The 69,255-nt window shown below is 39.4% G+C and overlaps 6 protein-coding genes across 8 annotated transcripts; 4 read left to right on the top strand and 2 right to left on the bottom strand.

The window, feature by feature from the left end:
* Positions 1-13,314: 13,314 nt before the first annotated feature.
* Positions 13,315-15,279, top strand: LOC121980923 (UDP-glucuronate 4-epimerase 3-like). Its single transcript, XM_042533202.1, has one exon. The coding sequence runs from the start codon at positions 13,676-13,678 to the stop codon at positions 15,026-15,028; it is 1,353 nt and encodes a 450-aa protein (XP_042389136.1). The 5' UTR covers positions 13,315-13,675; the 3' UTR covers positions 15,029-15,279.
* A 57-nt stretch (positions 15,280-15,336) lies between these two features.
* LOC121980924 lies at positions 15,337-16,163 on the bottom strand (the record flags this gene model as incomplete). Its single annotated transcript, XM_042533203.1, has 1 exon — positions 15,337-16,163. A coding segment is annotated over one exon (600 nt), but the record flags the coding sequence as incomplete, so codon positions are not given.
* Positions 16,164-18,026: 1,863 nt separating this feature from the next.
* On the bottom strand, positions 18,027-23,692 carry LOC121980922 (enolase-like). The gene is made up of 17 exons (XM_042533201.1): positions 23,502-23,692; positions 23,208-23,271; positions 22,845-22,909; positions 22,580-22,627; positions 22,377-22,463; positions 22,210-22,290; positions 22,026-22,127; positions 21,864-21,944; positions 21,718-21,792; positions 20,756-20,818; positions 20,601-20,681; positions 20,272-20,466; positions 20,136-20,186; positions 19,604-19,692; positions 19,477-19,528; positions 19,331-19,387; positions 18,027-18,395 (listed from the first exon to the last, which is right to left on the bottom strand). The coding sequence occupies exons 1-17, from the start codon at positions 23,565-23,567 to the stop codon at positions 18,315-18,317; spliced, it is 1,338 nt and encodes a 445-aa protein (XP_042389135.1). The 5' UTR covers positions 23,568-23,692; the 3' UTR covers positions 18,027-18,314.
* A 28,282-nt stretch (positions 23,693-51,974) lies between these two features.
* On the top strand, positions 51,975-55,513 carry LOC121980921 (cyclin-B2-1-like). 3 transcript variants are annotated; one of them, XM_042533198.1, is made up of 12 exons: positions 51,975-52,209; positions 52,323-52,458; positions 52,562-52,652; positions 52,733-52,789; positions 52,887-52,932; positions 53,017-53,175; positions 53,269-53,409; positions 53,830-53,919; positions 54,022-54,243; positions 54,598-54,696; positions 54,793-54,971; positions 55,048-55,513. In XM_042533198.1, the coding sequence occupies exons 2-12, from the start codon at positions 52,404-52,406 to the stop codon at positions 55,190-55,192; spliced, it is 1,284 nt and encodes a 427-aa protein (XP_042389132.1). In that variant the 5' UTR covers positions 51,975-52,209; positions 52,323-52,403; the 3' UTR covers positions 55,193-55,513. The 3 variants fall into 3 exon arrangements, with proteins under 3 accessions (XP_042389132.1, XP_042389133.1, XP_042389131.1); XM_042533199.1 differs by having other exon boundaries at positions 52,730-52,789; positions 53,017-53,082; XM_042533197.1 differs by having other exon boundaries at positions 52,730-52,789.
* A 405-nt stretch (positions 55,514-55,918) lies between these two features.
* On the top strand, positions 55,919-58,283 carry LOC121980920 (actin-depolymerizing factor 5-like). The gene is made up of 3 exons (XM_042533196.1): positions 55,919-56,074; positions 56,186-56,445; positions 57,937-58,283. Exons 1-3 carry the CDS (start codon positions 56,054-56,056, stop codon positions 58,085-58,087), a joined length of 432 nt encoding a protein of 143 aa, XP_042389130.1. The 5' UTR covers positions 55,919-56,053; the 3' UTR covers positions 58,088-58,283.
* Positions 58,284-58,849: 566 nt separating this feature from the next.
* On the top strand, positions 58,850-61,929 carry LOC121980919 (nuclear pore complex-interacting protein family member B3-like). Its single transcript, XM_042533195.1, has 3 exons — positions 58,850-59,100; positions 59,947-60,313; positions 60,399-61,929. Exons 1-3 carry the CDS (start codon positions 59,038-59,040, stop codon positions 61,487-61,489), a joined length of 1,521 nt encoding a protein of 506 aa, XP_042389129.1. The 5' UTR covers positions 58,850-59,037; the 3' UTR covers positions 61,490-61,929.
* The last annotated feature ends 7,326 nt before the right edge of the window (positions 61,930-69,255 follow it).

The following is a 69,255-nucleotide window of genomic DNA, read 5'->3' as shown; positions in this document are numbered from 1 at the left end:
GAGTTTATTTTTCCTCAAGCAAGGACCCAAGAAGGTACTGAAGGTATACATAAAATAGTTTAACCAATTGGACATGGACGTTCCTCCGGCTACCTTAGAAATTCTAATGAGGGCCTGCTTCCAAGGGCTCATAGATGGGGACTTCTTCTGGTCCTTGATCAAGAAAACCCCAGGGACTTTGACCATCTGCTTAGAAGAGCGACCAAGTGCATCGATGTGGAGGAGGCTCAGTCCGCTCGGAAGAAGTAGGTAGCGGCGCCTGCATCTGTCCTTGCCTTGGAACGCTGAGTCCCTTTCCCGCCTCTTCCACACAAAGGACCTCGAGCGGGACCCAGCCTCATCAGCACAAGCATAGGCCTAACACTGTACAGTATGTGGAAGCCGATCGGGTATCATTTGCTGAGTCTTGTCAATGGATCCATCCTTTTTGCACTTATTGTCGGACGAGAACCCATAACACTCAAGAGTGTAATATGTATTACTAAGGGATATGCCAAGAAACTAACTAGGGGTTTAGACAACGATCCCTGTCTTGAATAATAGGCATTATCAATGGCAGAACGGGTTGTACAGAAGTGAAGTCGGAAATGCTAAGAGGTGCTAATAAGAATAGTAAGAGAACAGGGCTCCGACCCCATCCAAGTTGAACATGAGCATCCCCTGACTTGGTAAGAAAAAATCACGACAATGCCACTCGGGGAGACATTGGCATGATAGCGGGCAAACTGACTGATAGAGACTCTAACCCAAAAGTCACACGCTTATCGACTAGAAATCCACGCGGTCAAGTGTAGTCAAGAGCAGACACAAGGATCCAAAATCAGCTTCAGTCCTAAGGACTTAGAGGGCGTGGAAGTACCACATGATGATGCCTTGATCATTAAGGCTGTTATAACTAATTATAATATATATCACACTTTATTAACACAAGGAATTCTATTAATATTGTTGGAGCAATCTGGATACCCTATGTTTTGATATTTAAGCAAAGATTTAAATTAGATTTATTGTTGTATTTAATATGCATTATGAGTGTGTAAGATACAGGAACAACAAGGAAAGTTTAAGTATGATCTTGGCAAAGGAGAAAAGTCCAAGGGTGAGTCTCGGCAACGTAAGTCTAAGTGTGACTTGGCAATTGATGAAGTCCTAGAGGCATGACCTCTTGGCAAAGGAAGACCCAATAACAATGACAAGGCCGATGGAACTTCTAGAAAGCAAGACATGAATGATGGGGAGACATCCGAGTGATGTGAAGTTGATGGAGGAGGCTAGAAAGCTAGGTTTAGGTTGTGCGGGCAAGAACGAGTGCATGAGAGATTGAACTCAAGGTAAATCCTAGGTTTAGGGTTTTATTGTAGCAGCTGCTATAGTAGTTGACTAGTATTTTCATCAATCGACTGGTAGTGAATAGAATGTCTCTATTCGCTCAACCCATATAGATCAGTTGACTGGTATCGAGCCGTTGGTTTATAACGGTCGAATTCCACTTAGGACCAGTCCACTGTATTTTTACCAGTTGACTAGTGGCGAGAAAACAGCTTGGTATTTTTTCCCTGAGCTCTATTTAATAGAGCTCGGGGTTTTTAGGCATTGTTGACGAAATTAGTTGTGGTTAACCCTAATTAGAGTCTCTAAGTGCTCAAGTGATCTAGTGTGGTCTTGTGTGAGTTGTGGTGAGGTTTCTCTACCCACAAGAAGCTACTCAAACTAGTCGAAAGTTCTCTGGGGAATCATCCACCGACGGGTCGGAGATCATCCACCTTACAGACAGCCATGCAATACGAGTTTTATCTCCGAACCACGTAAATGAGCGTGTCTTTATGCTTTGCTTGTCTTCATTCTTCTTGTTTTAGTTTAGCTTTCTATTTGTTAGTTTGTTTTGTATTCCACCATGCACTAACATTATAGGAAGGGAACGATTTGGGTGAGACGCTATTCACCTCTCTTTAGCGGCCGTTAAGGTCCCAACAAGTGGTATCAAAGTGGGTAGCTCTTCACGGATTAATCACCGAGGGAGTAAAGCGCTAGAGTAAGATGGATCCGAATGACCTCTTAGATGGGATATTCGGATCTCACCTCCATACGAGAAGGATGATTTCGAGTATTGAAGGAAGCGATTCGAGATTTGATTCCAAATGGAGTGGAATCATTGGATGGCTTTGAAAGACTCATGAAGACTCCAATGGACTGTTAGGATCGGTTGAGCTAGAGGGGGGGGGGGGTGAATGACTCACTTCGTTTTCTTGATCAACTTGATTTTGCGCAGCGGAGACTCGAAGGCAATGCTAACTCTGATATTTACTTGGTATCCACCTCCCTAAGGAGGTGACTAGTCCAAGGATCCACACCACTCACACTCTTCCACTATCAAAACCCTCATTCTCAGAATCACACCGAAGGTGGAGAAACCTTACAAGGTTACAACTCTCCCTCTCCAAAGTAAAGGATCACACTCACCACAATGAAGAAGAAAAGAAAGATTACAGGCTTTAAAGATGCTTCTTCTTCGCAGAGTGAGATTTGAGAAAGTAGCGAGAGGGAAATCTTGAACTTGAGCACTTTTGAAGATCTTGAGCACTTGAGAGAGTTGAGACCTTGGAGAGCAATGGAATAGTATATGTTTCTTTTCTTGTGTCTTTTCTTTTTCTTTCATGCCTTTAAACGTTGAGAAAACTAGCCGTTTCTCACGTAGCCATCGCCGTGAATCGATCGGAGTCATATTTGGATCGATCCATAAGTATCCGTTGGAAACCATCGCGTCACGATCAACGACTTAGATTGCTTCACTTGAGTTTGAATCGATCGGTGCAATTCTTGAATCGATTCAGACCTCTGCTCCTGAAATCGCAGCTCTGTGAATCGATCGCCCGATCGATTGAGTAACCTCAATTGATCGGCTGATCGATCCAGGGGAAATCTGTGCTTCGCACAGAGGCTTCCTGGATCGATCGCTCGATCGATTGGATTGCCCCAATCGATCGACCGATCAATCCAGAAGCATTTTGTGCTTCGCACAGAAGCTTCCTGGATCGATCGCTCGATCGATTGGTTTTCCCCAATTGATCGGCTGATCGATCCAGAAGCACTCTGTGCTTTACGCAGAACCTTCCCAATCGATCAGCCGATCGATTGGCTTCCTTCCAATCGATCGACTGATCGATCCAGAGGCATTCTGCCTCACAGCCATGTCTAAATCATTTTTCCAATCGATTTCTGATACGTGAGGAATCATGCATCCAGCTTTATGACCCTGCAGGAACTTCTCTTGCCAAGAATCCGGTCCTCGACCTTTTTGGACTTCTCTTGCCTTGCATCCGGTCTTCTGACCTGCAAGGATTCTTTTGCCAAGAATCCGGTCCTCGACCTTCTTGGACTTCTCTTGCCTTGCATCCGGTCTTCCAACTTGTAAGAACTTCTCCTGCAAACTCACACTGTATGTTAGATCCAACGTATTAATCTAAACTTAAATAATTGTCAACACATTGAAACTTCCAGGGCATGATTGCATCAACATGGACAAGAAGGGTAAGCGTCTCCGACATTGGTATTGGACCGAGGAGCAAAGGGAGCAATCGGAGACGGATAAGGAGGTAACAAAAATTCTATTGAATTTATTGCATCCTAACTTGTTGTTGAGTGTAGGTAATTACGAGAACACATGTAATCTTTGGAAAAAAAGATTATTACATTTCATGAAGATCCTACAAAACTCCAAGGAGTGGAGGAGCTCAAGGAGAAGGGCTCATTGATCTAAGAGGAGAAGGACCAATCGGATGTTGACACATGTTCAATATCCGAGGAGGAGAAGGAAAATGAAGAAGTGTCATCAACATCTTCAAGGGAAAAGGAAGTGGAACCGTCCACATCTTTGAGTGAGGAGGAAGATGAGTCATCCAAGGAAGAGGAGATCTTCGAAACTCAACCTTCCACCTCATCCACCAAGAAGAGAGAGGAGAGCCACATCAAATGCTTTGAGTATGGTAAGATGGGGCACTATAAGAATAAGTGTCCATCTCTCCAAAAAGTAAGGGAGGTAAATCCTAAACTCACTAAGGTTGATTTAACTAATGTGAGTTGTAGGAAGAAGAGGGAGAAGAAGCATATTAGATGTTTCATGTGTGGTGAGTATGGTCACTACCACACTAAGTGCCCAAGAAGAGGAGAACTTAAAAAATTGGCACACTTGAAGAAATGAGAGAAGAATAGGAGCTCATGTCAAGTGGGAGCGTCAAAGGTAAAAAGGAAGGTAATCCTTAACTTGAAGTTTAATCCAAGCTCTAATTCTTATATGCTTGTTAGAAATAATGTAGATTATTTATCTAAGCATAATTATAGATTTAGGTACAATGATAGAAGTAGGGTTAACATGCCTTAGAAAATCATATACTAAGGTTAGACCTAATCAGACCCAAACCACTTTGCCTAAGGAAAATAAAGTGGGTGAAAATCTAAACATTAATCCTAAGAAAGGGAGACATATGCCTAGGACGGTGGGTAGGTTGAGTAATGTCCAAGGTGGACATGTTGATTTAGGATTAGAACCCTAGAATTAGAAAATCAAACCTTGAAGGCAAGGCTTGAGGAAATGAAGAAAGTGCTAGATAGGTTCATTATTGGGATTAAAGGACTTGACATGTGTTTAAATGGTCAAAGATCCAAAAATATCAAATTGGGTCCCTCCAAGACCAAAAGGAGGTCAATTACTAAGGTGACATATGATATTGGTAAGGGAGGAGTGACCAAGGACAAGGGAGAATCATCCAAGGTCAATGAGAAGAAATATGCTAGGATTACCTATGTTTATGGCAAGGATGAGGTGTCTAAGGTTAAGGACAAGAAGAAGTTAACCAAGGACAAAGAGTCCAAGGTTAAGAAGAAGAAGACACCTATAATACACCATGTGAATATACACATAGTGGATGAGTCATATAGGGAGGTGACTAAAATTAAGAGTTCTAAGGTTAGGATCTCAAAAAACCTTTAGGACCCATAGTAGATGGGTCATCAAATGTGCCAAGTGGTTAGACGACAGACTTAAGTCTCTAACCTAGTTGGTTGGTATAATTGAGATGGTATCATGCATAGAAATATTAATTGGATTCATATTGCATGAAATAATTTTTGATGTATATATGCTATATAAACCAATGCTATGGATGCATTATGGTTTGGTATAGGCAGATATATCAAGAGGAAGCTAAAACTAGGACTTTAGGTCAATGTTCAATTAAATAATTTAGATAATTTTAAGTTTTGTGTCAATCTTGAGATCCATAATAAATATATATTTTTATATATATTTTTTCCAAGTAGACATTGGCAAAATAGACTTCTCCACAAAACTTGAGAATTTTTGGAGATCTGTATAATTTCTGGTGCATTTCTGAAGTTGAGTTAGAAATACTATTTTTGGCTGAAATAGTGTACCAGTCGACTGGTAACACTGTTCATAAGTACAGAATATCTCTGTAAGCTCGTTTTGAAGAGGACAATCAACTGAGATTAATGGCAGTCGACTGATACAATCTAAAAATGTGTTTTAGTACTAGGAAATGATCAAAATGATGTTGAAAATGTATGTAATCTTTTGGAGGATTAATACATGATGTTTATGGTTATTAGAGGTTAAAGAGTCTAATAATTGGGATATTATTGGAGCTTTTTTTATGTATGAAAAAGGGGGAGAATTGTTGGGTTTAAGTGGGAAACCTACACACCTTTGCAAGAATCCTCGCTCAAGGGGGAGCTTAGGTGAAGGGGGAGCTTAGGGATAGGTTTCATGACTTATGCATATGTAGATTGCATGTTTATTTGCATTATTATTATATTTATGTTTCCCTAACTTAAACAGATTGCTAAATATCAAAAAGGGGAGATTGTTGGAGCAATATGGATACCTTAGGTTTTGATGTTTGGGAAAAAGTTTAAGTTAGATTTATTGTTGATTTGATATGTATTGTGAGTGTACAGGATACAGATACAACAAAAAAGTCTAAGTGTGATCTTGGTAAAGGAGAAAAGTCTAAGGGTGAGTCTTGGCGGTATACGTCTAAGCATGTGGTCTAAGCAACGTAAGTCCAAGTGTGACTTGTCAATGGATGAAGTCCCAGAGGCGTGACCTCTTAGCAAAGGAAGATCCGACAATAATGACAAGATAGATGAAAACTTCAGAAGGCAAGACGTGAAGGATGTGGAGGTATCTGAGGGACGCGAGGCTGATGGAGAAGGCTAGGTTTAGGTTGTACGAGCAAGGACGAGTGCATTAGAGATTGTACTTAGGGTAAAATCCTAGGTTTAGGATTTTACTGTAGCAGTATTGTAGCAATCACTGTAGCAATTGATTAGTATTTTCATCGGTCAAGTATGAAACATTGATAGATAGATTTCGAGAAGACAAACTACGTAAGCCTGATAATGTTAGATTATAGCAACAATTCTTTAGATTATCGAGTTTTATAGTATGAAACATTATAGCAACAATTCTTTAGTCTGAAGACAAACTACAGTTACCTATTCGATTAGATTATTGAGTCACCAGTAACGAAGCGGAGTATAACACATTGATAGCTGGATTGCAATCCGCAAACCATGTGGGAGCCGCCCGAGTCCTAATCTATTCAGATTCTCAATTTGTGGCTCAATAATTGACGGACAATTTTGAAATTAACAATGAACAACTTAGGTTGCATGTGGAGACATTTGAGAAGTTAAAAGAAGGCTTTCAAGAGGTGATCTTATAGAAGTTCCCCTGAGCGAAAAATTAAATGGCGGATGAGTTAGCCAAGTTGGCTGGCTCTTTAATACTGTGGACTCTAACTAAGCCCGTGGAGCAAACATTGCTGATAGTTTACATTGAAAGGCATGCCGAGCTAGAATTATAGAGCGACTGGAGACCACCATTAATTTCGTTCCTCTAGCAAGGAATTTTACCCTCTGATCGGGAGCAAGTGAGTATGATCAAGAAGAGGGTCGGTCGGTTCACATTGATTAGAGATCACTTGTACAAGAGGGCTTTCTCTTGCCCTTTGCTCAAGTGCATTGGGCCGAATGATGTTCAATACATATTGCAAGAAGTTCATCAGGGTTCCTGTAGAATCCACTCAGGCGGTCGGTCACTTGCTTGGAAGATTTTACTGGCCGAGTATTTTTGGCTCACTCTACAAGTCGACTTGGCTCGGATGATAACCAATTGTTTATCGTGTTAAAAGTACCATAACATCGCTCACTACCCCGCAGAATTGTGAAGACTTCAATCATTTCATGTCCATTCAACCAATAGGGGAAGGATATTGTAGGACCCTTTCTGATAGCACTCGATTAGAAAAAATTCCTTTTAGTAGTTGTTGATGATTTATCCAAATGGGTGGAAGTAGAGGTGCTTGCAAAGATAACCGAGCAAATTATCATCAAGTTCTTGTGGCAGAATGTAGTATTCCCATTTAGAATTCCTTGTAAACTCGTCTTGGATAATGGAAGACAATTTCAGGGTTGAAAAATCCAAGATTGGTGCTCAAGTTATGACATCTTACATATTTTCACCTCTGTGGGTTATCCTTAAAGTAACGATCAAACGGAGGTCACTAATAGGGAGATCATCAGAGGACTCCAAACTAAGCTGGATCATGTTGGAGCAAGGTAGATGAATTGCCTAGTGTGTTATGGGCCTACCGCACTGCACCTCGAGAAATCACAAGTAGAACTCATTTTTAGCTTGTTTCTGGTGGAGAAGCAGTTATCCCGGTGGAAGTTAACTTTGAGTCCGATCAGAGACAATTGTATGATTGTGACAATGTCGATCAGTGCCTTACAGAACTCGATCTGATAGATGAGATTAGAGATAAAGATGCCGCTTGGTTGACATCATATTGTCCTCCAAAATTTTCTGGCGCCAAGTAAAATTCTTAGGGATATCTGCGGTCAGGTGACCTGCTTCCCTAAGTTGCATTATGACTCCTTCTATGCCATAGCCAAATATCTTGAAGGTTCGACGGGCGAGCATCATATTGAAGTCCTGAGAGGATAGATATTCCACTTGGAAGGCCTTTAACCGATTAGGCTCCCCAGCTTTGTAACTCTCCAACTCGGCCTTTAAGATCTCCAGTTTGGTATCCTTGGAGTCTAGGGCATGTTGCTTCTATTTAAGATGAAGGTCCTTGATCATCAGTTCAGCTATTTTGCTGACTAGCTCGAAGGTAAGAGTGACCTCTATTTCTTTTAGCTTTTTGTCAAGGGCTCGGGCTTCAGTGTTTTTCATGTCTAATTCATCTATGGCTTGGATTTTCTATGTGTTTTCTGATCGGAGGTGGGACTCAAAAGTTTACAGTTGCTTCTGGAGCCCTTCGATCTAGACCTCCTGGTCGTGTCCTTTATCTTGTTCTTCTGAAAGAGCCAGCTCGACTCTTAGCAACAGTTCATATTGTCTCTCAAGTTTGCTCTTCAATTGTGTCATTTCAACTTGGTGGCGCTCGGCAGAGTCTTGAGAGGTTCCCACTCCTCCTACTGAGCCCTTCAGAGTCTAGTAGTTGTGATTCAGCTCTGCTACCTTTTGGTAAAGTGATAAACCATTCACACAGAACTGATGAAGCAATAAACGATTAGTGCAACATACAATAAAGAAATGAGTGTATGATAGTGGGAAGAGTTTACCCTTGTGATGTCTTGGGAAAAGCGGCCAACCAACTCCTCTGGGGAGTACTCGACCATTCATGCCCGAGAGTCTACCTAACTCTGATCTAGTTGGATTTGTATTTTTATTAGATGCTGGGGGACGAGTGACTCGGCTGGGTTGGTGTAGAGCCACTCATTGAGAAGGTAGCCTAAGTGTGGCACTAACTCTCTCGGGCTTGCTAGGTCCCTTAGCCCCTGTGAGCTAGATTTGGTCTTAGACTTTGATTTAGGAGTTGAGTATATTTTGAAATGGGGCTGCGATGATTCAGTAGGTGAAGGCGATAAAAAGGAGACTGGTTGCGCGACTATCGCTCTGGTTGGCAGTATAGGGGTTGGTGGCGACTACTTGGACGAAGTGGGAGTTGGACGATTGGCTCTAAGTTCAGGAGGAATCGATGAGGAGCTCTCTCCTAGCTTAGACAGTGGACGCGGTGCTGGTGTTCTAGTGAAAATTTGTTCTCTAGGTGTAGCCAAGAGGCATCTCTTGCACCGTTGACGTTGGAGCAGGACTTTTTCGGAGGTGGACTCAGATGGATCCTCCATGGACAACAAAGAAGGTCGGGGAGATGACATTTCCTCAGTGTTTACTACCGCATCACTCTCCGCGACTTGGCAGGTCCCTTCTTCGTCGATCAGCTCCTCGGTTGAGCCAACTTTCTAATTAACTCGACCTCATTGCGTGCGTCCATTTCCTCATCATCTAACTTGGTGGAATCTCTAAGGCAAGCTTTCCACATAGTTTTGGCTGTAAAATAGAAAATGAAATCAATTAGATACAATAATAAAGGGGAATCAAATTTCTCACTAAAGCTGTCAAGCAATCAGACTCGAATGGGGCTAAGTCTGAAGATATACATAATACACTCCACAAGTAGCTTGTGAATGTTGAACTTTAGACTGGATAGCTGATTGAAGGTAGCAAGGTAAACCAGCTCCCATTAGAATACACCTATCTCGGGAACCAGGAGTAATTCCATTTGTCTGCCGGTCGGAAAGGTTACTGGAGGGACCGTTTGGAGATAAAAATTATAAGACTTCCAACCTTTGGTGGAAGAGGACATCTTATCAAAAAAAATATATCCCACACGAGCTTGGAAGATAAAGACATCCAACTCAGATTTCTTTGGATAATAGAAATAATGGAAGATTCGAGGTATAGGAGGGATCGATACAAGGGAAATAGGATGATGCCGCCACACAGTAGCCTAATGGAATTGGGAGCTAGCTGTTGGAGGGGAATGTAGAAGTAGTTGCAAATCTCGGTGAAAAAAGGATGTAAGGAAAATGAAGGCCGGACCAAAATTAATCCATGAAAAAAGTTAGGTAGCCGACGGGGGGAAGGTTCGGACGATTGTAGCCAGTCGAAATGATAATGTGATGATTGTGGGGGGAGATTGTAAGTGAGACGCATCTGATCCACTTCTCCTCCATTGAAGTCAGAGGAGGTGGAGGTGTACCAGAGACCGTGGATGGCAGTGGGAGGAGCAACGATCATGAGGAAGAGGAAAAGTGAACAGAGGAAGGGAGGAAAATGAACTTATGATGGAAAGATGGAATGAGAACAATCACCAACGACAATGAAGAACGGTGAGGAAGAAGACGAAGACGAGAGTGTGAAAACAATAAGGGTTGTATCAAAGGCTACAAACCTTAAAAATCCTAATGGTGACCTCCTATAGTCATCTGATCATATGAGCGAAGGAGAGAGGATTAATCAGGATCGTTGAATTTGAACCGTCAGAGGTTACATCAAATCTTAACAATAACCTATCATTTCATATATTCTTTTTATAGGTGTGTGCCACACATTGAAAAGATACAGGCCACATTTATTAGGAATGAGAGCCGGTAAGTAGGCTTATGATAAAAAGACGTACTCATCATATTAAGAATTAATGGTGAGTGACGTGCCATATTTTTAAGGCACTAGTGTGACATCAGCTCGAGTCAATCGATAGAACAAGGATTAAGTGTCTGATTAGAGAATGGGAAACACAAGTGTCTAGTCAGTTAGACATGCAGTCTCCTTCGAATAGACTTGAAAGGGAGATTTATGATATGACGAATAAGGGGCCTCCAAAGTCGGGGATAAAGCCAAGAAAGTTGAATGACATGATAGTCAAAGTTAAGAAGGGGTAAACACTTGGGGCTAGCATGGTCACATGTTTCGGCCGAGTGACCTAGCCAATCAGACCTCTGGTTCGATAGGATCCTGAGTCCCTTTGGTTCGATGAAACCATGAGTTATTTTAGTACCATTTAGAGCTGAGTCCTTTGGGTCACTTGGGGCTCACACGGGCACTTGTCTCGGCTGAGTAGTTTGGCCGATCGAATCTACAGTCCGATTGGACATGCTACGGACATGGCTTGGCCGGGCTCTTTGGCCGAACAGAGAGGTCGAGCGAAGACTAAGTCCTTGAGAGGGCCATCATTCTTTAGCCAACTTGACCCTGTATGCAATGAGGTCCGATCGGACGTTAGAGGCGACTCAGTCGTCTTACCATTATAACATATTAATGGCTCACCAACTCAATAACCTAATATTCATTTTTGATATTTTGTGTAATGATTGTTGGAGAATCAAGGGAATATTTTTTATGCAGTCTTTACAATGGAAGCTTCTAGCCTTCTACACTGTAAAGCGCAGTGGTGGTAGGTCTATTTTTAGAAAGGTGTCAGAGTGTTAGAATTGTTGGTCATTTTTTGAAAATGCATTGATATGCGCGCACAAAGAAAATTTGACATTATATAAGGGGTCTTCTCCTAAAGGTGCAGGTGCGCTATACAACCTTATGCACTCAGAGTTCACTATTCCTGTTTATTGCATTCTTTTTCCTCTCAGCCACATGTTTAACTTGAGCATCAGAGTGCATGCGTCGTGGACTACTCCCTGACCCGATTGCTAACATTTTCTTTTCTTTATTTTCCTTTTTTATACCTAGGATTGCTCTGTGCCCTCTGCTTCTAGCTCAAAAGTCTTCTCACAGTCAACGATGAAGCCACCTATCCAACACACTATCTTTCCCGATTTCAGACAGGATCATTTATCATAATATATTATTATGTTTATCATTATATTTTTTATATATTATCTTAAAAATATTTATAAATAAGTTTGTTACTTTACAACTATAAGTTTCTAACACCTTGGACATCAAGCATTGATTAGGAACACTAACCTCTATCGATGACTACGAAGCAATCATGTTGTATCGTCGTCAAAACATACCTCACACTGCTGATATAATCATGCATGTGATGATTTTATTCCTTCTTTTATATATTACGACCTACTAAACATGCTTGAATATTAAGAGACCTCCTACCTAAAGGGCTTGACATTTGGAGTTGAATCGACTTCCTGCCAGGCCTTTAACATTTGATTGGATCAACATGCAGTCTATCATACCATAAGTTGTCATGTACCAAGACTCATTTTTCTGTGCCTAAGTGACTTGTTCTTTGTACACTAATCATGCTCTACACCTCTTAAAGTTGTCTAAGTAGTGGATTACTCCTATGAGCTATGATGATGATGAATTTTGCTTTACTACTAAGAAAAGGGGAGAGTTCCTCAAATATCGCGTTCCTAAATGAATAAAGATGACAACTTCCTGCCTAAGCAAGTGAATAGAAGACCATCCTCGAAATCTTTCTTTGTAATAATGACTTCGATGATCCACACCTAATACTAGTATTCGGAAACTCTCGATTGGAAGGAATCAAGGAAATTATCTTTCACTCTCTTAATTGGCTTACTCCCTTATGAACAAACAGATTAAGTGATTTAAATTTGGCTTTTTCACAGGACAAAATGGATAGAAACATCAGTTAAACTCATTTAGGGATAAAAACTTTAAAGTTTTGTTCTTTCTTAAAGGGATGACTCAAAGGTTGAACATTTCTTGGAACCTTATTGTAACATCTTTAAGCTGTTCATTCTGTTGTGTATTGTTCTTTAAGCCTCATCCTCTTCTTCGTGGTAGAGGATTAAACTCTTTTTTTTTTTAAAAAAAAAAACGAAATATATATTTAAAAAACTCCTGCTCCTTTTCATTTTCTAATGAGAGGCCCTGCTGTTTCTTTACAAAAGATGTCTACTAATTTAATACTTGGGAACTATTTTTTTTAATCTTGTTCAAGTTGGTCGAGTTATTTTCTAGTACTAAATTTTAGGAAAGGCCCTCGTATCCCTACTGTCGCATTCATTACCCTCAGCATTGATATAATTTGTAACTATATAATTTTCTTAACTAATATAAAATATCTTGTTAAGAGTCCCTATAAAAGATTACTTTACTAGGATAAAAATATCCCCTGTTATTTATCTTTTTATACTGGACGAATATTATTACTTTTTGCTCTAATACTATCGCATTCATTTCTTTTTAAAATAATATTGAAATTGTTTGTGCTAAAAAGAAAATATGCAAGATTTTAAAAATAACGATTAAATATTCCAAGATTTTAACATTTTTTTTTCAAAAATAAATAAATAAATAAATATGCAAAATAGTAGTTGTGAGACATCAAAAACAAGTTTTTTTTTTTTTTTGTAAAAAAAAAGAAAAAGGATCCATCCATGGCCTATGAACCCTAATTGCATGGGCCCCACTTGGGCTGCTCCCCTTGCGAGTGCAACCCTCCTCCTCACCCGTCGATTCGCTTGCCCAACAACCAAAACCTTAGAAGAAGCAAAGCATTCGCTCACGACAGCCTTTGCCACAATCTCAAGCCACAAATATATAGATAGATTCCATCTTCTTCCATGGACACCATCACCACCACCCCCCGCCGCCGCCGCCGTCACCAGCAAGTGTTAGGAGGAGCCGAAGTTGAAATTTTGATGAAATTTCTTTTGATTTGATAGTTCAATTTCAACAGCAAATTGATAGGGCCTCCGTTGAAGTGAAGGCCGAACCTTTGATTCAACAAATTTGAAGCAACCAAGGAGGAGGAGGAGGAGGAGGAGGAAGGAGGCAAGAGAGGATCTTGTTGCCGTGGTCATGGACGCGGACGCCGCCCCTTCCATCCCCGGCAAGTGGAAGTTGGAGAAGCCCCACCACCACCACCGCCACCACCGTCTCCTCCACCGTTGGCAAAGTCTGCCAAAATTGGTCTTTTGGTCTTTCTTCGCCCTCGCCCTCTTCTTCGCCCTGTTCCTCCTCTCCCCTTCTCCCCGTTCCCACCCTTCTTCCTCACCCTCCGGCACCCGCCGCTCCCTCGGCATGAGCACGAGTCCCTCCTGGGGCGGTCCTGCCTGGGAGAAGCGCGTCCGCTCCTCCGCCCGCGTGCGCCGCGCTTCCGGGAAGTCCGTCCTCGTCACCGGGGCCGCCGGGTTCGTCGGGATGCACGTGGCCGCCGCCCTCAAGCGCCGCGGCGACGGTGTCCTCGGCCTCGACAACTACAACGCCTACTACGATCCCGACCTGAAGCGGGCGCGCCAGGCGCTGCTCGACCGCGCGGGTGTCTTCATCGTCGAAGGCGACATCAACGACGCTGCGCTGCTCCGCAAGCTGTTCGACGTGGTGCCAATCTCTCACGTGATGCACCTCGCGGCCCAGGCCGGCGTCCGCCACGCCCTCACCGACCCCGGTTCCTATATCCACTCCAACGTCGCGGGGCTCGTCGCTGTGCTGGAAGCCGCCAAGGCGGCGGACCCTCAGCCCGCGGTCGTATGGGCCTCTTCCTCCTCTGTCTACGGGCTCAACTCCAAGGTCCCTTTCTCAGAGGCCGACCGCACCGACCGACCGGCGTCGCTCTACGCCGCGACCAAGAAAGCAGGGGAGGAGATCGCCCACGTGTACAACAATATATACGGCCTCTCCATCACCGGCCTCCGCTTCTTCACCGTCTACGGCCCCTGGGGGCGGCCCGACATGGCCTACTTCTTCTTCACCCGCGATATCCTCCGTGGGAAGCCCGTCTCCATCTTCGAAGGCCCTGATCACGCGACGGTCGCCCGCGACTTCACCTACATCGATGACATCGTGAGAGGCTGTGTCGCTGCCGTCGACCACGCTGGGAAGAGTACTGGAAGCGGTGGAAAGAAGCACGGGCAGGCACCCTTCCGAATCTATAACCTCGGCAACACATCCCCTGTTTCCGTCTCCGATTTAGTCTCCATCCTCGAGCAGCTTCTCAAGGTTAAGGCCGTCAAGAAGTTTGTGAAAATGCCCAGGAACGGGGACGTACAATTCACCCACGCCAATATTAAGCTCGCGGAGAAGGAGCTTGGTTACCATCCAACGACTTCCCTCCATTCCGGACTCAAGAAATTTGTTCGTTGGTACCTCGACTACTACTCCACATCCTTAAGCAAGCAGGCCAGCGAAGAAGATAGAAGCATTAGCAGCTAGCTAAATTGATAAAGCATGTGAGAACAACTAATCAATTGCTGTGCGATTGAGGTGGTTTAGCTTCTCCTTCTGCTTTCGCTGCAAATTTCTCTCCTTGAATTTGGTTCTATTAGTCTTTTTATCAGCTTCTAGTTCTTCCTTTCTGAGAGCCATTGTTGCATGGCTTTCACTGAATCTGTTCTTGCGAAGAGACAGTAGCTCACCGTTTCTCTCAGTTCAATAGTTTCTCTTCTTGCATCATTTTTATTCAACTCCCTCAATTTGTGTTTTATTTTTGGTTTATTCATCTGGCCGATCAGTTTGCCCCGTTACTACAATTGGGATGATTAAGATATGGCATTGTAATTCCATGGAAGAATTACCTTTCCTTCTTATTTCTAGTTTACTTTAAACATGTGGGTGGACTAGTCATCCCGATTTGATTATCCTATTATTTTGCATAATTATTTCGTCATCCAACAATTTTAATTAGATTAAAGCAAAGATGGATTGATCAGCAATACTGCGATATATTAACCCATAAATTAGCAGTGGATTAAGAAGCTTCGATCCATTTCTTCCGAGGCGACGTGATCCTGAACACGTGCTCCTCGCCGCTGCACTCGTCCACCCGCACCACCCACTGGCTCCGCCTCGCCGCCGTCGGCACCCTGCACACCCTCAGCCCGCCGCCTATCGGCAGCAGATCCACTCTCAGCCCCCCACCGCCGCCGTCGACGGCGGGCAGGTCGCATAGTGCGGCGTTGCGGACCACCACGAGGCCGCCGCCGGCCTCGGCTGCGCCCGCCTGCGCCGCCCCGAAGACGCGCGCGTGGTTCTCGAGGCGGCAGTCAACGAGCACAAAGTCTGCGCCTGCGGGGAGGAGGCGGGCGGCGTCGCCGACGACGAGGTTGACTCGGGCGGTAAGTTCTGGGCCGAGGAACTCAATCGAGGCTCGTAGCTCCTCGGGCCCACGGACGATGCAGGCCGCACGGCCGCCTGTCTGCTGGGCCGCCGTGAGCAGCGCGAGCGTCGTGGGCCCGGCCGGGCCCGCAGGCACGTCGACCAGCAGACGGGCGCCGCCACCGGCGGCCAACGCCGACACGAATTCCGCCACGTCGGGCGCCGTTACCTTGTTCTTCCCCTGCAGTGTAAAATAATGAATCAATCAATTAGCATCAGTAACTAATTAATCCAATCAAATTAAGAAGAAGCTTAAACATTTGGTCACCAATTTGAGGGTTCGAAGAAAGGCTTTAGTGGCGTTCTCTGCAGACCAAGCCATCTTCCTCTTCTTCTTCCTATCTTCATCTTCTCATCGAATGTATTTATAAGCTCTCAGATGGTTGTAAATTATTCAACATATTCACCATTTTTAAATATTTTAAAACATTTATTAATTAAAAGATAAAGTACCTTTTAAATAATCGCTTAATTAGTAAAATGGCATGTGAGAAAGACTCGGAGAGTGCTGAGGTCGGCAGGAGAAGCCTTTACTATTCACTAGTGTTAATAATTACTTGAATGACTAATTAAGCAAGTGCTTAATGCTAATCTTCATGCCTAATTTAAATATTACATATTTAAATATTCGATGCTGCCCATCTGCCCATGCATGCATCGTGACCACCACGAAGATCGATGCGGCAGACTTATTTATACTCGGGCCTCCTAATAATAAAAATTATTAATTACATTTCTTATTTTCATAATGACGCTGCCTTTGTCTCCTATTTGTTGGTTAATTATATTATTTTAAGGCGGTACCCGTACAACGTACACATGCATGCTCCCTTCCCCCAAATATTCACGCATGAGTTGTGATGTCTCCTTAACTGAACCGGACGGACCCGGTCACACCGAATTAAAATGAATGCGAAGTGTGTAGCACGATTCAGGGACATAATAATATACTTAGGGATTCAGTACCTCGTAATTTATTTATTTTCCATTTTCAAAATAAGTTAACTATTTTATATAATTTTTCTTTTCAGTAGAATGGATGACCCAAAATGTTAAAGACTAAAATTTTTCACTTGGACACTTGCTCCGCAATGTAAACCGAACCAAACAAGGACACGATGTGGATTTGGTTTAATGTTGATTCGAAGAGGGACAAGGCATGACTTGATGGATTTTGATGGAAGTAGATAAGGAGAAAGGGAACATCAATATTAATTATTTGTCAGTTGATAAATATGGCAAATCCTACAAGGATTTGCCTTGTCGGACAAGGTAGATTCTCTGTATACGGCACAGAATATGCGAATGTAATTGTTCTTTTGTTCCAGACTTCTAATGGGGCATGTTGGCATCGAACAAATACCGCGTGATTAATAAAGCATTTGTTCTTTGTTTATTCAAATATGAAACTGACAATTCATGTTTTAGGAGTTCTAAAGATTTTCTGCTTCGAAATGAAACATACAAATCACACGATCCAAATAATCAAGATTTGCATCAGTTCACTGGCTAGTTATTTCTCAACTTAAATAGCTTCTCTTGAGATGCAGCTGATGATTAGTGACGTTAATCAGTATGTAATGAGTTTTCATCTAGATACATATAATTAGTCACTCTCTAATATTTGATGATTTATCTTATGCAACTGGACAAGATTAGAGAATGCATTAACAACATTTGTTAGAATCCACCACTTTAAATCATACAATAAATGTAATGTCCATAAAACATGAGAACCTCTGCCATGGCGAAATACTCATCTCCTAATATAATATACAAGCAAGAAAAAAACAAGAGCAACATATTATGTAAATCAATGCCACAGAGAATTCAATATTAACGAATATAAAACACTAAAGCAAACTTGTTGCTGATTCAAAGTGCAATTTCTTTAAAACACTAGCAGACACTTTGCCTCCGCAACTTTCTAAACAGTCAAAGATCTCTGTGTAAAAAATCATCCAAATATTTTATTCATAAAATAAATAAATGACTCAGATTCAATTAAGAAGTGCAGATTCTATGGCTTCTCAAGTATATTGCCGGCTAAAACAAATGATGGAAAATGCATCTAGAATAAGAATTGCCAGTAAACGGCTGCAAACAGAGCACAGAAATGTAAATGATAATTTGGTACATTGGTGAGTTTTTTCAGGATCCAAAACTCATCTCATACATCAAGATTAATAACATAATAAAAAGAGAACTATTGCAGTAATGCATTGCACCGAAGACAAACATGTCCGCTGCAAATTATTGCTGAAAGCAAACTAACTACTGTAGCCAAAATCAAAACTCAGCTGATGATGAACAGCTGCCTTTAGCTTCAGCGAGGCATAATCATTTAGTAGGGTGGGACGGGAGCTCTGAACTTGGCTCCTGCGTAAACTGCCGCAGCACCTAGCTCCTCCTCAATTCTCAGTAGCTGTGCATGCAGCCCAAAGATTAATGGTTTCAGAAAAAAGAACCAAAAATAGTGAAGGGCTAGAGAAAATAAACAAATATTTTCATAATTGTTGGACCACGAGCAAGATTTACTTAGTATAAGTTAAAAAAAATGCAATTGGCCAATTTTGATGTTTAAAAAGTATAACACAGTTATCATATATAAAATTACAGCCAATAGAATTACAGTACTGTGGAGTCCTTCCCAGAAATTTGCTATGCTGGGATCCTTCGAAGTTGTATGATCCTAGCAGGATTTAATCCTCACCCTTCCAGTTGTATGAACCTGAGTGGCTTTTTCACACAAATTGAGGACCAGATGCAACTAACAGAACTTCTATGAAGAAGGTCCTTAACAAACATACAAGCAGGAAATTCCTAGACACTGATAGATCAACTCAGGGATTAAAACCTGCTTGGATGTAGAAGGTAGAGTAGGTACAGTTCCCACATTTTGGATACTACATAAAGCAGAACTTGACTACAATCGGCTACTCAAACCCTTTCAGAAATCCCTAGTTATGATATGAGAGGTAGACATGGATGAGAAGTATGAGTTGGTGGAAGGAGGAAAAGTAAATAAAAGAGTGGAAAAAAAAAGAACTATTGGTACACGATGATCTTAAATTTCTTAGTTCTATTACTCCTAGAAAACAGGGTAAAAAACTGGCACTTCTCTCATTTTTCTCTTCGCTTAAATGAATAGATAGATAACTTAGCTAACTCAACCAAGGTTAACTTAATGCAACCATAAGCTGGGTAATCCATTTCTATTTTTGTATTTAGTCCACAAGGCAAACCAAATTGGTAGAGGACTATTCCTGAGCATTCCAATTGTCGGACTGGTCTAAGGTTTAATAATTATGGTAAGATGACAACATCCACATCACTAGAACTGGCTTGGTGTAGCTTTACCTGGTTATACTTCGCAAGGCGCTCAGAACGACATGGAGCTCCAGTCTTGATTTGACCCTGTTGAATAAATATATCTCTCAAACATCAGAGACTTATCACAAGTAGATACCATGAAATCACAGGTATGTCTGAGATGAAGTACATACTGTTGCTAAACCAACTGAGAGATCAGCAATAAAAGTATCTTCAGTCTCACCACTGGAACATAGAGAAATAATGAGTTAAATGCAGAGATGAGTTTCAAAAATAACTAGACATGAACGAAGAACATACCTTCGATGGCTAGCCATCACTCCCCACCCAGCATGCTTTGACATTTTGACAGCTTCAATACTCTCCGTAACAGACCCAATTTGATTTACCTAAAAAACCATGAAAAGAAAGAACAAGACACATCAGCTATGAGAACCTTATGTCATTAAGACAACTAAAGGCTTCTATATCTTCAATAAGAAAGGAAAATGGTAAAATGAACTAGGTGAAACACCATAGTATTTACAATTCGAGATGTTGTCTAAATATAAAGAACTGGAGCCTAGTATGATTTTTAAATTTCAACCTGATTTTAGATGTGTTTTCTCATTCAGAATTAGCTTCTTTACAATTTTTCATATTTCATCGTTGCTTCTTCCTGTTAACAATTCTGTCAAATTTATTGCAGCAGCTATACTTTTCTGTCTCCCACTGTCAGAACATATGTTCTAAGTTGATCTAAACCGAATTCTTTTCTTAAAGCCCACCACATAAACAACTATCCTCTCCCTAAACATGGAACAAAAGCAAAGAAAACCGGTTAAAGTAGTACCTTCAAAAGAAGAGCATTGCAGGCCTTTTCCTTTATTGCCTTTGCAACTCGCTGCAGAAATAAATTGTATGAAAAAAAGGATCACAAACAAAAGAAAATACATTGGGCCTTTAACAATTTCCAAGTAGAAGATTACTGTTGGGTTGGTGACAAGTAGATCATCTCCAACAATTTGCACTTCCTGTCCAATCTCTTCTGTCATCTTTGCATAATGGGTCCAATCATCCTGATCAAATGGGTCTTCAATTGACACAATTGGGTACTCATTCACAAAGGACTTGTAGACATTTTTCAAACCGTCTCCAGAAATTTTTTGAGAGCCGTCATTGTTCTGCATTAACATACTTTCTTGTCAGCACAAATAGTGACAGGAAACAGCTAGAAGAAAATATTATGACTGACGATTGGAGTGTCTAAAATTGCAGCAAGTCATTTGTCTAATTCACCAATGGAAAAAAAGTTTACCTCCTCCTTGAAATTGAGATCATAAGTCTTATCTTTCTCACTATAGAATTCTGAAGCAGCAACATCCATGCCAATCAGAACCTGCAGAAATTCCCAAACACAATGAGATAATAGAACTTTAAGCACCCTCAATAGATAAGATGGCAGCAACATACTTTTCCAGTGTAACCAGCTTTAGCTATAGCTGTCTTCAGAAGTTCAAGACCTTCCTTGTTCTCCTGAAATTTCAAAGAAATATCACATTCCATAGGGAGTAAAGAGAAAATGTAGTTTTAGCTTTTAATTAAAATCTCCAATAAGCAAGTATACCTTAGTCTGACATTGACCAACTCAAGCAGGCTACAAGTTCCAATATATTCAATGGTAAAAAAACTTATATCATGGACTAAAGAAAAATCCTAAGGAAGATCACATTGGAAATGCAGCTAAACTGTAGATTTTGATAAGCTTGATGTATATTGATTCTAAAAATGAGGTCAATATAGATACAAAAATAAAAACAAAAGTTCCAAATTAAAAAGTGGAAAAAGAACTGACAGTTCCAAGAGAAATCAAATTTCAGAACAGAAAGGCAGAATAGCAAGTCAAGCAGTAAGACAATTACTACTTATGCTTTTAACAGAGCTACTACTTTGCTATACAGAACATAGCTGAACATATGAACAATCTTAGCCACGTGTCAGACCCAAGCTTCTGTTTGATTAGTGGCTAGATGCAAATTTATTGGCAAATTCCAATTGGTTGGAACATGGTACACGATCAAAAATCAAAGCAACTGCTAACTGAGACCAGTTCACAGAGGATCTGATTGGCTGGATGGTACCAATTAATCAGTGAAAGACTAGTAACCACCAAACTCACCGGTACCATGTCTGGCCTGTTCCAAGCTTGCCGGCCAATTGAGCAATAGACCCGTGCCAAACTAACAGGCCTGAGTGGATAATCAAACCAAGCCAAAAGTGGCTAGCTTAATTCCAAACGTGCAATGGGTCTACTTATTATGACATTTGTCATGAAAATGAGCTTACTTCGAAACAAGGAATTATATATTATAGTTATCATAAAAATCAAATAAACATCATACGAGGCCTCATAAGATTTACTAAGAGCAACACACCAGAATGTTGGGAGCAAAACCACCTTCATCTCCGACATTAGTGGCATCCTGTCCATACTTCTTCTTGATCACAGCCTAAACACAAGAAAATTGTATCCTAATGTTCTTAAAGAAGTGAGTAAAACAAGTCATACCACAATACTAACCTTCAGATTGTGATAAACTTCTACACCCATCTTCATGGCTTCCTTGAAACAAGAAGCCCCCACTGGAAGAATCATGAATTCCTGTCATAAAAAGAAACTCGAGATAAGCAACATAACTACCTTATACACAGATGTGAAACTGACACCTCTGAGGGTTCTAACCTGCATAGCAAGCTTATTTCCAGCATGTGATCCTCCATTGATAACATTAAATGCAGGAACAGGCAAGACTAAGTTCTTGTTTCCGGCAAGATTTGCTATGTGCTACATCAAAAAAAAATAATAATAAATAAATATCAGAAAATTTTAAAAGCTACTCAGAGCGGCGTCTAAAACTTTTACCAACCTGATAGAGTGGAATTTTCTTCACACTTGCACCTGCTTTACATACAGCAAGTGATACTGCCAATATCGCATTGGCACCAAGCTGAAGCAATAATATTGAACCCAAATAATGAATTATTAAAAACTAAAGGAAAAAAAAAACAACAATGACTTGATAGAGCAATTAACCTTCTGTTTGCACCAGCCCCATTCATTTTGAGTACCATCAAGTTGTTGGACCATGTAGTTATCAATCTGTGCTTGCTCAATAGGATCCTGAAACAATTTAAACATGCATGTTTGATAAGACTTTTATATTATAAATGTAATAATAGAATGCGGAATAAATATAAAATACAGAAAGGAGAAAAAGCTAAGGACATTAGGCATACCTTGCCGATCAATGCTGGAGCAATTACTTTATTCACATTCTCAACAGCCTAATACAGAATGGATAGAGATTTTTTATTATGTTACTAAAGGCATACAAAAAGAAAGAAAAAAAATCATATGGTCGAACATTCAAAGAATATTGAGAACATGTGAACCAGCTGTCAGAGACGTTGGTGAACCATGGACAAACATATGCAATCAACTGAAATAAAATAGGAACCCGGCAGGAATGATTGAGCTAATTCAAACAGAAACAGTAAGAACCTTGAGGACACCCTTTCCGAGATAATCTGATCCTCCATCTCTCAGCTCCAGTGCTTCATATGCACCTTCAATACCAACACTTTTAATCAGCATCTTAAGAACTCATAAATTTAAATGAAGGAAATATTGCAATCTACCAATCCAAAATTTGACATTAACCAGAAAAAATAAATGTGTTCAGCCTTTTGTTTCGGATGATAATTATAAATAATTAAATCGCTTAAGAAGTGCAATATAAAACATCTTCATAGACTACTTGACAAGTAACTCAAAAGCAAATCTTTTTTGAGCATCTGAAGCCCTTCGTTAGATATTTCTATAAGTATGCCTGATCAATTTTACTGACTTGCTATAATAGGTTACCTGTGGATGCACCACTAGGGACAGCAGCCCTCGCAAAGGTCCCATCGTCACATGTAAGATCAACCTGAGCCGAGAACCACAATAGACAATTAACAGCGAAGAATTTGTCTTTTTTTCTCAGTCAAACAACATCAAACCTCAAAAATCCCAAACGTATAAATCAAATCCAGACTCAAACATGAGATCATCAACATTGCAGACCCCTCGCGACAGATAATCGCAAAATCACAAAATCCAAAACCCTAATATAGACGACCAATCGAAGAGAGAAACAGAGATGGAGGAGAATCTAACCTCGACGGTGGGGTTTCCTCGGCTGTCGAAGATCTGACGAGCCTTGACGGATTTGATCGCCACCATTTTTTTTCTCTCGATCTGATTAACTTGGATCACAGGAAATGAGTGGAAAGTGGGTTGTTGGCGGCTCTAGCTCGCTTGCCCTGAGGACTTATAGATAAACGCAACCCTGGAATGGCGGAACATCTCGGAGACTACGGACAGTGAGGAGGCGAATATTCGACTTTTTAGAAATTTACACGTGAAGAAATTGTACTTAAAAAAAAAAAAGAAAAAAGACGTCTTTTATTTTATCATAAACTTTAAAAAATCTATATATAAAAATGTCAAAAATATCTTATTTTAAGTTTTTTCTAAACAATTTTTATCCAATCACTTTTGTCCAAACTTCTTCAAGTTATAGCTAACCAACCTCATGTTAAAACAATTTTTAAAAAAATAAAAATTACGGTGTCAATTCGACACCATCAAATTATAATATTAGACAATCTAAAAGCTATGATCTTATAGGTGACTTTTTATACATTTCAGTTGACTAAAATCTGATGGAGTTAACACTCCTATTTTTCATTTTTTTTAATATGAAAAAACTATTATATCGCTCATCGATGTATAAAAAGTGATCTATAATAACAATTTATGTCTGACACAATATTATATCATAATACATCCTTAAAAATCTATACAACATGTTCAACATCCAATTACTTGTCCTCAAATACTTTTTATTTCTAGTTCTCCACATATAGTATGTCAATGAAGATAAAGTCAAGTGTCAAATTTTTGTTAATATCTTATTCTCACGATAACATCTCTTAAACACCCTCAGGACTCATCTAAAAGTAGACATCTTTGCTGCATACGAAGTCGGTCTCTGACTGTCTTCTAAAGCTCAACAATAGGGGCACCTAAAAAATAAATGATCATATGCCTCCAACACTTGTCTACAAAATGTGCCCTATTGATCCTCCAAGTACTCCTACTTGTCTCTAGTGTGAAGGCGTTCCAAGGCAAGCATCAAGTAGTAGCATGATTAAGTTGCAGGTAAGTCTTCCACATCGTTCAGGCCCATACCTTTTTTATATTGGGATGTCTAAAAAGGTCATATGTCCAAGCCACTCTTCCATCCTGTGCAAACCAATCCTCCAGTCTCTGTCCAACAGCAACAGGTAAGCCCACATCTAAGAGAATTTGGTCTCATATCAATACAAACTTGTTAATCAGGAGAGAGTCGGTAGGGGCTACTTCCTAGAACCACTCATATGCCCGCCTCAGATACATATGATTAACCCATTTGATCCATAGAGCATATGCTTTCTTTTCAATCCACCAAAGTATTTTAGCTAGCAGAGCTAAGTTCTAACTCTTCAACTTTTGAAACCAAGTCGCCATCCTCCTTCAGTTTACACATATCAACCTAAAATACCAGAGGATGCTTAGATGTTCATATGAAAGACTTGCAAATACTATATATATGTTTATGACTCCCAGAGACATGGGGAAGATGAACATCCAAAAAACATTATACACTTTGAAGCACCGACAACATTGTGTTCGTGTTGCGTAAGTGGTTTGAATCGCTAGAGGAGAGGTGAATAACAGTCTAGAATTAAAAATGATCTATATCTCTTGCTAACTAACTAGCAAGGACACGCACATTAAAAACAAAAAGTAATCATAAAAGAAAATAAGATACGAGAGATTACTTAGTTACAACCCTCAGGTTGTTAGTCCAAGAACGATGAAAGTTCCACTATCTTCTCCTTCTTCATAAATGGCCCAGAGGCGGAGAAGCCTCTTACAATGGTCAAGCATGAAAGCAATAAAACAGAATTGAACGAAAATGAATATGAGTGTGTTGTATGTTTTGTTTTTCGAGCTTCAGTCCTATTTATAGTCTTCATCTAGATTTGATCATTGTGCTGATGTGGCATCTTCAGTCGACCATATCCTCTACGATCACTTGGATGATGTTGATGTGCCCTTAGATTTTATTCGCTTTAACAATAGCTCTGTATAACTCAACCCCATCCAAGCGCTCAGAAGTGCTCCAGTCGCCTAGATTCTACTAATGTGGACACTGTCCTGATCCATTTTGGCAACAACTACTACTAATGTGGCAAGAGCAGCAAAGTGTTTGGACTCCGAGCGTCTAGACTTCGAGGGCTTGGAAGTGATCCGAGCTCCTAGAATGGTCAACTTCTGGACTTGACCATTTGTTGTCTTCAGGTTGCCTGTATGTCTATTCGATTACCCGGGCAGACTTCATTTGATTACCACCTTGCACAGTCTTCCTTCCAACTTCTTATCCCTTGAATGCACCAAGCCTTTCCAGCTCGCTCTTATACATCATTCTCGCTCCACTAGAGTACTCTTCCACAACTCTTGGTACCTCGGATGCATCGAATCCGTCGACTCCTTTTCCATGTCATCTTTCTTACTCGCTTGCGTCTTTTGCCATGGCTAACTGTCTCCGATGCTCCTTAGCCAACGGGTATATGTATATTCTTCTAAGTTCCAATACACTTAGACACACATATTAAAACACCAAAAGGGCCTAACTTAAACTTACTTGACAATACATCAAAATACCAATAGGGGTTCTAACACATAAGTCTCTCCTGAAAGCATGTGATGAACAACAACATCATGCAGATCTTGTCCTCAATTCTAGCCAAGTAAATGCAGGATTTTAGCCTATTAACCCGAAGACTAGTTGTTTTCCCAAATTCATGTAAGCATGTATATATTGTAGCAATCAAATATTCATCACCCTTACTGAAAAAAGGAGATTATCAGCATAAACTAGGTGAGCTAATCCTAGGGGTGCACACTAAAGATGAAACTTGAAGGTCGAACCCACTGTGCATTACTAGATCTATTTCCCAAATATTTCTATACATATTCCAATTAGGTATGGTGATAATAGGTCTCCTTGTTGCAGACCCCTAGCTCCTCGGAAGAGCCCAAAAATCCCTCAATTAATTGCAAGAGAGTATGAGGTAGTGGTCACACATTTCATGATCTAATCAATAAACCTCCTTGGGAACTGCAACCCAATAAGAGCCTCCTTAAGGCAATCCTAGTGATCGAGTCAAATGCCTTTTGCAGATCAATCTTCATAATGTACCTCATAGACAATCTCCTGAAAGCCTGTGATGAACTACAGCATCATGCAGATCCTATCCTCAATTCTAGCCAAGTAAATGTAGGATTTCAGCCTATTAACCCGAAGACTAGTTGTTTTCCTAAATTCATGTAAGCATGTATATATTGTAGCAATCAAATATTCATCATCCTTACTGAAAAAAAGGAGATTATCAACATAAGTTAGGTGAGTTAATCCTAGGGGTGCACACTAAGGATGAAACTTGAAGGTCGAACCAACTGTGCATTGCTAGATCTGTTTCCCTAAGATTTCTATACATATTCCAATTAAGTATGGTGGCAATAGGTCTCCTTGCCGTAGACCCCTAGCTCCCCGAAAGAGCCCAAAGATCCCTCCATTAATTGTAAGAGAGTATGAGGTAGTGGTCACACATTTCATGATCTAATCAATAAACCTCCTTGGGAACTGCAACCCAATAAGAGCCTCCTTAAGGAAATTCCAGTGACCGAGTTAAATGTCTTTTGCAGATCAATCTTCATAATGTACCTCAGAGACAATCTCTTTTGGTTATATTTCCTAAAAATCTCTTGAGCCAAGTGGATGTTATCAGTAATAAGTTGCTCTTTCACAAATGTAGCCTGTGACTGGTGCAAAAACTTGTCCATAATATCTACTAGATAACTTGCCAATAGCTTTGAGATGACTTTGTAGAAGACTATACAATAGGAGATAGGTCTAAAATTAGTCACTTTGCTTGCATGAGATGACTTTGGGTAGGGGTGTAAATGAGTCAAGCCGCTCATAAGCTATTTAGGTCTCAATTTGAAAAAAAAATCGTTCGAGTTTATTCGATTAAGTTAACAAGCCGAGCTCAAGTCAGATTTTGAGCTAGAAAATATTATTGAGTTGAGCTCAAGCTTAACAATATTTCATTCATAAGCTTGCGAATATATTCATTTAGAAATTCACGAACGTGTTCGTTAAGAGACACATTATTATTATTATATAAAACTAAATATCATGTAAATAATAAATAATAATATATTATTAATTATTATAGCTAATTATTTTAAACAAGCTCGAACTAAGCTCGTTTAATTTTTAAATGACTATTTTCAAGCCAAGCTCGAGTTATTTAATTTTTTTACAAGTCAAACTCAAGTTAAGAACTAAAGCTCAAATCAAACTCGAGCCGAGCTCAAGCTTAGGGATAATGAACCGAGCTCGAGCTTGAGTCTCTTACTGTTCGGCTCGATTTGATTACACCTCTAACTTAGGGACCAGATAAAATAAAGTATGGTTTCACTTCTTAAGTAGCCTCCCACTGTTGAAGAATTCCAAGATTACATCAAAAAAATATCCATCAATAGTGTCCTAATCTTGCTTAAAAAACCTCGATCCATAACCATCTAAGCCTAGGGTAAGCTGTTCTCTAATGTCAAAGAGTGCCTCCTTGATCTCCTCAACTGTGGGAAGGTGAACTAGTAGATCATATTACTCCATTTGAATAAATCGACCAAATAGTAAATAAGAAGTTGGGATTTCAATTCTGTCCACCCGTGTGCCAAGATAGTTCTTAAATAATCAATAAATACTCCAACAACTTCCCCAAAAGATTATGTAAGAGTGTCATCCTCCCTCTCCACTACTGTGATTTTATTGTGTTTATTATTTATTTTTACAAGCACTTGACAGAAAGAGGAGTTACAAGCACTCGATCTGGGGCAATCATTGTGTTGCTATTCATCGATGTTGGCGTTCCGAATCTGGGTCCTTCATGGACAGCAAAGGGTAGTTGATTTTGTGTATGATCGTGGAAGAGGGTTTGGTTAGCTTAGTTGATTTACTTATTTGTTTGATTATGTTATTTCCTTGTTCATGTTTGATTATTGTTATCACACTTTGTTAGTTTCACTATGCATGATTGTTAAGCTTGTTTCATAGTGTGACAATGTGATGCAAGTTTATTAATTGTGTATAACTAGGTTTTGTTTAATTTCTATTAAGTTGTTTAGTTAATTGTCTTTGTTTGATTGTTGCTTTCTTTATGCATGCTTGAGTTCTTTGTTATGTTTCATGTTATGTCCATTGATAGATGTTCTTGTATCGCAGTGTGACAATGCCATGTAGGAAAATCTTCAATGGTTAGATAGGATAGTTGGTTAATTTCTTTATGCATGTTTCTTTTGTAGAAGGGATCCTTATAACATAGAGTGACACCGCGCTGTGAGTTCATTTTTATTGGGTAGTTATAATTTCATTATTTGCATTAGGTTTAGCAAACCCAAAATAAAATCCCTTTTTGGTTCAATTCTGTCTGAAAACAAATGTCCTGCCATTAGTTCCACATGAGAGACCACTCGGTCCTTAATCTACTATACTACTTAGTGTAGATTAAGGGGTCGACTGAGTATAAATTGATTAATTTGATGTGAGCGAGTGACAGTCGTCACACTTATCAAATTTTGGTACCGTTGCCGGGAAAACTAGTGGTGTTCATTTATTTTTAGATTGTACATTAATTTTATCTTTATCTTATTCTTGCTTTTCTGCTTTGTTATTTTATTTTTCTTTAGACTTAATTGTTAGTACCTCTTTTTGCTCTAGAACTTTGCAGTTTGAAGGAAAGGAGTGAGAAGAATAATACTGCAGTTATGTCATGAATAAAGACCTATTTTGGTCAATTTCATCATTTAGACCACCGTTTCAGTTTTTCTATATTTTCATCATTTTTTAAAGTTTATTCTCTTTTATTTCTATTTATTTTGTGGTTGTAAAAAATTCAAAAATATTGTTAAGGCTTAATTATTTCATCTCTTGTATGCATGTGTGTTATCTTGTATATTTTCTATGTCTTTTGATTGTATCTGCATTAGTGTCTCAGGTAAGACCAGGAATCAATAATTTTAGAGTTTTAGTGTGATCAGGACCTCAGATTTGATAAGAATTATGGAGGACAACACTGAAAAGACTCTCAAAGATCTTTGGGCACCAGACTTATAAGATGATTCCTTTTGCATCAGATATTCTGATTTGGAGGTAAACTTTGAGTTATGGCATATTGCACATCTATTACCGAAGTTTCATGGACTTTTTGGTGAGGATCCCAATAGACATCTACAAGAATTTGATATGGTTTTCTCTTCATGGAACCCACTTGACGTATCAAAAGAAGACATCAGACTTAGGGCATTTCTATTCTCACTGGTGGATTCAGCAAAAGATTGGTTGTACTGTCTTCCACCCATCTCTATTTCTAGCTGGTTTGAGATGAAGAAATTATTTCTAGTGAGATTCTTTCTTGTTTCTAGGATCGCAGCTATTCGGAGGAGTATTTGTGGAATTCAATAATTTACAAGAGAATTGTTTCAAGAATATTGGGAGAGATTTAAATGACTTGTTGCTAGTTGCCCTCAGCACCAGATAAGCAATCAGCTACTGATTATATACTTCTATGAGGGGTTGCTACCCATGGACAGGAGTATGGTTAATGCAGCTAGTAGAGGGGCTCTAGTTAACAAGACACCTACTCAGGCCAGATAACTTATTGAGATTATGGCTGTAAATTATCAATAGTATGGGACTAGACTGATGATTACAAAAGATGTTCATTCCTTTACCAGTTTATTCCTGACCAGGATCCAGTATCAACAGCTTGATCCTCAGTATTATCAGACTCATCAGTAAGACAAGTATAATTTACTTGTAGGATTCAGGTATGGGAACACACAATAAGGGATATCTAAGTGGTCCCAGTTTTATCAGCCTTACTTTTAGCACCATCAGCTTGAGCAGGATTTTAGGGAGTAGTCTCAACAAATTTGGCAATATCAAGAAACACAGTTCCAGGAAAGAACACATTCATCGACACAGTTATAGTTGCTATCAGACGAACATACCGCATCAATTTCTGAGGAGATGGATTATAGAGTTTGTGATATTCCTGTCTTTGTTTCCGCTACTCTACATACCTCTTCTAGTTTTTTATATCATAATGTTGTAGTTGATTCTGATAATGTTATTGTTGATGATATTGCTATTCCAGATAGTCTTGATGTTACAGGTATTGTTGATGATAAGGATGGAAGTGTAGGGACTTATGCTGTAGAGACAATGCCCCAAGAATCGTTTCTTTCTAAGCCAATCAAGTCTGCAGTTTCACTTATTGACAATGGAAGTGTAGGGAAGACTCAAGAATCACTTCCTTTGATTTCACAACTTCTTTATCTAGAGTCATATCCTTTACTTGATCAAGATGGTGCTACATCCACTATACGAGACCCTCTAGGTACTTTTCATGATGGTAAGGTTAATGCTTCTTCTGAATTTTTCAAAAATTCCACGGAGGTAATTTATTTGGATTGTAGTGGATGTGACACGACTTTTGATTCATGTTCTGTTGATATTGGTATCGATATTATTTCTAGTACATCTCACACAACATGCGTGCCGGAAATGCATCCTTTTCTTTTTAGTGCACGGGATTTCTACATATATTTCATTTGAAGTCAATCACGTAAGGATGCATTCTACCACTTGAAGAAAGCTCTAACTCTATATGCAATAATCAAGTTTTTGGAGTGGATATTTCAAATGAACTATCTCTTACCACTTCCAGATTGGCTGTTGAAACTGAATTGACTCCGACCACCAGAAATTTAGGGTCTCCTTTCTATTTGCTTGTATATATTTCTTTGCTTTATCTGCTTTATTTATTTTTGCATGATATTTCTTTTTTATCTTGTCTAGTCGGGTTTTCACAATAAATTCCCTATACATTCTTTTTATCATCTTAGAAATTATGAAAGCTAGTTAAATTTGATTGTCGAGTTTGATGATTTATCATCATGATTGGATTCTTGGATTGCATGTGATTACAACTTGGTGATGGATTATGTGTAAATAGATTGGGATGATAATTTTGTATACCTAGTGAGGATATTTTTAAGCCTATTATTCTCATTTATGTGTGATGCCCTTATGATTAATGTTACTTTGAACTTGCTTAATTCTTTCGAGACCACATTATCATAGGATTACATGATTTTTATGAAGGCTATTTAACTTGCTTTTATCCATTCCTTTTGTTATCACATGTTTCTTAAATAACATTCATACCATCCATCTTATCATTTGTTTCTCTCTTTCATTTATTTCCCCTCTATTTCACTTTTGGATGTGGATATTTTTGGATGTTCCATGATGAGTGTTTTGCTCGGTATAGTAAAAAATTTAAGTGTGGGGGAGAGGAATAACTTAGTAGACTTTAAGGAAAACATAGGTGAACCATGCTTGATCACTATAGGTAAGACATACTATTTATCTTTTTATTTAAGTTATTGATGATGCATAACAAAGATGCACAACATGTTGAAAAAAAGTCAAAAAAATGGAAAAATGGAAAAAAAAAATCAAAACGGAAAATAGAAAATGAAAATGGAAAAAAGTAAAACAGAAATAGCAAAAGAAAAATTGACTTTTGACATGTTGTGCCATTTAATACTCTTTTGTGATAGAATTTTTGGAAGTGAAAATCTTTATTGTAGCAACATTTAGATTCCATTATATATTATGAGTGATTTTTATTGAAAGACTATAGTAGATGTTGTCTATATGTTTATTGAATTTGTAAAAAACTAGCTTGGTGCTTAGAATATGCGGTTCATGAGATCCATGGAGATCACTGGGGCATTAGTTAACCTGAATGACATTACTAAGAACTCATAATGTCCATATCGAGTCCTGAAGGTCATTTTGTGTACATCGGTTTTCTTCACCTTCAGCTGATGATATATTGATTGAAGATCTATCTTTGAAAATATTGTAGCCCCTTGTAACTAATTGAAGAGGTCTTCAATCCTTAGCAGTTATTCTTAACTGTCACTCGATTCAATTCTTGATAATCAATATAAAGGGTGCCCTATAGGGAAAAGCTAGGGTGAATAAAACCTTTCTCCAGTAGCTCCTTAATTTGATCCTTTAATTCTTTTATCTTGACTAGTGCTAGTCGATATTGTGCCTTTGAAATTGGCACCGTACATGGAATAAGCTCAATAGAAAACTCCACCTCTATCTCGGGAGGAGGACCATAAACATCGTCGAGGAAAACATTTGAAAATTTCCTTACAACTTCCACATCCTTTAATGGTGGGCGACCTATAACTGGGGTCGAATTAACACTCATTAAGAATGCCTGGTAGCCTTTAATCATGACGTTCCTGACCTGCATGCAAGATATCACCCGCAGTGAATGCTGGCTTCGATCTAGCTCAAACACAAATTGCTCCATTCCTATCAGCTGGGCCAAAATTAATCTCTTCTAAAAATCAATTAATACCTAGTTTGTCGTCAGCCAGTTGATACTAAGAATGATATCGAATTCTGGCATTAGTAACACAATAAGATCAACATGCACCATATGACCTTGCAGTTCGAGATCAATACCCCTAACCATCCCAATGGCCAACAGCTCTTCCCCAACGGGACTGTCACTGCGTAACTCACATCCAACCCCACACTAACAAAGGTATCTGATATAAAAGAATGAATAGCCCCTAAATCTAGCAAGGCCTTGGTGGCTACTCCTGCTATATAGATCCTTCTTGTAGCAGTTAAAGATATCACTCAATGTCAAAAATTCCTATAATTACTATATTATCCCCGACAGTTCTCCCAAACTTACTTAGAAAAGAAAATTTTGAAACTACTAAGACATTTTATGATCAAAGGTTTGGTTACGAACATTAAGGTCCTAAATTTAAAGATTAATTATTCCATAATCGAAAATTAGCTTTTATAATGTCATTCGGAACTAAGGGTAAAAGACATTCTGGCATGCAATCTTAGTTTTTTTTTTTTTGCTGACAGTATAAGAAAGATATGAAATTTAAAGTTTACTTGTGATCCGGTGGTAAGGACGGGGGACCCTCGCTGGCGGAAAGTCAACGACATGTGGAGGTCAAAGAGATTCAACCTTGAGACCCGATCAACCGGACTGAGAAGGCCGACCAACTACCCAACCGACTGGACTGAGATGGCCGACCGGCCGGGAATCCCCCGTGGAATGAAAGACAACCTGACTAGGGGTCGGGTTTCCGGTGCTCAAGGTAAAAAGGTTTCATGGCCGAGCGGGTTGTCCGTTCGGCCGGGGCACAAGGCAACAAAGACAGGCAGGAGCGATCTCATCCGAGCATACGGCCGAGACAGAAGTGATATGCCCGCCGAGCGGCTGAACCGCTCGGCCCTGGAACAGACAGGAAGTGCAAGAGGGCAAAGGAGACAGGGATAACATCATCCTCGAGACGTCTGCCGCTGACAGGCAGCATGGTTGGCGGCGGAGCCGTACACAGGATCATACGGTGGAAGCTTCCACCGTCACATCCGGGATATGCTCGGACGATTGCAGAATAGCGCCAGAGGTACTTTTTTGACAGAGGCTCGTTAAGGTATGTTTGGGGAAGCGTGCATGCATAGAGAAGCGTGCCCGCGTCTCCCCGGGGTCCTATATAAGGACCCCCAGACGTCGACGAATGTATGCGCAATCTTCACTGTAGCCACAGTTACGCTGCCTCTCTCGTTTCTTGTTGCCTGACTTGAGCGTCGGAGGGTCTTCGCCGGGAAACCCCTCCCAGCTCGGCTTCTTTACAGGTTTGCTGGAGATCTACACCACCAGTCGGAGACAGCGGAGCGTACCATGTCCCCAGCGTCCGTCGACTCAGTGCTTGGACAGGATCAACTTGCAATAAGGGTAATATTTGGATTAGCCTTTGCTTGCATCACACATATTCTCCCCTGTGTGGGTAGTTTATTTTGGAGGCACTCCTTCATCATATGTCAAGTAGACCAACATTTGTAGCACTAGCTCGATCCCTTCATGCAAACTCCCGGGTGTTTGCGCTGACACTTAGGGCACACTAAAAAATCATTAGGCTTTGGACCACTTGCTTATGAGGTTGTTTCCTCTGGCCCTTCTGTGGCCCAATATTTTTCTTCTTGTTTTGCTACTGAGGCTACTAATAAGTCATCAGGTATGGTCTCTTGCTCTATCTATCGATCTCAATATCCTTTTGATCCTGCTTCGCCCTCAAGGCCCTAGTCATGACCTCAACAAAACCTTTAGTGTTGGCCACCCTTACATCACAGCATAAGATAGGTCGTAAGCCATAAATGAAGTGTCTCAGTTTCTCTTTAGAATTATTAGCTATCAAGGCCACGAAATGACATCCCCGTTCAAATTTCCTAACAAACTCAGCTATGCATCTATTGCCCTATCTTAACGTCATAAACTCTCAAGTCAACCTTGAACATTTATCTTCAGTGAAGTACTTGTTGGTGTAATTGACCTAAGTTTTATCAGTACGATCATGATTTTGATGTGTGTGTCAAAGAGTTTAAGTTAGACTTTCACATTGGTTTGATATGTGTGTTTGAGTCATGCAGGACTCGGTGAAACACACATGAGGAGCTTGGTGAGACTAAGATTGGGAAGCTCATCCTAGGGCTTGGGTCCTTGAGATGGTGAAGGATGATGTGGAAGACATCCGAGGGACCACCGGACGAGGAGAAATGGAGTTGAGCCGAGGGAAGCGGACTTCAAGGCAACGTGAAGGATGGCACGGAGAAGAGCAGTGGGCTCGGGTGCATTTGAGGGACGAAGGCCGAGGAAGAGGGCTTCAAGAGCAACTCCAGAGAGGATGAGTATGAGTGTGTAATCAAGAAGAGCCGACTGATGGAAGTTGTAGTCGACTACTCCCAATAATGACCAGTCAACTGGTACTTTCACTAGTCGATTGGTAAGTGACTTTTAGTGACTGTTGGCAGAAACCCTGATTTTACCAAGTAGCCATTGACTGTCCAATGGTTGCACCAGTTGACTGATGGAAGTACCAGTCGACTGGTGCACAGAAAATGAGTTATCTTGTGATCAACTCTTTCCTCACTATATATTGGAAGCTATGGGCATTGAAGGAGGTTACTGATGTTGTTGAAACACTCCTAGTCTTGACCTCCAAGCTTCCAAAGCCTAATACTCTTTTTCCAATTCCTATTCTCAATCTTGTAAAAAAGAAAAGTGTCTTGTGAGAGGTTGTACTCCACTAAGAAGGAGTAAGCTTTAGCCGGAGATTACCGGAGACTAATCCACTGAATGATTAAGGGTTCATCTACCTTAAGGACAAGCCGTGGAGTGGGAGCAAATAATCTTCGAACCACGTAAAAGGAATTGTGTTAGAGTTTGGTATTCTTTCTTTACATTGCTTTTATTGGTTTCATTAGTTAGTTATATTTCCACTTGCACACTAACCTTATAGAGAAGAATTCAAGTTGCGAGTGACCTATTCTATTCACCCCCCTTCTTGCCGATCACAAGATCCCCAATAAGTGGTATCAGAGCAAGGACGTCGTTCAATGGACTAATCGCCAGAAGAGCAACATCATCAAATGGTCGGCTCACATATTCAACCACCCAAATTTAAAGGAGATTTCTCTTGGTGAAAAAAGAGAATAGAGGTATTCTTTGATACTGACTTTGATATTATGCTAATCATGAGAAGTGGTTTTGAAGCGCCAAAGGATGAATGCAATAAGACAATTGACATAACAAGATGGACCAAGAAGCAAAAGGAAGAACATTTAGTAAATTCAAAAGCCATCACCTACTAAATTTTCTTCCCCAATAAGTGGTGGCTAGGATTGGAAATTATATAAGCGGCAAGGACTTGTGGGAGAAACTAGTAGAGCTTCATGAATGAACTTCGGAAGCAAAATTGGTAAAGAGAGACATTCTCCGATCTCAACTCAACAACATCAAGCTTGAGAAAGGAGAAAAAGTATCAATGTTACATTCTAGAATTAAGAAAATTATTAATGGACTAATAAGTGTAGGTGAGACACTCTCAAATCGAGACATGATGATGAAAGCCCTAAATGCCTTCCTAAGAACCACGACATGGATGTCCATTGTAGATGCATTCTACATTTCAAAAGACCTAGAGAAATCTTCTCTAGATGAATTTTTCTCAATAATGAAGCTCTATGAGACTCGGATTGAAGGATTAGATGGAGAAGACCATAGATCAAGAGGAGTAGCCCTTATGGCAAACAAGGAAAAGGGTAAGAAGAAGAAGTCTTCATCCCCACCATCCTCTGACTCCGTAGAATCAAGTGCCTCAATGGATAATGATCAAGAGGTATATATGGTAAGGAAGATAAGAAACACATTTAAAACTTTTTCTTCTAACAAATCTCATGCTAGGAAAAATTCAAGAAACAAGAGTAGAACAAGGATGGTCATTTGCTACAATTGCCAAGGAGAAGGACACATGAGAGATGAATGCTCCCTCTTGAAGAAGAAAGAAGAAAAGAAGAAGGAAGAGAAAAAGAAGTCAAAAGAAAAAGGAAAGAAGGTCAAAAACCTAAAAGCAACATGGGATAATCCATCGTCATCGGAGGAAGAAGAACACTATGTGTTCCATTTTTCTCTAATGAAAATTGATGATGTAGCTTCCACCTCATCCGAAAATGAAGAGGGAAAGAGTTCAAGTGAAGATAAAGAAGGGAGCTCAAGTGAAGGGGGAGGTCAAACATTGGATTCAGACGTCTCGGTAAGTGAGGTATACAATCTTTCTCCTCATGTTTTAATTAAAATTATTAAAAGTATAAATGAAGATTTGTTCAAGGCAAAAAGAAAAAATAAGTTTTTGAAAAATGATATTATTTGCCTTGAAGAACAATTAGAATCCATGTGTTCTAAGGACAATAATATGCATGCTTCTTCTACTAATTCAAATGATTTATGTCTAGAAGAGAAACATAGGAAATTAAGGAAAAAGGTAGAATACCTTAGCAAAACCCTTGAAAAATTTAAAATTGGCTCTAAAACCCTAAACATGATTATTGGGAGCCAAAGTGCAAGTTTCAACAAAAAGAGTTTAGGATATAATAAATCCAACAATGAAAAATCCTATCATTATATAATTGCTAGGGGATAATCAAAGATAAAAACCATAGATAAGAAATGGATTCCTAAGGAATACTTGGTTAATCCAATTAGGAAGAACCTCTATTAGGTACTAAAATCAATCCTCAAGGGTTAAAATTTTTTTGGGATAAGTCAACCATGGAAGTCATAATTCCAATATTCTTCTATGTGGTTGACTTGAGACCTTAAGAGAGAGCACTTAACCTTGAATATAACCTCATGAAGGCTAAGTAGAGGTTACCTTCATTTCATCTCACAATGAGTTACTTTATCATTTCAAACATAGATGTGAGATACTAAGATAATACCAATAATTCACTTGTGCTTATGGCATTTTGATGAATTACGAAATGTGTCAAAATAGTGATCATAAGCCAACTATGGGGAAAACAAATGTTTAATTAATGAGCATCTTCCCCATAGATCATAGTTGGATATTTCACATATTTTGAAAATAATTCTATGTCTTATTTACTATGGTATATTTATTTTAAAATATATGAATTCAAAATAAGGTTTTAAAGTGATACAAATTTAAGTTATTTTCAAGATTTTTGAGTTTTTATCAAAACTTTAAAAAATATAATGAATTTTTATGAATACATGTTTTTTCTAATTAAATGACATTATAAGAAATAAGTGTTCAAAATTTTATGATTTTTAAATTTTTTTAAAAATTTTTATGTATTTCTAAAGTTGGCTTCAGAAGGTTAAAATTTGAATTGACTTTGTGCCAGTCGACTGCAACAGTTATCAGTCGACTGGTACATGATTTCCAGCACTTTCAGAGCTAGTCTTGGTTAACTTAGTCCAAAATTTGATACAATGGTATGTGTAATTGTTTGATACAATCGTTTTGATGGTGTCAAAGGGGGAGAAATGGGAAAGTTCAAGTTAGAAACTTAATTCTCCATATTTGTGCAAAACTTGAAAATTAAGGTTGAGAGCATATGTTAAGGGGGAGTTTGGATTTACACTTCATGTTTACATATTGCTTATAATTTTCAAGTTGTTATTATTTGTGCCTAACTTAAACATATTGCCACACATCAAAAGGGGGAGATTGTTGGTGCAATCGACCTAAGTTTGATCGATACGATCATGGTTTTGATATGTGTGTCAAAGAGTTTAAGTTAGGCTTTTACATTGGTTTGAAATGTGTATTTGAGTCATGCAGGACTCAGTGAAACACACATGAGGAGCTTGGTGCGGCTAAGCTTGGAAAGCTCATCTTAGGGCTCGGGTCTTTAAGATGGTGAAGGATGATGTAGAAGACATCTGAGGGACCGTCGGACAAGGAGAAATAGAGTTGAGCCAAGGGAAGTGGACTTCAAGGCAACGTGAAGGATGTCACAGAGAGGAGCCGCGGGCTCGGGTGCATTTGAGGGACAAAGGCCGAGGAAGAGGGCTTCAAGAGCAACTCCGGAGAGAATGAGTATGAGTGTGTAATCAAAACCAGCCGACTGATGGAAGTTGCAGTCGACTCGAACAGAAGTATTCTGCTCGCTCAGTCAATAATGACCAGTCGATTGGTACTTTCACTAGTCGATTGGTAAGTGACTGTTGGCAGAAACCTTGATTTTACCAAGTAGTCATTACGGTTGCACCAGTTGATTGATGGAAGTGCCAGTCGACTGGTGCGCAGAAAATGAGTTGTCTTGTGATTAACTTTTTCCTCACTATATATTGGAATCTTGGGGCATTGAAGGAGGTTACTGATCTTGTTGAAACACTCCTAGTCTTGGCCTCCAAGCTTCCAAAGCCTAACACTTTTTTTCCAATTCCTATTCTCAATCTTGTAAAGAAGAATAGTGTCTTGTGAGAGGTTATACTCCACCAAGGAGTAAGCTTTAGCCAGAGATTGCCGGGGACTAGTCCATCGAAGGATTAAGAGTTCGTCCGCCTTAAGGACAAGCCGTGGAGTAAGAACAAGTAATCTCCAAACCACATAAAAGGAATTGTGTTAGCGTTTGGTATTCTTTCTCTACATTGCTTTTATTGTTTTCATTAGTTAGTTGTATTTTCACTTGCGCACTAATCTTGTAGAGAAGAAATCAAGTTGAGGGTGACGTAGCTTATTCAACTCCCCTTCTATCCGGCCACAAGATCCCCAACAGTACTTAGAGTAGAATACCTTCTTGAAACCCTCCCAAGAAAGGGTACTTAGATCTACAGATACGGATGCTTCTTCCCACCATAACAGAGCATCATCCTTCAGAAGATAAGTAGCACACCTCACACTATCTGTGTCCTCTGACACGATGAATCAGAAGATGACTTCAATGAACTTGATCCAGTTCTCTTCCTTCATAGGATCAATAGTTCTAGTGAAGTATTTTGGATCCATCTTACGGAAGTTCTCATATATCACTTCCGATTTGGTGCTACGGCTCAACTCCGCATCATGCCCGATAAACTGTGTAAAGGACTAATTCATCCCTGTAAATACCTATTCGTGACTAACTAGAGGCGGTGGAAGCGGAGGTGGTGGAGATGGTGCCTCACTCCACCTCTCTTCCTCACGGTGCTCTGGGTTCCTACGGGCGTAATGTCTCGGAGGCATATCTGTATACAGTCTAAAACATCACATAACCAACATAGGTTTAAATCTATCCTACTTAAATAAATACTACATCAATTCCCTAACTTAGCATTCATACAAACATTTAACTGTTGGCATATAGAATACTAAGCATTAAAACCCACAGACTTGAGGCTTGACTTTTTGAGCTTCTTGAAACCGGTAGCAAACACAATCCTTCCAGAAAGCATGCTCTAATACCAACTGAAACGTCTCCTAAGCTATCTTAAACAAGTAGTTTTTTTTTCGGACATCTCGAAAGGAAAGATCTTAAATAAAATTCTAAAATTTATTAAAATAACCCAATGAGTTCTCAAAATAGAAATAAAAGAAGAAAAAAAAAACCACTAGTAGATATCGATGACTTGTAATAAAGTTCCAGAATTTATTCTTCTAAACAAAAGTTAAAAGACAACTAAATGATGCGAAAACATGAACTGGAGGGTCTTCTATGCCACCCTCGTCTCGAGCCTATTCACTAGTCAAAGGCTCCTATCTCATTTGTCTCATCTTCTGTAACAATCAGATCTACGAGTCTAAAAATTCAACACGTTCAAACCTGATATGCATTAATTACTCCCTATAACTATATGTACTAAAGAAGGAACATATTTTAGTTAATTTTATTGTTAACTTCTTGCCCCTCATAAACATATAACTATTTGTAGAGAATAAACATAACTACTTGCTAAGCATAAACATAAAAATAGCTACTTGCAGAGTGCAAACATAAAAATAGCTACTTACATAATTTTTCATAGGGTTTAGTTTTATGTTATTGGTATCATAACCTAATTGTTTGATCAAACTTTGACCATAGTGCAAGGTTGGTAGGAATCTGAACCTCAAAACGAAAACCCCTACCCTTACATAATTTTGGGTAAGCTTCCTGTGCATAAATCCATGGTTCATAATGTTGGAACCCCAAGGTTGTTTTGGTGTGATCAACAAGTTAAGTTAGATCCTGTATTATTTTTAACCTTGTGTCTAAGTGTGCAAGAGCTTAGGAGCACAGGTACTCGAGCGGAAGACGCGGCTAACGAAAAGGACAGCATAGGAAGAGAGTCGACGGGCTCAGTGCGTCCGAAGGACGAGGTGCAACGGAAGAGTACCCCGATAGACGAGAAGGAAGCGTGTGCTGGTTCCGAGTGACGAGAAGTCGGAGCGGAAGATTGCTCGGGGAGCAAGAGACACAGCTAGCGATAAGGTCGACACGGGAGAGAGCCGATAGGCTCGGTGTGACTGAGGGACGAAGACTGCGGATGAGTACGCTGGCAGACGAGAAGGAATCATGCGACGATTCCGAGGGACGAGGAGCCAGAGCGGAAGCCTGCTCGAGAAGACCGGAACTTGGGTTCGGGTGAGCCCTTTTCCGGATGGCCAAGATCACCCAAGCGAGCAGATCTGGAGTTGAAGCCCCGGACCGAGGCGACCAGAGCCAAAGTAGAGGACCCGAACCGAAAAAGTCAACTAGAGTTGACTTTTGGGTCCGGGGCGCCCGGAGCTGACCGGGGCGCCCAGAACGTATCGGGGTGCCTAGAACGTACCGGGGGCGCCTGGACCTTGAAGTTTGACCAGAACAAGTCTTTCACTATCTAGATGTTGGGGGATAAAGTTTTATCCCCCCTACGGCACTCGAAACCCTTCGGAGCACCCCGACCAAGGCTATAAATATAGCCTTGGTCCAGAAGCTTTTCAATGAACTCACGAATTGTAATTCCAACACTTGTGTGCTTTAGTTTAGAGTTAAGCTTCTGTTTCTGCACTTTATTGCTGTACGAGGTTTCTCCGCCTGAAGGAGTATTCTAGTGCTTTCAACTTCCTTGGATTAACAACCACATCGGTTGTAACCAAATAAATATCTTGTGCCTCGTTTTTTATGATTTTAATTATTGCTTTGCTTTATTTATGCAAGTGTTAGCTTAAAGAGTTCGAGAAGGGTGTTCTTGTTTTTATTTTTTAAGGATTACTCAACAACCCCCTTCTAGCCGGCTGCAACGGTCCTACAAGTGGTATCAGAGCCGAGACGCCTCAGAAGGACTAACCGTCGACTGAAGCAACAAATTGATGGCCGAAACTAACGTCTACCCACCTGTATTCGAGGGGGAGTTTGCTGTTTGGAAACAAAAATTCGAGGTATACCTTAACTCAGATTTTGGTATTTCTTTAATAATGAAATTTGGTAATGAAGAACCGAAGAACGTGTACGGAGAAGAAATCGATAAATGTCTCTAAACCCACAAGCAACGTAACGAGTATATGGCAAACGGTCAGGCAGAATTTCATCTTCTAACCGTATTACCAGATGAAGATCTCGACAGAATCAGAGAATACAAAAGCGCAAAAGAACTTTGGGAAAAGTTCTTGAAGATTCATGAAGAATCAGAAGAAGTCAAAACTGAGACCAAGGAAATTGCCGAAACAGCAATCATAGCGGAAGACCCACCTAAAGATGAAGAAAGCTCATCTGAGATGAGCATCGAGAAAGGGGGAGAGTCTTCAGAAAAAAGCAATTAAACAAGGGGAGAATCAACAGCTGATAAGGTAAGTCAGGTATGGTCTCCACTTTCTAAACAATTAGTTAAATCAATCGAAATGTTGCCGAAAGAATTTTGCGAATTAAAAATTAAATCATCAAAAGAGTTTTTCGGATTAGAAAATCTTCTATCGAATAAATTTTGCAAATTATGAAATATTTTTTCGAACGAATTTTGCAAATTAGAGATATTATCAAAAGAGTTTTTCGGATTAGAAAATCCATTATCAACAGATTTTTGCAAATTAAAATTTATGTTGTCAAAATATTTTTGCAAATTACAAAATATTCTGTCGAACGAATTTTGCAAATTAGAAATATTGTCGAAAAATTTTATCAAGTTAGAACTTATATTATTAAAATATTTTTGTGAATTAGAAATTCAAAATATAACAAAAAATATTAAGTTAAAAGAAATAGCTTGTCGATTAAAGAATCTTGACAAACTAATAATAAAAATTAACATGATACAATTTTTTGCATATTTAATATTAGTCGCTTTAAATCTGAAAAAGTATGATTTGAGAAATTATAATAAATTAAAATGGAAATTTAAAACTTTCTGATAAAAGCATTAGAATTAAAATAATAATAATAATAATAAATGCTTAGAAAGTTTTTTTTATTCTTTTCTGCTCTCAAATTTTTTTAAAAAAATTTTCTTGCATAAAGTTTTTGACTTAGAAAGTTCTTAATTCTTGATGACGAAAACTTAGAAATTTTTCAAAAAGTTATGTTTGATTTAGAAATTTTCCTTGATTTAGAAAATTTTTTCAGAAAATCATTGAAATAGATTTTTATTTTTCTAAGTGTCAACCCTTAGATTTTTCTTGCAACCCTAATTTTTTATGTGATCAAAGGAGGAGAAGAAAAAGTATAAGTCTAGGGGAGGTAGAAATTGAAAATTTTTGAAATTTAATTTTTCTGTCTTGTTGCACGTTATTGCAATTGAAAATTAATTTTTTTTTTTGAAATTTAATTTTTCTATCTTTTTGTACTTAAATTGCAAATTAAGTTAGTTTTATTTTATGTCTATTTTGACCCTAGCTTAACTTGGGTTGCTCACATCAAAAAGGGGGAGATTATTGGAACCCCAAGGTTGTTTTGGTGTGATCAACAAATTAAGTTAGGTCCTGTGTTGTTTTTAACTTTGTGTTTAAGTGTGCAGGAGCTTAAGAGCACAGGTACTCGAGCGGAAGACGTGGCTAGCGAGAAGGACAGCACGGGGAGAGAGCCGACGGGCTCGGTGCGTCTGAGGGACGAGGTGCCGCGGAAGAGTACCCCGGTGGACGAGAAGGAAGCGTGCGCTGGTTCCGAGGGACGAGAAGCCGGAGTGGAAGATTGCTCGGGGAGCAAGAGACGCAGCTAGCGAGAAGGTCGGCACGGGAGAGAGCCGACGGGCTAGGTGCAACTAAGGGACGAAGACTGCGGATGAGTACACTGGCGGACGAGAAGGAATCATGCGACGATTCCGAGGGACAAGGAGCCGGAGCGGAAGTCTGCTCGAGAAGACTGGAACTTGGGTTTGGGTGAGCCCTTTTCTGGATGGCCAAGATCACTCAAGCGAGCAAATCCGGAGTTAAAGACCCGGACTGAGGCAACCAGAGCCAGAGCAGAGGACCCGGACCGAAAAAGTTAACTAGAGTTGACTTTTGGGTCCGGGGCGCCCAGAGCTGACCGGGGCACCCGGACTTCTCCGGGGCACCCGGAACGTACCGGGGCTCCCGGACCTTGAAGTTTGACCAGAACGAGTCTTTCGCTATCTGGACGTTGGGGGATAAAGTTTTATCCCCCCAAGGCGCCCGAAACCCTTCGGGGCGCCCCGACCAAGGCTATAAATATAGCCTTGGTCCAGAAGCTTTTCAACGAACTCACGAATTGTAATTCCAACACTTTTGTGCTTTAGTTTAGAGTTAAGCTTCTGTTTCTGCGCTTCATTGTTGTACGAGGCTTCTCCGCCTGAAGGAGTATTCTAGTGCTTTCAACTTCCTTGGATTAACAACCACATCGGTTGTAACTAAGTAAATCTCTTGTGCCTCGTTCTTTATGATTTTAATTATTACTTTGCTTTATTTATGCAAGTGTTAGCTTAAAGAGTTCGAGAAGCGTGTTCCTGTTTTTGTTTTTTAGAGGACTACTCAACAATCCCCTTCTAACCGGCCGCAACGGTCCTACACATAACTCAACCCAAAATAAAATTTAGCAAGCTCCCCGATTTATAACTCAACCCATAAATGAAATTGGTAAGCTTCCCAGGCGTAGGTTCCCGGTTCATAACTCAACCCATAAAGAAATTGGTAAGCTCCCTGGGCATAGGCCCCCAGTTCATAACTCCACCTATACATGAACATAAATGGATGTAAACGAGCTGAACCGAGCTGAATAATATTAAGCTTGAGCTCGGCTAGTTTAAGTTATATTCGGGCTTGAGCTCAGCTTGTTTTGGAATTACTAAGCTCGAGAATAGTTTGAGCTCGGTTTGTTATTAGCTCAATTATCATAGTTAACGAGCCTAACTCATTAAGCAAGCTCAAGCTCATTTTGGGCTCATTTTAGAGCTCATTTTTAGGCTCGTTTGAAGACTCATTTTGCATGCTTGTTAAGCGAGCTTGAAAACTCATTTGAATAAATATTCAGCAAACCTAACAACTAAAATAATATAAACTCAACACATCATTGAACATCCCAAACTACTACATTAAACTTCCAAACTCAACACACCATTGAACATGTTAACCAACCCATTAATCGAGCCGAGCTCGAGCCTGAGTTCACAAGTTTATAAACGAACATGTTCTCGAGCCCTTTAAACAAGTCAAGCTCAAACTCAAGTTCACGAGCCTATAAACAAACATGTTCTCAAGACCTTTAAACGAGCCTAGCTCGAGCCCTTAAACGAGCCGAGCTCGAGCCCTTTAAATGAGCCAAGCTCGAGCCCTTTAAACGAGCCGAGCGTGAGCCCGAGCTCGCGAGTCTATAAACGAACATGTTTGTGAGCTCACGGTCGAATATTCTTAAGCTCAAGCTCGGCTTGATAAAATCGTTGAGCTCAAAATCAAGCTCGAGCTCGGCTCGATAAGCTATGAACATAGTCTTGCTACCCATGGCTTGCCTTTAGATTAATTATTTACTAAAATTCATTTATTCACACTTGCCATATTATCATAAACAAAGCGCAACATGCATAATAAAAAAAATCCGAAAGCCCCAAAGGAGTCCAAATCAAAATCTAAAATAAAATAAACATGGTAGCTATAACTATAAGGTGCATAGGTGGATACATCACACATGTTACAAAATCTAAATATCCCTAAAAGTCCAAACCTAAATCCAAATTAAAGAAACATGATAGCTATCTTCTAATAACATTAAGGTGCATAAATAGATAAATCACACATGTTACAAAATCCGAAAGCTCCAAAGGAGTCCAAATCGAAATCTAATATAAAAAAAACATGGTAGCTATAACATTAATGTTCATAGATAGATAAATCACACATGTTACAAAATCCGAAAGCCCCAAAGGAGTCTAAACCGAAATCTAAAAGAAACATGGTAACTATAACATTAAGGTACATAGATGGATAACTCACACATGTTACAAAAATCCAAAAGCCTCAAAGGAGTCCAATCGAAATCTAAAATAAAGACACGTAGCTATAACTAAAAGGTGCACTGGTGGATAAATCACACATGTTACAAATATCGGAACAAAACTCAACTAGAATACCATAAATCGTCAAGAAATCCTTGCATATCATAACTAATATGGAACGATAATTACCTAGATGATTTTCCACTCCTAAACATCAGTTTCACACATTATATGTGTTGGAACCCCAAGGTGTTTTGATGTGATCAAACAAGCTAAGTTAGGTCCTGCGTTTGTTTAACCCTTGTGTCTAAGTGTGCAGGAGCTTAGGAACACAGGAAGTCGAGCGGAAGACGCGGCTAGCGAGAAGGACGGTACAGGGAGAGAGCCGACGGGCTCGGTGCGTCCGAGGGACGAGGTGACCGCGGAAGAATACACCGGTGGACGAGAAGAACGTGCGCGGCGTTCGAGGGACGAGAAACCGGGAAGGAAGGCTGCTCGAGGAGAAGGCCGGAACATGAGTTCGGGTGAGCCCTATTCCAAATGGCCGAGATCACCCAAGCTAGTGGAGCCGGAACAGAAAACCCGGACCGAGACGAGCTGAACCGAACCGGAGCGACCGGACGGAAAAAGTCAACCAGAGTTGACTTTTGGGGTCCGGGGCGCCCAGAGATGACTTTTTGACCAGGATCGAGATTTGACTCGATCCGACCGTTGGGGGATAAAATTTATCCCCCCAGGACGCTCGGAACCCCTTCAAGGCGCCCCGACCAGTGCTATAAATATAGCACTGATCTGCACAGCTTATTCAACGAACTTGTAATCAATTCTTTCTGTGCTTTCAATTCTGTTCTTTTCATTTGTGCTGTCAACGTTGTAAAGAGGCTACTCCGCCCAGAGGAGAATCAGATAGTGCGCTTACATTCCTTGGATTAGCAATCCCCTGATTGCAAATCAAGTAAAACTCTGGTGTCTGCTTTTCTTTACTTAGTCTCTTTTATTTATTTATTACAAGTGTTCATTATATAGTTGAAATCCGAGAAAGGTTCGAGTTTTATTTTGTAGGGCAATTCACCCCTCCCCTCTTGCCGGCCTCCAAAGGGACCAATAAGTAGTATCAGAGCCAAGCCGCTTCAGGAGGACTAACCGCCGATCGAAGCAACAAGATGGCCGGACCAAGTATCGTCCCACCAAAATTCGAGGGGAACTTCGCAGACTGGAAGCGTCGTATGGAGGTATTCCTAAAAATAGATTTTGAAATTCGGTTTATTATGAAATATGGTTTTGTAGCTCCAATAGATAAAGATGGAAAAGAAAAAGAAGAGAGCGATTGGACAAAGAAGGAGCAGAATGAGTCGGTAGCAAACAGCCGTACGAAACACCACCTCAAGAGGTCAACCGCATCGGAAACTATTTATCTGCTAAAGAACTTTGGGAGAAGTTCTTGGAACTCCACGAAGACACGTCCGAAGCAAAGCTCGCTAGAAGGGACATCCTCCGTAACAAACTGATGAACATCCGTTTGGAGAAAGGTGAGAAAGTAGCCGGTTTACATGCAAAGGTAAAAGAACTAGTTACTGGTCTCGAAAACCTTGGTGAAAAGGTAACAAACCGGGATACTATTCGCTACGCGCTCAATGCGTTTCCAAGAACTCCGGAATGGACATCAATCGTCGATGCTTACTACATCTCAAAAGACCTAGAGGTAAGTACTTTAGAAGAGTTGTTTTCTACCCTTGAATTACACGAAACTAGATATGCAGAGATATCAAAGGACACAACCCAGACTATGGCGCTGAACGCAACCAACAAGGATGAACCCAAATCAGACTCCGAAGACGATCAAGAAGCGTGCATGGTAAGAAACTTTAAAAAGTTTTTTAGATCTAATAAATTTAAAATGCAGAATAAAAAGAATCAAAAAGGTAGAAGAAAGGTACGGTGCTACCAGTGTCAGAAGGAGGGACACCTAAGGGAAGACTGCCCAGAACTCAAGAAGGTTAAAATGAAGACACCCAAGAAACACAACCTAAAAGCAACTTGGGATGACACTTCTTCATCTGAATCAGAAGCTCAAGAATATGCGGGGATTGCACTAATGGCAAGCCACGAAGGACAAAGTACATCAGAACCCAGCATCGATGAAGGGGGAGCGACCTCAGATGGAAGTAGCGAAGCAGGGGGAGATTCAGGCTTCAAGTCTGATATGGTAAGTGAGGTATGCCTCTTACCCCCTGATGAACTTTACTTTGGTATCAAAGCTATGACTAAATCCATGTATAAATTAGAAAATAAAAATGCCAAATTAGAAAATAAAATTTTAGAAACAAAGAGAATTTTGGCAAAATCATGTCTTATAGAGGATTTTGAAAAATTGAAAATTGAAAATGAAAAACTAAAAGAAGAAATAGAAAGATTGAAAAAATCTAATGGTTCAAATATTTCTACTTTTAGAAATTATGGAGGTTTAAATTGGTATTATAGATTTCATCAAAATCAAATTAGAAATATATCAAAAATCTATATACCTAGGAAATATTTGGTTAATCCTGTAGGTAGGAACCTCTATTGGGTTCCAAAAACCTATTTAATTTAAAATTAAAAATTAGACTTAGCATTTTCAGCAAGGAAATTAAACAACTAATTTCTTTATGAGGCTTTGTCTAAGGAAGTGGTTGTTGCTCCAATAACCAAGAAGGCCTAGTGCCTCGCCACGACCTGGAAGCCAAGTATCGAAATGAAAAGTTTAATTGACTAACTGAAAAAGCATTAATTTAAATTACTTGATGCTTTAAAAGAGTTATTCAATTTGTGTTAGAAAATATTTTTTTAAAATTTTTTATTATCTTAGAAATTTTTATGAAAATTGACTTAGAAAATTTTTAAGTTATCTTAGAATTTTTTTTATGATAATATTGCCTAATAATTTTTTAAAATTGACTCAGAATTGTTTCTTATGAATATTAACTTAGAATTTTTTTTAATTAATTAGAAAATTTTTTTGGGGATGCTGAGATAAGTTTCAAACTTAAATTTTTTTTAACACTTATGATTGTTTTATCTGAAAAATGTTTTACTTAAATATTTTTTTTCGAAAGAAAAATTCTGAAGAGTGTCTTTAAATTGAATTTTACTTAGACATTATTAAATATTTTACACTTAAAGTTTTTGTTTGAATTTACCTTAGACTTATTTATAACCCCAATTTTTATGTGATCAAAGGGGGAGAAGTATGTGAAGTCTAGGGGGAGGTACTATAATTTTTCAATTGAAAAATATTTAGCCTTACTGGAATATAAATCGTTTTTATTGCATATGGTTACCCTAACTTAACTTGAGTTGCTCACATCAAAAAGGGGGAGATTGTTGGAACCCCAAGGTGTTTTGATGTGATCAAACAAGCTAAGTTAGGTCATGCGTTTGTTTAACCCTTGTGTCTAAGTGTGCAGGAGCTTAGGAACACAGGAAGTCGAGCGGAAGACGCGGCTAGCGAGAAGGACGACACGGGGAGAGAGCCGACGGGCTCGGTGCATCCGAGGGATGAGGTGACCGCGGAAGAGTACACCGGTGGACGAGAAGAACGTGCACGGCGTTCGAGGGACGAGAAACCGGGAAGGAAGGCTGCTCGAGGAGAAGGCCGGAACATGGGTTCGGGTGAGCCCTATTCCGGATGACCGAGATCACCCAAGCTAGTGGAGCAGGAACAGAAAACCCGGACCGAGACGAGCTGAACCGAAGCGGAACGACCGGACGGAAAAAGTCAACCAGAGTTGACTTTTGGGGTCCGGGGCGCCCGGAACCCTTCCGGGCGCCCGGAGATGACTTTTTGACCAGGATCGAGATTTGACTCGATCCGACCATTGGGGGATAAAGTTTATCCCCCCAGGGCGCCCGGAACCCGTTCAGGGTGCCCTGACCAGTGCTATAAATATAGCACTGATCTGCACAGCTTATTCAATGAACTTGTAATCAATTCTTTCTATGCTTTCAATTCTGTTCTTTTCATTTGTGCTGTCAACGTTGTAAAGAGGCTACTCCGCCCAGAGGAGAATCAGATAGTGCGCTTACATTCCTTGGATTAGCAATCCCCTGATTGCAAACCAAGTAAAACTTGTCTGCTTTTCTTTACTTAGTCTCTTTTATTTATTTATTACAAGTGTTCATTATATAGTTGAAATCCGAGAAAGGTTCGAGTTTTATTTTGTAGGGCAATTCACCCCTCCCCTCTTGTCGGCCTCCAAAGGGACCAACAATATGAACTAATTAACACATCAAAAAGGTATAGAACATGCCTTCACTTCTAAATGCTTGTAGGATTCACCGTCGACGTAATGGGCAAGGTTATGATCAAAGCACGACCTCCTCGTTTGACTCCTTGACACCAAAGCTCCCTCTTCCTCTCCTCCCTTTAGGGCTAGGACTGATGGGACTTAGAGTTAGGGTGGCAGAAATTCAAGGTGGGGTTAAGGCTTAGGGCCAACGGGTGTGTAGGTGAGGAAACCCTAGTTTTTTTTCTCCTCCCAATCCCCTCTATCTGAAAATCACATTCATAGGGTATAATTATATAGGTTGTACCAAGTCTAGATCCAACACTTTAATAAAAGATAGATTCGTTATCTTAGCGGCCCCCCTAGTGCCGGCCCCACGGATATAGAGGGAGGTTCATGCAGGTACACAACCCATAGGCGCATGGCGGGGTAAACCCCAGGTCGTCAGTTCCTGAGAATCGACCCCTGACTATTACGCCAGATATACCATGCGCCCACCGTCTGCGCTACGCCCTGGAGACTAGATCTAACACTTTAATGATTCAACAATAAGTATTAAATCATATAAATTTTATATGTGTTCGGATTTTATATCCCTTCGATCATATACATTTTATACCTATTCAAATTTATGGAATTGTCTAAATTTTAAATCAATCTTGGTTTAATCTCTACACTAGAGGTTACCTTACTAAGAATATAAATTTCTAATTCTCCCCTTACCTAATCCATGAAACTATTTATAACTCCTAATGATATGTGTAAAATAATTTATTTAAATTTTAGATGAGGATTCTAAAAATACATAATTAGTAGATCTACTTAATAAGATCTAAAAATTTAATAAACAAGGAAAATAAAATTTTATTTTCGTCCTCTAATTTTTGAAAATGCATAGGATTTTTTTTTTTTTTAAAATCTACCTAAACATAGGTATCACGAACATTAAATCACATAATCTATAATTATCACTAATAAACTTATATTATTTAAATTAAATATTTTATATTACTCTAATCCGGCGTGAAGTTAGTATGGATGGATTTAGGATACTATATTTATCATAGTATATTTAGCCTTGCAAGTACTGAAATTTCATATGGTAAATATGAAAACAATAGAATATAAAAAACATTATCGTTTTCCAACGGTTATGTTATAAAGACAACCGGTGTAACTGAACCGGTTCAATGTACCGTCGCGGCTCGCGCAGAAGCAGCTAAACAGTCAGACATCCGAAATGACGAATTTTGAAACTGAGATGACCGTTGAGGACTTATCAACCGTCCAGATCCGATCCTACGGCAACGAAACGCTAGCCGTTGGCTACTGAGGAGGCATGTGAACCCACCCTTCCGCTGTTTGCGTCCCTTCTTATTTTATTGCTTCGATGGCCTTTAAATCCTTTCTTATTTTTTTCCCCCTATCCCGTTTTCGCTCTCTCGCAAATACCGAGGAGAGAGTGAGAGAGTAGCGGAGAAGAGGGCGTTAAATTCCCCCCGTCGAGGCGCAGATTCGATCAGGTTTGTAGGGCTTCGATTGATTCTTCCCCTCACCACCTTCGGATTGGAAGCCCGGCGGCTTCTCAGGTACCGGAATTCGGAAAGGAAGGTGGCGGAGGAGAATCTGCTTTTAAAAAAGGTCTTGCTCGATTCTTTCGCGTTCATTTCGTTGATTGTTGCCTTCGATTGCAACTTTCGCAGTGGAAGTTCGCGGATCGGTTCCTAAATTTTCGACCTTTTCGTCTTTTTTAGCTAAAAAATCGCTCTTTTTGGTGCTACTCCTCTTTCGGAGTTTTCTTGAATGCTGAGTGAGCCACCGGGATCAGAGAGGCAATGGATGTAGTTGGCGGTAGTGAACAAGGCATGATGCAATCTAAGACTTCTCGAGGTTCTTGTTCAAATATTTTGGATCAGTTGTTCGAAGAATTTAGCGCTTGAATTATAAATTCTCAGATGAGGAACAAAAATCTAATTTCTTTCCTTTGTTACAGAAATGGGCAATCGAAGGGCATTGAGGGACATAAAGAATCTGTTGGGGGCACAACGTAACCCTTATGTGGTGACCAAGAAGGGATTGACGGAGTAACTACTTCATGTCTAACCTTGCCTTTTGATAGTAATTCTTCGGCATGATCTAATTCCTTTTTGTCTGCCTTCAGCAGCAAAATAAATTTAGATGATCAGAATCCTGCACTTGGTGCCCGACGACCAATTACAAGGTTAGCGCCCACTCTCTTTGATTCTCTTGTCTTCAAAATATTTATCCTATTTTTTAGTTCCTTGTTTTTAACTGATTGATGGATCGAGTTTCTTTAGGAGATTTGCTGCTACATTGGCAAACCAATCGCAAGCTCAGTATCAGGTGGGTCTTTTTCAAAGAATGAAACTTGGTAAATCACAGCTTTGTTACCTAATTTATTATTACTAAAATTTTTGCTTTATACAGGATTCCAAGGAAAATTATCAGCAAATTGGGAATGACAGAGAGCATGCAGCAGCCATACAGCCTGATGTGAGTTTGAGTTCTGTAGATACTTCTACAGACCTAGATTTCGATTTTCACAACTCAAGCATTGGGTTGCTATTGCCTATGTCAGATGAAATGGTCGTCTGCTCTAAACCATCCCACATATTTTAAATAAGTTGAAATCTATCTAATTGGCAGCTCACTCGAAAGGTCATTTTTGGCATATTGTAGGATAGCTCTGATCTCGAGGAGGTTGAAATGGAAGAAAGTGTGGTGGATTCGATGCCTGATATTGATAGCTGTGACCACGATGATCCACTGGCAGTAGTTGATTATGTAGATGATATATACAGATTGTACAGGAAAACAGAGGTAGGTCTTAGTGTGATGATTGACTAGAAATCATAATTTTGAAGTCTGATCTCATTCAAAATCTCTCTTCTTCATTAGATCATACATATAACATTGTTAGTCATGTCGGTTAATACATTAAACTTGTCTATTAGAAAATATGTCATGGATATACAATTTGTGAATCATATATTTTCTATGTTATTTCACTTCTAGCACCAATTTTCCCTATAAAATATTAACTTGTTGAAATCTCGTGACAATGTTAATTGTCAATTCCCGTGACAATTAACAACATGAACTCTGAGTTGAAATCTTCTTTAATCTAATCTACATGTGCCATGCGTCAGGTGAACTCTGAACTATTTTTTCACTAGCAAGGATTAACTGTTGTTCAAATACATTTCTTTATTGATAATACAACCAAATTTATAATTGCAGGATGAAAGTTGTGTGGACCCTAACTACATGTCCAAGCAGTTTGATATCAATGAAAAAATGCGGGCTATTCTCATTGACTGGTTGATAGAGGTAGATGATCATTATAAAACACCACATGGCCACATCTTCAAATCTTTTCTGGATCTATACTCCCTTAACCATGTACCTATTTTTCTAAATCTTTCTATACAGGTGCATTATAAATTCGAATTAATGGAGGAGACACTTTTTCTGACTATAAATATTATCGATAGATTCTTAGAAAGTGAGACGGTAGTAAGGAAAAAACTTCAGCTGGTTGGAATTACAGCGTTGTTTCTTGCTTGCAAGTACGAGGAAGTCTCCGTTCCAGTTGTGGAGGACTTGATCTTAATTTCTGACAAAGCTTACACTAGGACTGAAGTTCTTGAAATGGTATTTTTCTCCCTTAAAAGAGGCAGTAATTATATTTTTGTGAATTTTTTGTTTGATTCAATTTTTATCTTTGGTCTTTGACGTATTTTCCTGTTTTCTATTTTCAATTTTCATCAATAAAACTTTTTACACATAAGATGCTTCATTTTATTGGAATTTGACTGTTTCAAAATTCAAACTAATGAGTCTACTTTCATCTGTGATATGTATTCTTTTTCTCTTTATTTTTTTTTATTCCAAACAGGAAAAATAGATCAGTGTTATTATGACTCAGGGTTTTATTAAGCATAGCCCATAGTTTGTTCTACCATGATCCTTCGATCTGTTATGTAATTGTTCATTTTTCTTTTGCAGGAAAAACTGATTGCAGGGACATTGCACTTCAATATGTCCATTCCAACTCCTTGCGTCTTCATGAAAAGGTTTCTCAAGGCAGCTGAATCTGACCGAAAGGTACAAATACTTGATTTCAATTGATCGAATTTTATTTCATATTTATCGAGTTCTACTCTGACCGAAAAATTATATTTTGTTTGCAATATCGAGCAGTTGGAGCTTCTTTCTTATTTCATCATAGAGCTCTCTTTGGTTGAGTACAAGATGCTCAAATTCTGCCCTTCGTTACTGGCTGCTGCAGCAATATATACCGCACAATGCGCCCTCAAAGGGCAGGAGGAATGGACAAAAACTTGCGAATTGCACACTGCCTATTCAAAGAGCCAGCTACTGTAAGTTCTACTCTGCAAACACCACTCATCACTTTTGAATCTCTTGTTGTGCGCCTAAAATGTCTCTTCATGACAGTGAATGCTCTATGTTGATGGTGGATTTCCACCTCAAGGCTGCAACTGGAAAACTCACTGGAGTACATAGGAAATACAGTACTTTTAAGTATGGATGTGCAGCAAGAACAGAAGCTGCTATTTTTCTACTGGGAACTAATCCTTAGTGTCCTGATAAAAGAGGTGCTGCTGAATGACTTTTAATATGGCTAGAACCACGAACTTGTGGGGGTTCATTGAAGCAACAAAAGTTGCAGTGCCATTATGATGTCTGTATGCAAAAACACATGTATTTTGAGATTGGAAATCAACTCTACTATGACGTTGTTGTACCACTGATTCTACATTACAAATTTGATGTGTAATTGTATAATGATTTTCTTTTCAAGGTAGGTGGCTAAGATTAACTTTTTACTGAAATCTTTGTAAGATGTATTGTGTCCTAATGACATTTTCCATAATTCTTCTAGTCCATCAATGAGTTCTAAGATTTGTTAGCACTTAGTAATGCAAATGATACATAGTCTTCTTCATTTATGAAGGCTTTCCTTGAGTGATTTGTAGTTGTTGAACTAAACTTGTTCTGTAATCTTTTTTTCATTTTCTTGAATTAAATCTTCCTCTTAAGCATTTAACTTCACCTGATGTGAACAAGTAGTCATCTTATAATTATCATGGAAGAAATATGATCATTCCACTAAAGGTGAATAAAGAAAAAGTGGATGATAGCAATGCCACGACCTTGTATCCAACAACCATATCGCATAGGGGCCTCTGCAGTCTTTGCTTCAAAGCAAAAGCATCCAATGGATGGAGATAGAAAAGAGAAGAGAAGGGAATAAATTTTTTTTTAACCAATATTAAATATTGATTTTTTTCATTTTTCTCAAAAGGAAAAAAATGCAATTTCATTTATTATTATTATTATTATTAACTCCTCAGCCTATAAATAAATCCGTCTTTAAGAACCTCTGCAGCTCCAAAGGCAGAAGCAGAGGTCACCAGTCGCCACATTCCAAGCTGCGGCCATGGCGATGGCCTTCAAGATGGTGATTGATCCGCTGCTCCTCCCTTACTTCAATCATACAAAGTTTCGATTTTGATTTGTACTGGTGTTTTTTGTTTTTGATTGATTTTTTTTTTTGGGAAAATAATGGTAGGCGACGGAGGGGATGCGGGTGAAGCAGGAATGTTTGAGCTCATTTATGGAGATGAAGTGGAAGAAGGTGAGCCGGTACGTGGTGTACAAGATCGACGAGAAGGCCCGCGAGGTGATGGTTGACAAAGTCGGCGCCGCCGGCGAGGGCTACGACGGCCTCGCTGCCGCCCTCCCCGCCGACGACTGCCGCTACGCCGTCTTCGACTTCGACTTCCTATCCTGTGACAACTGTCAGAGAAGCAAGATCTTCTTTATCACCTGGTACTCTATTGGCTCGTTCGTTGAGATGGCTTTCCTTTTCCTTGATCTTGATTTGATCTAAGAATCATCGATCGTAAAGATCAATAGAAGTTGATGAAAACCCTAGACGTATGGGAAAATGGCATCTTTGTGACCCAAGATAAACATTCATAACTTTGATCTTCTTCATCACCTGGTATTTCTTTTACTATGCAATTATTTCAGAAGAAATCCTACATCTACATCTTTCAGGGAAAAAAAAAAGAGATTTAGCTCATTTGATTGCATTTCTTTTGCTTCATCTGGATTCGATCTAGAAATCATCAATTGTTTTAGACTGATACCAGTTTTCAAACCCTACACATTTCATAAGAGGACATGTTTATGTCTAAAAAAACCATGCATAACTTGCTCTGATCTTAATTTCACTCTGTTAAATATGTCTATTCAATTTATAACCTAAAATAATTCACAACAAAACTTTATCAATCTCTCATCACAAGCTTATCTTAAGTTAAATTTGTAATATCTTAAACGTCTTGAACTTGTTCTGTTCATAATAACCACTTTTTTTTATAATCTAGAAATCACCCTGCATCTGTCGTCTAAATCTGTAAACTTCAGCATAAATCAGTAAAGTTAAGTGCTCAACTTCATGGTGGAAAAAAGATGTTCCCTTTAAGTCCACTTTCTCAAGCTTTAACATGGTAGAGGGAGACCATTCCACTAGTCCACTTTCTCAAGCTTTAACATGGAAGAGGGAGACCATTCCACTAGCTTGAACTTTAATTCCTTAGTTTAATTATAAGTATGGGTTTTATATATTTGTTCTTTCGCTATCTTGAAATTCTCTAAAATATTACAGGCATATTCTTAAATTCTGTATTAGGGATTTTGGAGGTGATATGAATTGTGAAGAAAGACCCCAAGGAGCCTTTCTTGTTGCTTAGAATTCTTTGAATGAATTGCCAGCCTTTAGCTCTCATCAATTTGTAATCTCTCATCACAATGCACGGACAATAAAAAAAGTCTCAGAGCACCGACCTTTAACCTTTTGTTGATTTCCTGGAAGCATCCATCCTTATCTTAATAAGCTAAACAACTCATACGTGGAGATTAGACTTTGCACCTATTCTTTTTCCTAAAGAATATGTCTCTTCTACCCCACCATCTAACCTTGATCTGGATGTGTACCAACACAATCATGCATGTTTGTGCCTTTCCTATCAAAATGTTCAAGTCTGAACTGCATACGTATCAGTTTACTGATTCGTATCAGTCACTTCATTCGGTTCATATATCGATAATTTGGTTTGTATCCACTGGATATAACTAGAATTGCGCTTCTCCAATTTTTGACTATCTTTGACACTAAATCTTCTTTTACTTGGCCGACTGCATATGATTGATGGAATTCACTGACTTTGATTCATTGTCAGTTTTCCACCTGACTGACTGTTTTTTGTGTTGGGATCTTGGATTTTAGGGCTTGGCCTTATGTTACTTTTGCAGGTCCCCTACAGCATCAAGGATCAGATCGAAGATCTTGTATGCCACCTCAAAGCAAGGACTGAGGAGGCTACTGGAAGGGATCCACTATGAGGTGCAAGCGACCGACCCTGCAGAGATGGGATTTGATGTGATCCGAGAGAGGGCCAAATGAGCAGGTCGGATCAATAATTGCCAGCCTTTAGCTGTTGCTCGCTGACCAATTGGTCCTAGATCTTTTCTGTTAGCTTAACTATGTGCTTGCACAACAATGAGAGGGAGTGCTCCGGAGGCGCACCTTCACATCCCATTGTTCTTATTCACTGCTTCACTTAATGTATCATGGAAAGACAGTAATGCTTTTGGTCGAATGTTCCAGTTTAGCCATCTCAAATAGTCAGCACTGGTACCAACAAACAAAGGTAAATTCACCGACACAAGGCAACAAAATCGCAATTTATTATCGTCACTGAAACAATTGTTCTTTAATTTTATGATGCATATGAACAATATGCATCATGTGTGGGTTGTTCGGTGAGATGGGCCCGGTCCAGCTACACCGCTGATTTAGCCCAATTGACTAAACAACGGCATCAGTGTGTAAATTAAATTAAAATTATTACTCGAGCTCGATGTAACTAATATTAAGACAATTGTATGATCAAACATTGTAATTATTTACTTTTATTATTTTACACGGATCATTTTTAAGTAATGAATACTCTGTTAATGCGATAATTTAATTAGTATTGTACAATTTTAACATAAACCGACAATATAGAGGATACCGGATCGTCGACGGCCTTTATACGTAAGGCCCAATGGAAATCGTGTGGGACCCGATAAATTAGCTGATTGAAACGGACCGCAGGAACAGATCATTACGCGGACTAACGCGCCGCATTAACAGACTGGCAGAGCCTCTCCCTCGGCTCTATAAATATCACTCATCTGGCCTCTTTGTCGCGAGATAAATTTCCTATTTTTCTCTCGCTGCGTAACCCTAAACCTAGGTTTCCAAATCGTCCTCGATTTCCGTCGCCGGCGTCTGTTCGATTTGTCGATCTCCCGATCGACGGGGAAAGGAAAGGGGAGGAAGAGGAGGAAGAGACCTCTGTAAGCGTCATGTCGCGTTGCTTCCCGTACCCACTGCCTTACTTTGGACAGGCGGAGAACCAATCCATTAAGGTTTGTTGAGCATCGATGCTTGCTGTGGTTGAATTCTTGCATTCTTGCTCGGCTTCCTTTATCGGGGATGGGTTGGTTGCTCGGATTGTCTTTTGGGAGCCACGGGCGAAGATTATAGATTCTATCGATACTTTTTTGTATCCATATGACCAAAAATAAAATCGTTTATAATTGGCCGGTTACTCATTCATTGATTGAACAAGATGGCAGTTGTTTTTAGTCGAGTATTGTGTTTGTGAATTACAGTGCCAATTTGATGCCCTAGACATGTAGGTGAGTCAAGAAATTATAACGGGAATGAGAAGTCGAAAAGATCTACCGGAAATATGATATCATCATGGAGGAGGAAGAGAAATATATCACATAATAGAGGGTTTGTGCTGGTTAATTTTTAAAATTATTAGGGGAATTAGAAGTCACAAAGATTTATTGCGATATGTAATCATCATGTATCACATAATACAGGGGATGTTTCCGTGAACTCTTTTGGTTAAGTGTGACTTGGAACATGCCTATCATTATTTTTTACATGTGACTTTAGATTTTCATAAAGCATATGAGGATCTTCTTTTGGTTAAGTGGTTAATTTGTTTCATTGTGAAGTTAAAAAACATATATCGCCTTTCTTCCCCCTTGTGGCATCCTATGGTTATTATGGTTCACAATTGTGAATTCTATAATGGACAGCAAAGAAGACGGCAGTTGTTAGTCCTAAAATTGTTGGGAAAAAAAATCTGGTTTGGGAATAGTTTGTAAAAACTGTATCTTTGGACATTTCTCCTTGCTTGTATGTGAATCAGTGAATGTCTATCCTCTGTTGGGATTGACAATTCTTGTGGAATGTAGCTTCTAAAGGAAGAAAGGGCAAAGAAGCATACAAAAAAGGCGAAGAAGGAAAGGCATGCGAAAGATAAGGCTGGAAACTCAAATCATGAAGAAAAGCAGCATAAAAAGAGGAAGCATAAGGATAAATCAGAAGATGATAAAAGAAGCCACAAAAAGAGGAAGTCTGAAATTGAGCAACGCCCATTGGTTCGAGACCTTTGCAGCCAAAAGACGAGTGAAGCAATTGAGCATCTGGAGAAAAGTGGCCTCACAGAAGAACTTGAGCCTTCATGTTCTATCCAGCATAAGCTTGATTCTCCTGAGAGTTCTCAGGACAGCAGTAAGAGAAGGAAACTGGTGCTGTCTTCTTCTAGCCATGATCTTCAAGGTAAAACAACTTTTGATTTATTGCTTTAAGTTGAACTTTGTTGATCTTTATTTGGTTCTGAATATTGCTCATTAATATCATGAAGGTACTACTCTTTGCATCAAATTGCCAATCTTAAGGCAAAGAGTTGCAGAGCCATCACCCTTACCTTTGTCAAGGCAAACAGAGCTGCAGCCACCATTGCCACTGTCTGGGCAAGTAAAACTAGCCTTGCTGTCATCAAGGCAAATAAAGCCTCAGCCACTTTCATCATCATCATCAGGGAAAGTAAGATTACCATTATTGGCTTCGTCAAAGCAAATTAAGCCACAACCATCTTTGCCACAGTCAAGGCTTGGGGGACTAACAGTGCCATCGCAAAAGCAAATTAATCTGGAAACACTAGTGCCATCATCGGAGCAAGCACAGCCAGCAGTACCATCATCAAGGCAAACAAGACCACCTTTGCCACAGTCGCAACTTGAGGAGCTAACAATGCCATTGCAAAAACAAATTAATCTGCAAACACCATTGCCATCATCAAATCAAGTACAGCCAGCATTACCATCATCAAGGCAAACACGGGAACTGCCGCCATTGCCACCACAGCTGGGGAGATTGAAGCGAGCAGTTCCTTCCTCAAAGCAAACTAAGCTGCAACTATCATTGCCACCATCGGGGCAGGTTGTGCCGTCATTGCCTTTGATGAAGCATTCAGAGCTGCAGGAGCAGCTACCTTTGCCATCGTTGTCAAATCAGATACGTCCACAGCCAAAAAATGTACACCCAGCAAAGCAGAAACTTGATCAGATGCCTACTGCAGTTGCAGAACAGCCATGTTCCTCGAGCAGGCCTCCAGAAGCAGCTCTCCCTGGAGCAGCAGCAGCTACAACTAAAACTTCCCGACCGAATAGGGTTGGCGGCAGAACATGGCAAAAAGAACAGTACAAAACTTTGGTAGTAAACTGGAATCCACCACACCCAATGCAACTTGACCCATCAGTGGTGGTCAGTGAGGATGATGATTGGCTAAATGTGGCTCCGAAGCAACAATTGAATCCTCTGAAGAAAGACAGCACCACTACCGACTCAGCAGGACTTATTTGTGAAAATCATGAGGTTCCTTTGGTGCAACCTCGAGCTCGTTGCATGCCTGGGTTGAACTTGTATCTGCTACCATACGCTGTCCCATTTTAGATTCATGGGGCACCAAAGTGGCAACACAACAGGATCTATTTGTGAAAATCACGAGATTCCTTCAGTGCAACCTCAGAGCTTGTTATGTGCCTGAGTTGAACATGTGTAGAAAGTGGTAACATGACAGGACCTATTTGTGAATCATGTTCCTTCAGTGCAACCTCGAGCTTGTTACATCTGCTACCATACGCAGTACCATTTTAGATCCAAGGGGCGTGAAAGTGGAAAAATGAGACGTGAAGTGGAATGATGGTCAACTTTTGCCTGCATTCATTCTTAAAGGGCGTAAATGGTCTACATTCTGTATTAATTGATTGAAGTTTATTCTTGTTTCTACTCCTATACTGAGTCTGCTACAACAAGAATTTTTAGACTTGCTGAGTCTGTTATGTTTCTACGACAAAAAAATAAATAAATAAATAAAATATTTTTAGTTGGTAGCATGTATGTTGTGATAGATACAGCCGGAACAGGCATGCCCTTTTGGATGTGAAGGTGCATTATTAGGTCCACAGCGTTGCTATTTTCACCCTTTAGTTTTAATTAATGTATTCCTCTGAATTTTCACACAATAAATATTGTTCTGTTTGATTAAAAGATCGGCAATTTACTAAAGAACGCACTTGAAAATATGAATTTATTAAAAGACGTACACTATTTTAATATTTATCAAAGAGCGCACTTTTTTAAAAGCATTTTCTATTTTACCCTCATGATAATTTGACTTTTTCTATTGTTTTTCTTTTCTTCATTATATTTCTCTCACTTCTCTCTCTCCTCTGTCGGCAGAATATAGGAATAACATTAGTCAATCTTTAATCACATTTTAATACATTTGAAGAAACCAAAATAAATAATGGACACCAGATTTGGACTCCTTGCAATTTTAGAAATCAACAGAAACTTAAATGGGTGTAATCGGAGCTTTCTATGTCGATCAGTGAGTTTCGGTCAAAACCCACTGATGAACCTAGAGAGCTCCGATTGCACTCATTTCAGTTTATATGGATTTCTAAAATTACAATGAGTTCAAATATGATGTACATTATTTATTTTGGCTTTTTATAGATGTTAACAAGCAAAATCAAAGAATCGGCATAAAAGCCCACGTTGGGCCTGATATCATTCCATATCAGACCCACGTTGGGCCTTATTTGAGTCCATATCAGGCCCAATGTGGGTTTTTTTGCTGATTTTTTGATTTTGCTTGTTAACATCTATAAAAAGCCAAAATAAATAATGGACACCATATTTGAACTCCTTGCCATTTTAAAAATCCATAGAAACTGAAATGGGTGGGTTTTAACCGAAACCCACTGATCGATCTAGAAAGCTCCAATTGCACTCATTTCAGTTTCTATGAATTTCTAAAATTACAAGGAGTGAAAATATGGTGTCAATTATTTTTTTTGGCACTCCTAATGGTGGACCAGAGGTTTTGAAAAACCCTAAATCTCTCTTTCTTTTTTTTTTCCCTTTTTTTATTATGCCCACGTTGGGCCTGATATCTCTTCATATCAGGCCCAATGTGGGCCTGATATCTCCCCATATTAAGTCCAATGTGGGCTTGATATGGGAGATATCAAGCCTAGTAACAACAAAAAATAAAAAAATAATAAAAAAAGAGATTTAGGGTTTTTCAAAACCTCTGGTCCACCACTAGGAGTGCCAAAATAATAATGGACACCATATTTTCACTCCTTGTAATTTTAGAAATTCATAAACGAAATGGTGCAATCGGAGCTTTCAGGTCGATCAGTGGGTTTCGGTCAAAACCCACTGATCATTTCAGTTTCTATGGATTTCTAAAATTGCAAGGAGTTCAAATATGGTGTCCATTATTTATTTTGGCTTTTTATAGATGTTAACAAGCAAAATCAAAGAATCGACATAAAAGCCCACGTTGGGCCTGATATCATTATATATCAGGCCCAACGTGGGCCTGATATCATTCCATATCAGGCCCACGTTGGGCCTGATTTGAGTCTATATCAGGCCCAATGTGGGCTTTTTTACCGATTCTTTGATTTTTGCTTGTTAACATATATAAAAAGTCAAAATAAATAATGAACACCATATTTGAACTCCTTACAATTTTAGAAATCCATAGAAACTGAAATGGGTGCAATCGGAGCTCTCTAGATCCATCAGTGGGTTTTGACCGAAACTCACTGATCGATCTAGAAAGCTCCGATTGCACCCATTTCAGTTTCTATGAATTTCTAAAATTACAAGGAGTGAAAATATGGTGTCCATTATTATTTTTGGCACTCCTAGTGGTAGACCAGAGGTTTTGAAAAACCCTAAATCTCTCTTTCTTTCTTTTTTTTTTTGTTTAGGCTTGATATGAAGAGATATCATGCCCACGTTGGTCCTGATATCTCCCCATATCAGGCCCAATGTGGGCATGATATGAGAGATATCAAGCCTAGTAACAACAAAAAAAAAAAATAAAAAGAAATAAAGAGAGATTTAGGGTTTTCAAAACCTCTGGTCCACCACTAGGAGTGCTAAAAATAATAATGGACATCATATTTTCACTCCTTGTAATTTTAGAAATTCATAAAAACTGAAATGGGTGCAATCGGAGCTTTCTAGATCGATTAGTGGATTTCGGTCAAAACCCACTGATGGACCTAGAGAGCTCCGATTGCACCCATTTTAATTTCTATGGATTTCTAAAATTGCAAGGAGTTCAAATATGGTGTCCATTATTTATTTTGACTTTTTATATATGTTAACAAGTAAAAATCAAAGAATCGGCAAAAAGACCCACGTTGGGCCTGATATGATTCCATATCAGGCCCAACGTGGGCTTTTATGTCGATTCTTTGATTTTGCTTGTTAACATCTATAAAAAAAATGAATTACTTGCAATTTTAGAAATCCATAGAACTGAAATGGGTGCAATCGGAGCTCTCTAGGTCCATCAGTGGGTTTTGACCGAAACTCACTAATCGACCTAGAAAGCGCCGATTGTATCCATTTCAGTTTCTATGAATTTCTAAAATTACAAAGAGTTAAAATATGATGTCCATTATTATTTTTGGCACTCCTATTGGTGGACCAGAGGTTTTGAAAACCCTAAATCTCCTTTTATTTCTTTTTTTATTTTTTTATTTTTGTTGTATCTAGGCCTGATATCTCCCATATCAGGCCCACATTGGGCATGATATCGGGCCCAATGTGGGCATGATATCTCTTCATATCATGCTTAAAAAAGGAAAAAAAAGAAGAGATTTTTTCTCAACAGAATCAGAGATTTTTTTAGACATCATATTTCACTCCTTGTAATTTTAGAAATTCATAGCGAATGGGTGCAATCGGCTTTCTAGATCGATCGGTGAGTTTCGGCCAAAACCCACTGGTGAACCAGAGCTCATTTCAGTTCCTATGGATTTCTAAAATGCAAGGAGTTCAAATATGGTGTCCATTATTTATTTTGCTTTTTTATCAAGCAAAATCAAAGAATCGGTAAAACTCACATTGGGCCCGATATGGACTCAAATCAGTCCACATGGCCCTGATATGGAATGATATCAAGCCCACGTTGGGCCTGATATGGAATGATATCAGGCCCACGTTGGGCCTGATATGATTCCATATCAGGCCCAACATGGGTTTTTATGCCGATTCTTTGATTTTGCTTGTTAACATCTATAAAAAGTCAAAATAAATAATGTACACCATATTTGAACTCCTTGTAATTTTAGAAATGTTTTGACCGAAACCCACTGATCGACCTAGAAAGCTCCGATTGCACCCATTTAAGTTCCTGTGGATTTCTAAAATTGCAAGGAGTTCAAATCTGGTGTCCATTATTTATTTTGGCTTCTTCAAATGTATTAAAATGTGATTAAAGATTGACTAATGTTATTCCTATATTCTGCCGACAGAGGAGAGAGAGAAGTGAGAGAAATATAATGAAGAAAAGAAAAACAATAGAAAAAGTCAAATTATCATGAGGGTAAAATAGGAAATGCTTTTAAAAAAGTGTGCTCTTTGGTAAATACCAAAGTAGTGTACGTCTTTTGATAAATTCAGATTTTCAAGTGCACCTTTTGGTAAATTGCCGTTAAAAGATGCGTGCTCCCTGATTATCCTTCATTATTTCAGAATATATTTAGGTCAAACTCTTTCTTCTTCTTAAAAAAAAAAAAAAATGGGTAACATGTTCAAATCAATTCTTCTGCTTAAAAAAATTAATGTCTCCCGTTGTGTGACTGTACGTGGCTTTTAGGTCGCTTTAGGATTAAAAAAAATCTTTTCCTCTTAAAAATTTAAATATTTTGAGCCGTCCTTTAAACTTCCTCGTTTCCCTTGATGACACCTCACCTTTCAGAGTCGTCGATAACTATCTTTATCGATCAACTGCCTCAAGGCTGCATTGCATCTTCAATATGTTCCTTTAAACGTCTTCCTCCTACATTCAAATACTATATTTTTAAGGTTTATATAATGTTATAATATATAGAATCGTAGCTACTACAACATTCTTATTTATGATCCTATCACATTATAATAGGCTATGATTTCATAGTTACTATAATATTCTGGTCTAAGAACGTTATAACAGCTACAATTTCGTAGCTGCTACAACGTTTTTAGACCAGAATATTATAGTAGCTACAGAACCGTAGCTGCTATAAAGTGATAAACATGTTATAGCAGTTATAAAATCGTAACTGCTATAATGTTTTGATCTAACATCATTCATAGACTAGAATATTGTAGCAGCTATACAACCGTAGTTGTTACAAAGTGATAGACACATTATAGCAGTTACAAAATCGTAGTTGCTATAAGTTTGAATCTCTGTGCTGACTTAGTTGAGAACTTTAGATAATTGAAGAATCTGACATTTCCTAGCAATGGAAGAAAATGGTGGCGAGAGGAATTCTCATCAATAGAGGATATATTTTCGTTCTATAACCAACATCCACGATAAGTCGGATTTAGCGCAAGGATAAACAATAGCAAGAAAAATAAGAAGACAAATGAAGTTGTCTGGAAAATATTTGCATGGTTAAAATAAGGGCATACAAATCAAATGTGGTGGAATAAACATGCAAAAGGTCATCAACAAACAAGTGTTAGAGACGCGGTGAAGTTAGAACTGGTTGTATGTCAAAGATTTTACTTGTCAAGGAATAAATTGGACTTAATTGGGCTATCACTAACTTCATAGAAAGTTAAAATCATTCACTCTCGACTCCTTCAGAGGTGCATTTGTTACGCTTACATCGTAATATTTTGGTAAAAGCGAAAACTTGATTCAATAGTTTTCAGAAGTCAATGTGTTAACTTATCAACAAATATGATTATTTGAGATAGAGTATAGAGGGCCTAAGCGAGTATATTGTAGCAAAAGAGATATTAAAAATTTTGAGGAAGAGCTAAGGGAGGAACAAAAGGGTACTGATGTCGAAATACTGATCAAGTTATTTGCATCTGAGAAAGAGAAAATTTTAGCCTTTTTCTTTGATTACGAGCCTGATTTAGATAACAAATTTAGTAGGTATTTTTGGGTTGTTCATGTATCAAGGACGACATACAGTGTATTTGGCAATACAACAGTATTTGATATGACATAACTGTTGGTGCAAGTTGCACCAGAATCAAACCTGAGTTTTGATGTTGTCAAAGGTTCAAGTTAAGTCTTGTTGTGATCTAACAAGTTGACTGAGTGTACATACTATTTACTCAACCGGGAAAGACCTAGCTGGAGGCTAGGCAGGAGAAATCTTAACAGATCGTGGAACCCAGGTGCAAGTCCAAGTGGGTCAAGGGGACCCGACGCTTGACGGAGTGATCGAGAGGTCTGGAGGATCAAGATCAAGAGAAAAGTCCTGGCGAGCCGATCAAGGCTGAGTGAAAATTCCAAACTGGATCTGGAGAATCAAAGTTTGGCAGGTAGCTAGGTTGAGGTAAACAAACTGGAGGAGCAACAGTGAGGTCGGGTTCCCGAAGGGAACAACCTTAGGTTGCTGATCCAACTGAAGAAACCGGGAAGGTTTCAAAGTTGAGATCAAGACAGTTCTATTGTCTTTCATATTACTCTTGCATTAGAATATTATTGTTTTAACATTTGTTCTACAGGAGATTTTTGCTTAACACTGTTTTGTAGGTCCGACTGGATCGGTCGACTGAACCACTATATCGGTCAACCGAACAAGAAAAAATTAGTGCAGTATTCAGACCAGACCAGAACAGAGTCCAAGTCAGATCAAATACTGATCGATCGACCGAACCCAGATGACTCAGCACAGACATCAATGATCAGACAAGAAGGAAAGGACACGGATCGGTCGACCGAATGCATGGATCGGTCGACCGAACCAATCAGCATTAAAGGCGCATTAACTGTTGATCTCGGCAAATCGCGACGAACAAGGAAGGAAGTTGTTCGGTCGACCGAAAAAAGTGTTCGGTCGACCGAACCCTTAAAGAACATTGATTGTCGGAGATCGAGCCAGCGTCAGACTCCAGCCAGAAAGGAGGGGAGCATGTTCAGTCAACCGAACAGGAGGATCGGTCGACCGAACGTCCAGTACACCTATAAAAGGAGGCTCGAAGTCTGAGGCTATACATACTTCTGATCATCTAAAAAGCCCTTCTTTGCGTACGGATTATGCTACACGTCTTCATCAGCTCAGCAAGTCACTCCGTCTGGAAGTACCGACCAAGCTACATTCTACGAATACTACTGTCGGTATAACTTTTGTATTGCACTCATTTTTAAATAAGATAGTAGGGTTGTTACTATCTTATACTTTCTGTATCTGTACGATCTGCTTCTTTCCGAAGATTTCGGAAAGAAGAGTCATAGTGATTGCCCATCGGTGCGGTTAAGGATCGCGGGCCTTCGAGTAGGAGTCGAGCTAGGCTCCGAACGAAATAAACGAACTTGTCCCTTTATATTTTTCGCTGCTTACTCGAATTGTTTTAAAATACGAAAGAACAGTTTTAAAAAGAGCGCGATATTCACGCCCTCCCCCCTCTATCGCTTGCATCCGATCTATCAATTGGTATCAGAGCCTCATTAGCTCTGAAAATTCTTAACCGATTTTCAAAGCACTTTTTAAAACTGTTTTCTTTTTCGTTTCTTGTAAAATAATTCTTTTCTCATTTCTACTTTTCAAGCACTACTAATCCCAAGACGAAAGTCTTGGAAATATTTTCTCTTTTAATTTTTTCCTTGCAAGGATGTCGAACTCGTATCAAGAAGGTTAAAGTACGGTCTGACCTCCACTATTTAAAGGAGAAAATTTCAGTTATTGGAAGAATAAAATGGAGTGTTACTTGAAGTTCGACATCGAACTCTGGTTCACGATCTTGAAAGGCTACACTCTACCAACAAAAGACGGAACAACATTAGAACCAGAAGAATAGACTCCCCAAATGATCAAGAATGCACAACTGAACTACAAGGCGATTAACACCATTCAGTGTGGGCTCACAATAGAGGAATTGAACTGAGTCGGCCCCTATGACAACGCCAAAGAACTGTGGGGCTCGCTAGTCAAACTACACGAAGGGACCGATGAGTCCAAGGTAAACAAACGAGATTTACTTTTAAATAATTTATTTAATATAAAATGTTTCCCGGAGAGTCGGCCGCGCAACTATACGCTCAACTGAAGGACATCCTAAACGGCCTCCACCTGATCGGGCATAATCTTGAAAACTGCGACACGATAAGGTATGCTCTGAACGCTTTTCCGAGGAATGCTTTGTGGGCATCAATTGTAGATGCGTACAAAGTT

This window comes from Zingiber officinale, chromosome 5A, assembly GCF_018446385.1.
Source record: "Zingiber officinale cultivar Zhangliang chromosome 5A, Zo_v1.1, whole genome shotgun sequence".
In the NCBI taxonomy this organism is placed as follows: domain Eukaryota; kingdom Viridiplantae; phylum Streptophyta; class Magnoliopsida; order Zingiberales; family Zingiberaceae; genus Zingiber; species Zingiber officinale.
The sequence above is the reverse complement of the archived record's forward strand: the minus strand, read 5'-3'. Positions and strand labels throughout refer to the sequence as shown.

Coding starts and splice junctions, on each gene's coding strand:
- LOC121980923 (XM_042533202.1), top strand. CDS start 13,676: ATGGACGCGGACGCCGCCCCTTCCATCCCCGGCAAGTGGAAGTTGGAG.
- LOC121980922 (XM_042533201.1), bottom strand. CDS start 23,567: ATGGTGGCGATCAAATCCGTCAAGGCTCGTCAGATCTTCGACAGCCGA. Junction 22,910..23,207: donor CCCTAGTGGTGCATCCACAG/GTAACCTATTAT, acceptor TTGGTATTGAAG/GTGCATATGAAGCACTGGAG. Junction 20,187..20,271: donor TACTTGTCACCAACCCAACA/GTAATCTTCTAC, acceptor TTATTTCTGCAG/CGAGTTGCAAAGGCAATAAA.
- LOC121980921 (XM_042533197.1), top strand. CDS start 52,404: ATGGATGTAGTTGGCGGTAGTGAACAAGGCATGATGCAATCTAAGACT. Junction 52,459..52,561: donor GCAATCTAAGACTTCTCGAG/GTTCTTGTTCAA, acceptor CCTTTGTTACAG/AAATGGGCAATCGAAGGGCA. Junction 54,244..54,597: donor GGACTGAAGTTCTTGAAATG/GTATTTTTCTCC, acceptor TTTCTTTTGCAG/GAAAAACTGATTGCAGGGAC.
- LOC121980920 (XM_042533196.1), top strand. CDS start 56,054: ATGGCGATGGCCTTCAAGATG. Junction 56,075..56,185: donor TGGCGATGGCCTTCAAGATG/GTGATTGATCCG, acceptor AAATAATGGTAG/GCGACGGAGGGGATGCGGGT. Junction 56,446..57,936: donor AAGATCTTCTTTATCACCTG/GTACTCTATTGG, acceptor TTACTTTTGCAG/GTCCCCTACAGCATCAAGGA.
- LOC121980919 (XM_042533195.1), top strand. CDS start 59,038: ATGTCGCGTTGCTTCCCGTACCCACTGCCTTACTTTGGACAGGCGGAG. Junction 59,101..59,946: donor CGGAGAACCAATCCATTAAG/GTTTGTTGAGCA, acceptor TGTGGAATGTAG/CTTCTAAAGGAAGAAAGGGC. Junction 60,314..60,398: donor TTCTAGCCATGATCTTCAAG/GTAAAACAACTT, acceptor AATATCATGAAG/GTACTACTCTTTGCATCAAA.